At 36.6% G+C, this 63471-nt stretch overlaps 3 protein-coding genes across 3 annotated transcripts; 1 reads left to right on the top strand and 2 right to left on the bottom strand.

Annotated features, from left to right (window-relative positions):
* Positions 1-2925: 2925 nt before the first annotated feature.
* On the bottom strand, positions 2926-5685 carry LOC126977486 (transcriptional adapter 3-A). The gene has a single exon (XM_050826329.1). It carries the CDS (start codon positions 5382-5384, stop codon positions 3996-3998), a length of 1389 nt encoding a protein of 462 aa, XP_050682286.1. The 5' UTR covers positions 5385-5685; the 3' UTR covers positions 2926-3995.
* A 478-nt stretch (positions 5686-6163) lies between these two features.
* Positions 6164-46420, top strand: LOC126977460 (zinc finger protein 471-like). Its single transcript, XM_050826261.1, has 17 exons — positions 6164-6566; positions 7119-7367; positions 8408-8601; positions 10003-10144; positions 12745-12855; positions 13596-13745; positions 14723-14809; positions 17714-17819; positions 23641-23866; positions 26051-26156; positions 26927-27047; positions 28288-28446; positions 29877-30045; positions 31339-31413; positions 37196-37279; positions 38511-38557; positions 45816-46420. The coding sequence occupies exons 1-16, from the start codon at positions 6293-6295 to the stop codon at positions 38553-38555; spliced, it is 2298 nt and encodes a 765-aa protein (XP_050682218.1). The 5' UTR covers positions 6164-6292; the 3' UTR covers positions 38556-38557; positions 45816-46420.
* Positions 46421-56770: 10350 nt separating this feature from the next.
* LOC126977519 (twist-related protein 2) lies at positions 56771-57969 on the bottom strand. The gene has a single exon (XM_050826374.1). It carries the CDS (start codon positions 57896-57898, stop codon positions 57068-57070), a length of 831 nt encoding a protein of 276 aa, XP_050682331.1. The 5' UTR covers positions 57899-57969; the 3' UTR covers positions 56771-57067.
* Positions 57970-63471: the final 5502 nt, after the last annotated feature.

Here is a 63471-nt window from a genome sequence, read left to right as displayed (position 1 = left end):
ACGACCAAAGCCCTAAACTGCTCACCAAAAGCAACACAGGATATGCTTAAATTACACGTACCAGTATTTTCCATTGATTTGAAATTTAAGTATGTTAAAGTTAGTGATATACATATCTGATAAATCTTCAAACCAATTGACCTAAAAAATACAAAGGCCCTATGGGCCAATTCGACTTATATTTTAAAAACATACATGACATTATAGCACCTGAATTAGTAATAATATTTAACGAATGCATAGATGAGGGTGTGTTCCCTGACCTCATCAAATATAGCAAAGTTATACCTTTGTTTAATTCTGGGGGTTCTTTTTACCCTGCTAATTTTAGGCCTATTTCTGTGCTGCCTACCCTATTAAATTTTTTTTTAAACTTTTGCTTCAGCTCCCACAAATGCATTTTTCAATAATTTGGTTTCACTAGGGGCTTATCAACAATAAATGCAGGTATTGTTGGTACAGGCTCATTGAAGAAATTTTTGATGCTTGAGAAAAGTCAAAGGATGCATTAGACATTTTTTGTGATTTGTCCAAAGAATTTGACTGCGTCCACCATGACACTTTGCTCCAAAAATAAAAGCATTATGGAGTAAAAAAAAGTGTGTGTGTCAGCTCCAACGCACGACTGCAGTTTAGGTACTTCTCAATGACGATTGTCTTTGAACAGATACAAAACAAAATCAATGTCCAATGGAGTCGGTTACAAACAGACACACAGAAGTAGCTTAAAAAAAATATAGATATTATTAAAATAATAGGTTTGGTTAAAAATGGTCTATTTTGCGTAAAATGCGCTAAATATATTCTCCATATTAAATTGAACATTTAATTATGTGCATAGCTCATATAAATTTGTATGAACTATATTGATAGTTCAATATATAATAAAAACAAAGCACTAGTTTATAGTATATACAATACATGTCATATTAATGTATAAATTGTAACTTACTTAGTACCTACGTGCTTATCAGATTTTCCGGCACTATTATTTATACCACTTTCTTCCATATATTATGGAATTTACACTTAACTTTATGAAAGTATAATAATAAATCAAATTCAATAATATTATAATAAAGCTTGAAAATACAAAAAAGGGGAAGGTGCGCGAGAAATGATCCGCACCAAAAACGTTATTAAGCCATTTGATGAGTAGGTTTTACCCTCCAGTTTTTTCTCATACCGGTGCCTCATATGAATATTGATTCTTAAGGGGTAAACTCCAAAAAATACAGCTCTAAATCTGTTAAAACCATATTTAAGCTAAAGAGTTCAAATAGTCGACGTAAACGGCAAACGGTCTTTCGGTAAACCTGTAGGAATAGGTGTTGCGCAGGGTTCTGTTCTCGGCACTTTCTTGTTTCTTAGAGTCCTCCTCTGTTTGTGACAGAAAAAGATCTGGCCGTCCACGTAGTGTTCGTACGAAAAAAGTGGTTAAAGCAGTAAGGTAAAGAATTCGAAGATATCCTGTCCGAAAATAAAAGATTTTATCTTGTGAGATAAAGATTGCAACTGGAACCATGCCGTGAATTTCAAAAGATTTAAGACTAGCAGCCTATAAGAGACGTACTGGTAATTTCTTAACTGATAATTTATAAAAGAATAGGGTGGTAAAATCGAAACAACTACTGAAGTAGTACGCAAAGGGAGGTCACAGAAAAATTTTGTTTACGCATGATAATTATTTACAATTGAGCACCATTTTAACAAACAAAATGAACGTATTTATGCTCAAAGTTTTAAGGAAGCTTGCCAATTAGTCGACACAGTGCAATGTGGGCACTATCCGACTTCAGTGAGGGTATGGTTGGGCAAAAGCTATGTGTAAGGAGTGACTGAGCCATACATTTGGTGTCAAAATATAGACACAAGTGTAGTGAAGCCCCTTAACAACACCATGTTCAATAACCAAGAATGGTCCTTCCAGCAAGAATCGGCGCCGGGTCATAAAGCTCGGTCTACGCAGTCTCGGTTGGAAACGAACGTTTCGGACTTCGTCACAGCTGAAGACTGGCCGTCGTCTAGACCCGATCTTAATCCGCTACATTATGATTTATAGTCAGTTTTAGACAGTATGGCTTCCTCTAAACGCCATAATAATTTGGACTCCCTAAAACAATCCGTACGAGTGGCAGTGAAGAATTTTCCCATGGAAAGAGTGTGTGCTTCTATTGATAACTGGCCTCAACTTTTAAATGACTGTAATGCAGCCAATGGAGACCACTTCAATATTTTTTATATTTATGTTAAACTAACACATTGGAAGTATAAATGTTATTTACGATAGATTTTTTTTTTCTGTTTCAGTATTTATGGCAAGACTAGGTATATACATGAAATGGAGCTGTTTGTGCTATTTATCAGCTTGGTTACAGACAGTCACACAAAGAAAAACTTAGAGATATAAATAATAAGGATTGCTTGTAACTAATTTGAGTAGGCTTCATAAGATACATAATAGCTTTAAGGGTAAATGTATAAACTTTTATTATAAAGTCCCAGCCACTGTTCAGGCATTATCACAGACTAATATGATGCTTATGCATTATCATATCATTGGGCATTATCTATAAAGCTTCTGCTCTCTCAGAGCGCCATTTGTTTCCGAAGCAGTGGTAGTGTTAGAAATGACATTTAAAATAATTCTAAAGGGATCAAATAAATGCCCAGATTGTTTAAAATATTGTATTGTCACTGGTCCTTGATAAGTGTTTAAAATTTCAAATCAATCCTATATTTTAAAGCAAGTGAATATCATGTTTTGAGTTTGTGTTACATAGATACTTATATACATTTGAAGTCAGAGTTGAGAGTGTGTTTAAAATTGGATGCCTTACTCAAAACACTTCGTATCAAATTGTTATTTGGATGCTAAGAAAAGAAAGGTTCTATATAGGGAGAGCCTTAAATAACTTGAATATGTACATTACTATACCAAGCAGATACCTTTATTGATGCATATTCAACTTACAATACACACCTACATAGTACAATACTTGCTCTAAGATTGTCTTTTTAATTTATGTTGACTTCCTAATTTTAACAGATACGGAATCCAGATGTATTTTAAAATGACATATTATCAGCCTAGAGAATTGAATGAAATTGTATGATATGCAATTGTATGAAATATGCAGTCATTGACAAATGACCGTTATAATCATGTAAAAAACGGAGATAGCCAGGATCTACTACATTTTAAGCAACTGTTCACTTTCAAACTAACCCAGATTATACTATGTCGCCAATTGCCATACAGTTATTACTACTATTTCAAACTTATGTTAAATGACTGCACATTTCATACTAAACTAAATTTCAATTTTTACTTAGGCAGTCACACCTAATTACATAGTATTTACATCCTCTTTGCATATTATATAAATGATACCAGTGATATATAATTTGTATGCTATATATTTTCTTATTAAATGCAAAATGAGGCAAATTAAATAACACCCACACAATAAATTTAAAAAATATATATGAGGTCTCAACTCTCATCCTTTAGAATGAAAGATATTGGAGAACCCAAACATGAAAGTTAAAATTATGATACATACATTAAAAACGAATATAATGAAAATTTCAAAATTTCTTCTAGGTACATAGCTATCATCATGTATACCACACAAATTATTTAATAGCAAGTCAATCTTTTACACATAGTGTTCTAAGACAGTTTAAGAGAGGCAGTTGCAAAACTAATACTTATTTAACAAAGGCAGGCGCACAAGGGTGTTTTTATTCCTGATATTTTTCCATAAAAATGTGTCTACTTAACCAAAGCTTAAATTAAAAAAAATGATACTCCCTATATACATCAAAATACTTTTCTATATTATTTAGATTATTAGAATGATGAGTTTGCAAACTGCTGGTCTAGAGTAACCCTCTAAATGAGCCTTTGAAAAAATATTATGTTATATAAAATGATTTTAATTGCAGAAGGGATAATAATATAATAAACAACTTAGACCAACTTATATCAACTAGCTTGAATTTGGTCCTGTCAATGGCAAAGCATTTATTTCCTTATTGAGTCTTATCTGTTCATTAATAGCTCTCCAAGCATCATCTTTCTCCTTCTTAGTTATAGGCCTCTTCTTTTGCTTAGCAGCAACCATCTTCTTATAAATATCAATGCATTCAAGATCAACTTGATCTAACTGCTTTTTCAAGTTAAGTCTGATCATTTCCTGTTTACATAAACCAATTAAATTTTTCAAATTCTTGCAGTTTTCCTTTCTTACTGCAGTTAATTCTGTTTGACATTTCTTTATCTCTGCTAAAATCTCATCATCAGCAGCATTAGTAAGTGGAGGTAAATCCTCTGGATCCAATATTCCTTGGTCTACCAGCTCTTTTCTAAGACATTTCTCTAGGGTTAATGAATTTTTGTAGCTGTTTTTAGTATTAGTTGATTGCTTTAATTTTATATCTGGAACTTCATATGGTATAACATTTTCCTCCATCAGTGCTGATACCAATCTCTGTGTTAGTGGACCAGTTATCATATTATCTGATTTTTCAAGCTTCTTACGAATACTAGAAGCATCAGGTGACACACCAGAAGATTTTTTATTTGGATTAGAAGCATTCTGATCTTCTGATAAATGTTCATCTGCCCAAACTTCAGAATAATGTCGACCAAGTGGAGGAATTGGTGGTAATGTTGTGTTACTACTCTGTGCAAGAAGTGATTCCAAAAACTTTATGTCATCCATACTGACGGGAGCACAGTATGGCTCAACAGAGTTCCAAAACTTATAAGGTATATTATTTTTGGGAAGAGCTAACTGTGACATTTCTAATTTCACTGAATTATCTGAATTGAAACCGGCATCATTAGAATATATGTTTGATGTTGCAGATGAGTTTGAATAGTTCTTAAATTTTGGCACTTTGGGTTGATTAGATAACTTTGTGTAGTCTTTGGTTTTGCCTAACTTATCGTCGGTAAACTTTCTCTTTCCAGGATATTGTAATTGTTTACCAGCAGCTTTATTCTTCTTCTCTCTTTTGGATTCATTTGTGTCTATACTCTCAATTTCACCTTGAAAATATCTAATACGTAGAGCAGTGTTACACAGAAGTGTTTCAAGTTCAGACTGCAGAGCATCAAGTTCATCCATACCAATTGCTTCATCTGCAGACCGTGCAGCAACTGCTGTTAGCCTTGGTAACGTTGTCGCATTATCTCGCTGTCTTATATAGGGTATGGGACTCATTTCAGTCTTCGTTTTTCCAGCAGATACAACACCTTGAATTTTTGTGGGTTTATTATATGGAGATAAACCAGGACTAGCTGGTTTACCGTTTTCATGTCCTTTACTAGCCAATCGGCCTTTGTTATTGTGGTGCATCCTTTTTCCCAGCATTATGAAAAAAGTCGGTCAAAGTTTCCCGCAAAATTTATTAACATTTAGAACGTCTTGTGACAAGTAGGTAGTAATGTCACTTACAAATTACAATACGAAAATATTGCGTCTTTCGAAAAATATAATTTCCCTTTTCCACTTTCGGAGTACAGTATGTTGTATATGTATGCACCTTTGAAGTAAACAATTAATTGCAGAACGTGGCAATATACATATTAAAACAATTACTTTCTATGTAAATTGAACATTCTACATGTCAGAAATCGGAATGGCTACGTTTTGTAAATAGCAAAATGGCGAGCTTAGGGTCGCCAGCAGAGAATATATTTAGTCTATTAAAATGGTCACCAGTCGCTACCTGGCCAATAATTGTTTGTCTCACAAGTCACACGGAATATGCACTTATAATCCAATATTTCAGATTACATATTCAAACATTGAAAGATGTTAATCACACACTTTAAATGCAATATTCACTCACCCATTTAGGTATATTATTTATGAAAATTTGTAAAAGTTTAATTAATATATTGAATATATATCAGGAAGACTTCAACTAAATTTAAGTTTTAAACAAAGTAAAACTATTGATCAATTGATCATAATATGTATCATTTTTATTGCAATTTTAATATGAATGCTATAAAAATGACAGCACTGCCCATGCCCTCTAAGAAGGTCGAAATAGGTTTGAAGCCTGGGCCGTAAAACAATTTACTGAAAAAAACATCGGGAGACATTTTGTGTGATTCGTAAAATACTAAATAGTCTGAAGTTCTTCAATTAGGGATTTTGTATTGAGATATTAGATACACATGTCAACAATAAAAACATTGAATGTTTACAATGTGTATTCCTCAAATTAATCTTCTAAGTCGGTTAATGTAGATAGATTTTAATATTCGGAAATGGAGGTACAAGGATTTCCTTGTCCACTGTGCTGCGATGAGACCTTTGAGTCTAAGCAATCTTTAACAGATCATTTGCATAGCATTAATTCAAATATTGTGTGCCCACTGTGTAAAGGATGTGTATTTTCTTTGGAAAATTTGATAGTACATTTAAATTCAAGCAACTGTTCATCAGATAATGGAACAGGACGTGTTATGTATACTAATTATACAGATGAAGGCAAGAATAACATAATCGAGTACATTAATAATACACAATCATTTAGTGATGGTAAGTTTATTGTACTCTATACCCTAAGTCTCCATGTTGATGTATATTATTATAGTTTACATCAAACAAACTGGCCAGACCTCTGAAGAAATATAAATAGAATTAAATACATGATAAAGCTTTTTCCTCCCTAATATAACCATCACATCATTAAAGGGAAGGGATGGGAGAGGAAATGTGATGGCACTATCTGTCTTCTGACAGTGTTCCATAATGATGCTCGTAAACTGAAATTTTCAGGATTTATAGCCTAGAAAGTCCTTGAGAGAAATAAATTTTGTCCTTATAAGACTTTAATTTCTTATATATTCCTTTTACTTCAAGTCCACATAAGAATAGTCCTAGATATTTAGAATTATATTTATATAGAATAGAATTATATTTATATATATACCCAAGTTGGTTTCAAACAGCCTTCTTTCTGCTTTTAATAGCTTTTCTTTTTGATTTACTCATTTTTCTATATCTTAGTGTGCTTGACACAAATGTACATATAATAGACCTTATTATTTTATTTGTTATTCTATTAAATTAATACTTTTTATTTAACAGGAAACAGTTCTGACAACAACAGAAACAACACTGACTTACATTCAAATTCCCCAAGTAGTCTACCTGAAGATACAGTTTATTTGGAGTATGTAGATAAAGAAATCATTAAAACGGGGATACAAACTCAAGGTCTTAGTAAGAAGAGTGAAGAAAATTATGTTATATTTTCTGATAATGAGTCTATGCTAAATGAGGGTACTTTTGTTACAAAGCAAAATGAGGATGGAACTGTATCATTTACTATGCAAGGTAATTAAAAACTTACAAAAAGTGTAGCATTAATGAGAGGAGAGAAATCGATATTTACATTTACAATTTTAAATTACATTTTATATAACATAGTTATGTAAATCAAATCAAAAATATTATTATTTCATAGGTAAATTGTATTACACTTGAAGTATGTCATTGTTTCATACAGCTCATTCCAAAGGCAGATTTCCTTAGAGAAGAATGAGCAATAGGTTGCTCTTTTCAAAATAACTTTGTAAAGATATGCACTAAAATTACTCAAACATTTTGACTTGACGGTAAGTGATCATTCTCACCCACTAGGGGAATCATAGGAGAATTCCTGGCCTTAAAATTACCTGGAAACTGTTCAAGGATTTTACTGCTTCATAATTTGCATCACCAAATCAACCATCACCAAACTACTACTATAATGGTAAGAGAATGGAAAAAAGCTTCCTGAGCATCACACTGTGGAGGAATGCCGCTGGTTTTCAATGCATATTGGTAGAAACTGATAATTTATTGAATTAGGTGTTATTGAGTTTATATCCATTACTATCCAAATGGTATGAATAATCTCAAATGGTGATTCCACTAAGATATGTTAGTTTATATGCAGAATACACCTAGAGCCCAACCACAGGGCTTACAGTTAAGGGTTATACACATCTTCCACCAAAGAATTTAACACATATTTCCTCTCATGGAGCACCCGCAACCGACGAGCATGTATGAAAAGAGTAATGAATGTAGAGGAAGCGCGTGAGGTTTGTAAGGATAGAAGCAAGTAGCATTCTATTGTCTCTGCCTACCCCGACGGGAACAAGGAGTGAGTGTATGTATGTGTGTTTCCTCTCTACAAGAAGTATCCTCAGGAGAGTTGACTCACTAAATTTGTAATTTGTGAATGGTACCAATTATTGACCTGCAGCCTCCATTGTGACATATTATATTTTTCACATTTAATTTACAAAATAAACTATAATGGTGATATAAATATATATCCAAAACGATTAAATTTTCAGAATTATTTACTACTCTTATCCTGTTTTCAGATACAAAACCACCCGATGATAATGAACTACATAATAGTGGTAGCCCAATAATGGATACAAATGAAGTAAAGTTAGGAAATGAAACACCAGCTAATCTAGAAGAGCTTTATACCTGTAATGCTTGCGGGATATCATTTACATCAGTATCTGATCATATTGCTACTTACCATAGTGGCCAAGATGTAGTGGTTGAGGTTAGAATAATCAATTATTTTTTACTTTTAAATGTTAATAATAATAATATACTCATTAATTAATTTCATGATATAAATTTTCAAGGGCTAAAAAACACTGTATTACCTTGACACCATCAACCATTGATGGTGTCAAGGTAATATAGTGTTTTTTCAATTAGGCATACAATATTTTGTTACTATAACAGTGAATGAAATAAAAAGTGATATCACCTCAAAACTCATACAGCTAATAAAGAAACTTACAGATACAACTTAGTAAAATTGAACTTATATAAATCCACAGTGTTGTGATTATAATAACCTTTCCATTTACAATATTTTATGATCATTACCTGACCAATGAGCATTCAGTATCCCACACCAGCTCACCTCAATTGGTTGACAAAATTGTTTGCATTGCAAATCTAAAGGTTTTTCTTATGTAGTCTACTGTGTTATAATGTTGATGCTGATAACCGACCTGATCATAAATAAAATCAGAGCTTTACACAGGTTGTTTGCTAGGTGGGTACCACAGTGGTGCCTTTTTCTGTTGTGAAGCAGTAATGTGCAAGCACTTTTCATGTTTCGGTTTGAAGCCATGATGACACCAGAGCTAGTTAAAATACTGGGCTAATGACACTTTACATCTTATCACAAGTGACACAGCTCTGTCACATCTCAGTGGGTGGTAGTGCATTGTAATGAGCAGGGAGAATCACATACTATTGGGTGAACTGGTCTTGCTCCAAGGAAGTACTTCTTCCAATTTATACTTATTCTTTTGTTGATTTCTTCTTCATTCCTGTTCTTGCTAAATGATACTTGTTTTCCTTGATACAAGTAATTGCCCATATGTTCTATATTTTTACCATTCATGAGTAAAATAATTTGAATACTACTAGATTGTTGAAATAGTAGTGAACAAGGGCCAATTTGGTTTTCTGTCACTCGCCGGCCGCTGCCGCGGCACGCTACGCTCGGGTCGTGCGTTGTGGTCAACAGTCTATATTTGTTTATGGGACTTACTAGTGAACAAAAGCCGATTAGCTTAGATAACAATTGGTTAATTACACTAATGCATAACTTAAAAAAAAGACTGTATAATACATACAAGAAATAGACCAATCAGAGACAGCCTCATAAACTAATGACAAGTAAAATTGTCAAAATTGTTAAAACTGTCAGCCTTACAATATCACTAGAGTGTACCCATGACATTACAATGTCAATAAAAACAAGGCCGCTAAATTGTAAGAAATGAAGTTGATTGACAATCTTCGGTTTAATTATAATATCATTAGTGAAATTATAATATCACGGCTTTGACAGTATACCTGCGACACATACACCAGGTTCATCACAAAATTTGGTTTGTTAGGTTTGGTTAGTTAAAACCACATAATACCCATTTCACAGGAGCTGCTATTGGAGGGTCAAAACACTATTGATCAAACCCAGGACATGATAGACAATGAGGCACATACAGAAAAACATGTTTCAAGGAGAATGATTACAGAGTCTGGGGATATAATAGAGGAGACAGTTGAACAACAGCCAGGTATGGCCAAGCAATTTCAATAATCATATCATATTGTTATGTATTATGGAATGTTATTTCAGAAGTAACTTCATATTTCATTCTTCAGAGGTTTTATTTTGACCCAGGCTCTGACAAATTTTTCTACATATTAATCATTCTATAAGGTGCTATTGCTCTTTAAGATTGCGGTAATGGTCGCGGAATGGGGTAAATTAAACCTCGTCCAATTTAACCACCAGAAGACGCAAGTTTGTGTGTTTACCACTAAAAAAGCCCCATTTGTCGTATCACCGCTCTTCGATAATACCTCCATATCGGAATACTGGGTTACGAAATCCAAGATCGAAGACGCTGGGCGTCATAAATATATAGAGCACGGCAATACTTCAAACCGGCCCACATTCTAGCACTCTACAGCGCAGGTCCGGCCACATATAGAGTATTGCTGTCATCTCTGGTCTAGCGCACCCCAGTATCAGCTCGATCCATTTGACCGCGTGCAACGCAGAGCAGCTCGAATTGTCGGGTACCCAGTGCTCTGTGATATGTATTTCACACGATGTTCCATTGCCTCTAGTTAAATTACCATTAAAGTCCACATAGGTGATGTTGTATCAAGCCCACGACCTGTACCAGCCGGTGTACCACAGGGTTCGATCTTAGGGCCCTATTTATTCGTGATGTACCTAAATGTCATCAAAAAACAACCACATACCCACCTCGCTGGATTTGCAGACGATACCGCCAGTTTTACGTCTTCTGATGAAATTGATATTATATATAATATCACGCCTTCAGTGGTCACTGGAACTACTTATCAACTTATTTCACCAAGTGGAAGTTAAAAATAAATGCTCTTAAAACGGAAGCAATTATGTTTAGTCGTAAACGCTTCCCAATTCGTAAACTAAGAATAGACGGTCAACTTATCCCATGGAGTACTACGGTAAAGTACCTGGGTCTAATACTAGACTATAAGCTAAACTGGACACAAAACACAAATGCTCTTCATGTAAAAGGTATTAAAGCAATTAACGCTTTCAGTCCTGTGCTTAACCGCAAATCGAATTTAAGTTCCAACACTAAAATCCGTATACATTCTAGTCTTGTCAGGCCATGCATTGCATATGCTGCTCCCTTGTGGTGCAGCACTTGCAATACTAATTACGATAAAATTCAATCAATACAGAATAAAGCCATTTAAAATTCATATAATACTGTGTTTCGTTCATTAATCAATGACTTCATATTCAGGATATCTAAGAAATTCTATCTTTTTAAAAATCCAACTCATAAGAATCCCTTAATTTCCTCAATTGGTAGAACCCGTTTAAATAACTTACGATACGCTGGCAGGTATAATCGATATCGCCTCCCACATCACTATTTCCTCGAGTACGGATAACGACATATAATACAGGTTTCAATTAGCTTGGTGTCGCAGGCTCGCAGCCTGTAGGTATGGTATGGTATGGTATGGTATAGGGGCTCCTGTTTCCGCAATTAAACCACTAGCATGGGTCCATTTTGCGTGCAGTAATGGCCAGTTACTCCAACCAGCCCAGCCCCTTCCAGAAGTTAAGAACATTCCTGGGGTGTTCGCAGACTTCCTGGAGCGACCTCGTATTGGTTAAGGTTTTTGCCCATTGGTTGGCCACCCCCGCACATTTCAGGATTACGTGAGCGACCGTTTCATCCTCGGCCAGACAGCCTCTGCACTTAGGACTGTCCGTTACGCCGATTGTGAAAAGGTGTTTGTTTAGTGATGTGTGACCCCTTAGGGTGCCCACCATTGTACGGATGTCATATCTGTTGAGGCTGATAAGTCTACGTGTCAGTTTGGGCGACAGTGCAGGTATCGCCTTTTTCGACTGTCTACAGCTTGAGACATTCATCCATCGGGTGTTGTGTAGGTCGTTAGTGAGAAAGCGTATCCATGAGCGCATTTGGCTGAAGGGCAGTGGCAGAAGTGAAAGCAGCCTGTAGGTATTGTAATGTAATACCTTACGTATATCATCATTGCTGCAATGCTATAATTTAATGACAGTATTACTACGTTATTGTTTTCTTTATGATTACTATTGAACAATTTAATTGTGTTTAATCTGCTAATATACTTATATTGCAAAATAATATTGTTATACCTTCTTAAAAATAAATTAAGTAGGTACATAATCTAAAACTTGTATTACCATAAAGTCAGCGAGATAATTTTCTATTTTAATACCTACCAACTACAAATTAGGATATCATCGGTGGCGATTCTCTACAGTCCGGTTATCACGGAACTTTCTTCTACCTACAATAAAGCTGTTGAATGAGCTTCCTTGTGCGGCGTTTCCGGGACGATACGTATAGGTGTCTTCAAAAAAAGCGCGTACACCTTCCTTAAAGGCCGGCAACGCTCTTGTGATTCCACTGGTGTTGCAAGAGAATGTGGCGGCGGTGATCACTTAACACTAGGCGTACGCACAATTGTCCTTCTTTTCCATAAAAAATAATAAGGATACTTTGAACTTCATCCGAATAGGTTTATTTGTATCATCTAAACTTTTCTCAATATTACATAATAACATTAACCAAATAACATTCCACTAAAACAGAAAATTTTCTTTCAGAGAAGAAAAATCCACGCGAAACCAAGATGCATGTATATTCCAAAAAAACAAAGAGTCCCATTAAAGTGGAGGGATCAAATGCGACTGTCTCAGATGTAGATGTATGTAATGGTATGTGTAATAGGTACATTAATTATATATTTATATTGTATAATACATTTTCCAGAAACTGTGATAACCATAATTTTAACACCTGGAACAAACAATAAACTTGTTATGCTTTACAACGGCTGAAAAAATGTGTAAAAAGAAGAAGAAAAAATTTCAACCTTTCCAAGTGATACAAATTGTGTAAATTAGAGATTAATTATTTTAATAATTTGTGTAATTTTTTGATTTTACAAACAAACTTGATTATCACAATTTTTGTTCATTGTAGTGTTGAAAATAGTAGATTTTACAACGAGTTAAAACGAACCATTTTTATCCGAGACTTTTAGTAATGTCGAGGATAAAATGGTTTTGTGGACGAGTTATAAACTCTGCTTTTCATATCGATTGCGAGGAAATAAAACAGTAGTATGACATGGACTTTTTTTACAATTTTAACAAAAAAAAAACAAGACCTGTTTCCCGCCGCTTTTTTTTTAAATAGAGACCTATACAGCATACATAAGATGTTAAGTCTCTTTTCCCCAGTAATTTCACTAGCTACGGCGCCCTTCAGACAGAAACACAGTAATGCTAACACATTACTGCACGGCAGAAATAGGCGCTGTTCTGGTACCCATAATCTAGCCGGCATCCTGTACAAAGGAGCCTCCCACCGGTGATCAATCATCATCCTCTCCACAAAACCAAACCACCTAAAAAATGTAAAAGTAACAAGTATTAAAATTTGAATGTTTCAGAATTACCAAAGTTTCACAAAGTTGTGGTTTCACAGTTTCACAGTGTTATGGCAACTTCTGATAGCTCAAAGATGCAAGTATACTCCTGTGTCAATTGCAAGACCAGGGTCACAGCATTGGACGACTTCAAGACGCAACCATGCAAGAAGCGTAAGTCGACTGTGTTTTATAAGACCGATCTATAAAAAAGACGTATACAGTATAGACAAACGTCCTTGCGCATGGTAGACAAAAGTACCGTTGTGCTATCTGTAATGTCGCACGTTTGGGCACAGCTGTGAGACTGTTGGTGAGTAAGTAGCACTACACCCGGGGACATCCGATCCTGCCCATGGCTGATTGCAGGGGTGGGACAGACACCTTATAGTGACGTTTTCAGAAAACTGTAGTGCCATCTGTTAGTTGGCCCGAAAATTAAAGCTTTGTCAGCTGTCACTCGCTTTGAAACCTTTAAACTTTTCTTTATTTGTGTCACTGCCCACTGTTCATAAAATGGCGGCTACGTCTAGCGTTTGCGCATGTTTGTAGCTCTCGTGTTCCATTTTGCATATTTACACTACTAAATCTATCATTAATGTTCTATGTTGTGACAAAATTAAACAACTAACTCTACGCGCAATTTCAACATTTATTATAACAAAAATTGCAATACCTACATTAAAAAGTAGAGTTAGTTATTTAATTGCGTCACAACAATAAAAATGATTTTTATAATTTCGAGCTTATATATAATTATTTTCGGGGCCAATCTCCAGATGGCGCTAGTTTTCAAATAGACAGCTCATAATGCGTAGAGAGGGCTCTCTTTTCCCTATATGTTATTATACTCTTTGGCTGATTGGAACTGGCGTTCCCGATAAAGAGCACTCTTTATTTAGCACTTAATGTCGCAAGTGACATTAACAATGACAGTGACAATGATTATTAACACATTTAATTCAGACTAGATGTCAAGACACTACACTATCCATCAGTCTGGCATCTTAAGACCCACTTAAGCACGGTTCTACTATTGGAGTCTGATTTGTCATGTTCTGTCAATCGAGTGATGTGTACTACACAGTCACTACACATCCCTCTAGAAAATGGCACATTCTCTTTTTAATGATTCTTATCTAATTTTGCAGGCATATATCAATGCGCTCACTGTTCGACGCAATATGACAATCCGAAATCGATGTGTGCACATATGAAAGTACACAAAGGGAAACCAGGTGAACAATTATTATATATACAATGTTACTAAATAAATTTAATGGAGTAGTATTATACACGATGACGAGATGTCGCTCGTGCACGTCGCGGATGGCTCAGTTGGAAGAGCGCTCGCACGGACCTGAGAGGTCGTGGGTTCAAGTCCCGCATCGTTCATAAATTTTATTTGTAATTAATCCCCGAAGTGAGGGTTATTACTTTAAAACATAATAAATTGTTTAGTATTATACAGTTTTATTATTATTGACGTGACGCGACTTGTAAAGAGCACAATAGGGCATTGTGCACTTTGCCCATCCATGCCAATAAAGAATATCATCAAATTTTGATTTTTATCTTACAGTATAGTTTATGAAAAACAAATAAAAGGTTAAAAATATGGATACGACAGACAGTTTCCGAAATATTATTTTGTTAAGCTGAGCGCTGTAGTGATGTCACTACACTACAGTAACTCTTTATAGTGAGAGCGGGGCTCTGACGGCCTCTGAGCGGCCCTCGATATTATAATATGATGCCGTATGAAATATAGACCGACCCAAACATCAACCTCACCTGCACGCATTAGCGGTTTGTACGAAATTCTGACGACGATCCCCAGTATCGTGGTGCCCCCTGCTGGAGAACTGACGAGGCTCTGGCGACCGAACAATAGCGGTATAACCATACACCCGACCGAACTTCTGGTCGGAGGAGGTAGGCAATAGCCTTGAGATTTAAATAATCTCCAAAATGTCTGGTGTAGAAGGCAACGGGAGACCACTACACTATATATTCCCTAGTCGTCGGCTTAGTAATATGGAAAGGTCTAAGAAAGTGATGGCCCCGAGTTCTTGGCGTCCCTTAGATGGGACAGGGGTGCTAAGAATCTCCAGGCGGAAAACATCAAAAATTAGGAACGTGGAATGTAAGAAGTTTGAAGAGTCCAGAAAAATCAGCGGGCCCAGATGATGTTCCCATAGACGTACTTAAACTTACTAAGGACGAAAATATTGATGTCCTCGTAAATTTTTTGAACGCCGTTTATGACTCTGAAGCCACTTACCCAAGGACTGGTTAACGTCATCTTTCATTACGCTCCCTAAGAAAGCCAATGCGAAAAAGTGCGAACAATTTCGAACAATTAGCCTTATGGGTCAAATATTAAAACTATTTCTTAATATCATTCACGAACGCATAACAACTAAATGTGACGAACAACTCGCAGATAACCAGTTCGGCTTTAGATCAGTAGTCGGCATAGGAGAGGCTCTATTTGCAGTACAGATATTGGTGCAAAAATCCTTAGATATGCAGCAGGATGTTCTTCTTTGCTTCATCGATTAGGAAAAAGCTTTCGATAGAGTTTTGCATGACCGCCTAATTGCAATATTACAAAATATCGGGTTGGATGGCAAAGATATACGAATCATCCAGAATCTGTACTGGCATCAACGAGCTACTGTTTGGGTTGATAATGAGCAGACCGCAGGAGTTGATATTAAAAGGGGTGTCAGACGGGGCTGTATCTTATCACCTACGCTATTTAATTTGTACTCTGAAACCGTAATAGTAGAAGCAGTCGAGGACTTAGACTGTGAAGTCAAAATAAATGGCCAGAACATAAATAATAATAGATATGCCGATGATACAGTCCTCATAGCATCATCTGCTAATGATCTTCAGAAACTTGTCACCCGAGTAAATGAGTGCAGCGAAAGAGCTGGTCTTAGGATGAACATCTCAAAGACGAAACTCATGGTCATATTTAGATATAACCTTTCTTAGGAAACAAATTGACGACTTTGACTTTACAGTAGCAGGCCAAAAACTAGAAAGAGTGCGCAAATACAAATATATAGGTACATGGTTAAATGACAACTGGAATAGCGACCAAGAAATTAAGACCAGAATTGAAGTGGCTCGAAGCACCTCTAGTAAAAAGAAAAAGTACTGTGCAACCGTGGTCTTAAGATTTCCTTGCGCACTTGTTTACTGCACTGTTACATCTGGCCCATACTTCTATACGGATGTGAGGCGTGGACTATTAAATACGACCTCAGGAAATGTATAGCAGTTTTTGAAATGTGGCCATAAGTTGGACCCATAAGGTCACAAATGTGGAAGTCCTGCGCCGCGTCAATCAAAAACGCAAACTCATGCAAACTATCAAGATGAGGAAAGTCGCATATTTGGGGCACGTGCTTAGGCTCGAGAGGTACAAACTCCTACAACTCATCATGATGGGAAAAGTTGCCGGAAGAAGAGGCGTAGGTCGCAGAAAAAAGTCTTGGCTGCGCAACATCCGAGAGTGGACTGGCATCGCGAGTGCGGCAGAACTATTTCGCCTCGCGAAGGGCAAAAATTTAAACTACAAAGCTGACCGCCAACCTTCGCTAGTTGGAGAGGCACGCGAAGAAGAAGAAGATTACTGTGTTTTGGTCTGAAGGACGCTGTAGCTAGTGAAATTACTTGGCAAATGAGACTTAACATCGTATGTCTCAAGGTGACCAGCGCAGTTCTAATGCCACTCAGAATTTATGGGGTTTTTCAAGAATCCTGAGCGGCGCTGCATTGTAATGGGCAGGGCGTAACAATTACCATCAGCTGAATGTTTTGTTCGTCTCGTCCCTTATTTTCATAAAAAAAAAATCAACAAATTTGACGGAGGATGGAAAGTGATATACTCCAGTCTCCATTGCATCTATGAAGTCTTACATCACACTCGTGAGAGATTTGATAAACTCCGTTCCGAAATCATGTTGTCCCAGTGGCTGGACTTGGAGCACACTGCATTCGCTTTGGATGTGACATGGCGATCTAGATCTCTAGTATAGTTAATATTCGGCTTCGTTCGTCGTTCTTATCCGGTTTCTGTTTAAAGAGAGCAGCTATTCAATAATGTAATTTGTGTTCTGTTCCAGAAAATTTAGAAGCTAAGGCCACGACGTACGAGTGTGAGCTGTGCAACACCACTTTTCAAACGTTGAAGTCATTAAAACTACACAAACGGATGCACGATCCTCTCAAGTAAGATGAGTAACATCAAATTCAAATATTTTTGTTCAAAATAGGATTCAAAACCACTTATTGAACGTCAAAAACTACCACCCATTCTCGAATGCGTCAGAAGATGCATGAAAAGAACGGGCGCAAGAATCTCAGGGGGCTTTTTTTTTATATAAAAATATGGATTACAATGTGATATCGTACAATAAAGATTTATAATTTAAGAGCCTGAGGGTGTTCGCTTCATTTCCAGTCTGAGACGTCATTAAGAGAATTTTTATAGTAAACTTTCCCACACAAACGCTTTTTAACAATTCTTTTAAATTTCGTAACACATTTGTTTGGTACATTTTCTGGGATCGTATTGTACAAGCATATACATCGCCAAATAAAAGGCTTACTAACTCGACTTAATCGAGTAGTAGGCATAACAAGTTTATATTTGTTCCTCGTGTTAACATTATGAATGTCACAGTTTCTAGCAAATTCCTCAGTGTGCTTATAAACATAATATAGAACATTATCAAGAATATATTGAGAAACAACAGTCAAAATGTTTCTTTCATCCAGCAGATAGCCAAAATAGCGAAAATATGGTTGAGCCGATTACGGAACTAATAAGCCACAGCCTAATAATGAGCGGTCGTTTTCAGCACATTAAGAAAATAGATATAATATAATATGGATTTACCAAAGTACAGAGTAACGAATGTTTACGATGTTCTGTGATTTTTTTAAATTAAAATAAGGGACGAGACGTGTCGATCAGCTGATGGTAATTGATACGCCTAGCCCATTACAATGCAGTGCCGATCAGGATTCTTGAAAGACCCGATAATTCTGAGCGGCACTACACGCTGCGGGCGTCACCTTGAGACATAAGATGTTAAGCCTCATTTGCTCAGTAATTTCACTAGCTACGGCGCCCTTCAGACTGAAACACAGTTATGCTTACACATTACCGCTTCTCGGCAGAAATAAGCGCCGTTGTGGTACCCATAATATAGCCGGCATCCTGTGCATAGGAACCTCCCACTGGTACTATTATTACCTGGCTAATAAACATTCAGTAACGCGTGTCCGCTCACCTCAGTTGATTGACGGAAATTTTTGCATTGCGAATTTTAAGTGTTAGAAGTTTACTATTATAAGGTCGATTATTGCGACTGACAAATATCTTACTGTCACAATACACACGATACGACTTGGGTATCTTCAAAAAAACGCTTACCTAAAGTTCGTCTTCTGTTGTAAATCATTTGGTTACAAGCAGGCATGAGTCACAGTCGCAAAATAAACAGTGTGTAAATCATAATTTTGAAAATATTCAGAACATGAAATTTACTGTTAATATCTGTTCGTTGTTATGGTAAAAATAGTACGTCTAAATATAAAATTGACGAGCAATGTTCTATTTGAAAGTAATATATGCAATTTCTATGTATTTCATTTTCTTACAGCTCTTACAGATCCTTACATACTTTATTCGCTTCGTCCACTTTCATTATTCCTTTCATACATGCTCTCCGGTTTAGGGTACTCTTGACCTGGCCTTTTTTCAAGACATCCCTGATTTGATCTTGAAACGTCCGCCTAGGTCTACCCCTTCCAACACTTTCATTCACACTGGCCTTATACACTTTCTTCGTCAATCGTTCTTCATTCATTCTCTCGACATGTCCAAACCATCTCAGCATACCTTTCTCAATTTTTGTCACAACATCTTTCAAACCACAACGTTTCCTTATCTCACTATTTCTTATCCTGTCACTCAGTTTAACTCCTATCATACTTCTCAACGCTCTCATCTCAACTGCATTTATTCTGCTTTCATGTTTCTTCTGCCATACCCAACTTTCACTTCCGTACATGAGTGTTGGAACCAACACCCCATGGACAGCCAAGCGAGCCTTATTAGACACCTTCTTTCTGTTCATAAAGGAGTGCAAAGCTCCATTCACCATGTTTCCTGCATTCACTCTTCTTTCAATATCACTCTCATACTTTCCATCTCTTGTAAATTTAGAACCCAGATACACAAACTCATTCACCTGTTAAATTTTTTCATCTCCAATCACGATATTGCAGTCTGTCACTACCTCATCTCTTTCAAGCACCATCACTTTCGTCTTCTTTACATTCATCTTCATTCCCTTTCTACCAAAAGCTCCATTCACAGCAGTTACCATCTCTTGCAACTCCTCGGCTGAAGATGCAAGTAATACTTGGTCATCAGCATAGAGAAAACATTTGACGAGTAACTCATTCATTCTCAACCCTCTGTCATTCTCTTTTAAACCTGTCAAGCAATTGTTCATGAACAGATTAAACTGCCACGGTGACGCTACACATCCCTGTCTTACACCTTTTTCGATATTAAACCATTCAGTGTATGCCCCGTTTATCCTTACACAAGCACTAGAATCTCTATAAAGAGATTGCAATGCTCGTATGAGGACACTGCTCACACCGCTCGTGGACAATGCTGACCACAATTCATTCCTCACCACTTTGGCCTTTTCTAGATCCACGAACGCGCAATAGACCTTTTTGTTTTTAGCCAAAAACTTTTCGGCTATGCACCGCAAGGAAAAGACCTGATCCGTACATCCCATTCCCTTTCTATATCCCGCTTGTGCATCCCATACTTTTTCGTCTGTTTCATTCACAACTCTTTCAATCAACACTTTTGCATACAATTTGCCGACGACGCTGAGAAGGCTTATACCGCGGTAATTTCTGCAGTCTTGTCGTGACCCATTTCCCTTATACAATGGCACGATTACAGCTTTGCACCAGCCTCCTGGTACTTGCCCATTTCGCCAGCACAAATTGAAGAGGCGGTACAGCTGGCTAGCCACTATGCCTTGACCAGCCCTCAGCATCTCGACGGTAATCCTGTCATACCCTGCAGCTTTACCTAATCTCATACTTTTCAATGCTTTCACTATTTCATCCATGCTTATCTCACTTTCATCAACATTTATATTAGTTTCAATAGAAGCTGCCGGATGTTGTTCATGCACTTCCTCTCTTTCAAACAAACTTTCAAAATGCTCTTTCCATCTCTTTAGCACACATTCTTCTCCTCTTATAATGTTTCCATCTTGACTCCTGATTATACTGAGCTCCGAGGTAGATGTTTTTCCTCTGGCTGTTTTGATGGATTTCCAGAAGAACTTAATGTTTGACTGGAAATCTTCAGTGAGCCTCCTATCAAAATCATCCTTTCGTTCTTCTTTCTTTCTAGACACAACTGCTTTCTTCGTTCTTGCTTCCTTTATCTCGTCATCCGTTGCCTTTTGTACTTTTTGGTTAGCTTTTGTTGCTAACCAATCCAACGAAGCTTTCTTCTTTTCTTGCACCGCCATTTGTACCTCTGTCCATCCACAAATTATAGTTCTTTTCGTCAATAGACCGTGATAATACTTCAAACTGGGCAAAATATATGATGTCTTTCGCCCGTATATATGTTACAGCCTTGTATTAGGCGAGGCATTTATTTTCTTTAATTTCTAAAAATTCCTTTAGAATTCTTTTTGTCATTTCTGATATACTAGACGCTACTACCGCTTCGGAAACTTTTTAATCAAATATACAATATTGTATTGTCGTTGCTATTACTATAAAATAATCATAATCTAGTCCCAGGCTGTCAGATTACTTAGATATTCAGCTGTGAAGTAGTAGGATTTACGACAGTGCCATTTTTTAATAAAACAATTAAATTTATTTATAGATAATGCGTGAACAGTGGCTGGGACTTTATTATAAAAGTGTATACATTTACCCCTAAAGCTATTATGTATCTAATAAGCCTACTAGAATAAGTTACAAGCAATCCCTTATTTCTAGTGATATAATAATGAAAATCACCATTAAGAGCAAAAAGGTGACGATTTTTGTGAACGTATATTAAAATTACCATCCCCAACCATTTCACCATGGATTAAGTACTATGAGAATAGCTTTATCGCTTACTGTCTTATTAATAAAAGCGATGTAAAGTTACTCCAAGTTTAAAATTATTTCTCCCTGTCATGTAATTCTGTAGTGACCGATTTCTTTAGCAAGGTAGGCACTCTACATACAAGTACCAACCTGAATAATAAAATATTTATGTGTTGCACACATAATGCGAAGAGATTGACGTTGTGTTTAGTCTCGACATGTCAATTTTGTATTTTTAAAAGTAATTGGCACTGCATTGTAATGGGCAGGACGTATCAATTACCATCAGCTGAACGTCCTGCTCGTCTCGTCCAATATTATAAAAAAAGTCAATAGAAATTTGGTTATAGAAGAACGGAAATAAATTTACTTTTACACTAGTGGTGTTTACTAATTTAGGTTCTTACTATGGTAAGCATTGCCTAATTGACTATATGGAATGCACGCCCCTGGTAGTGACAAAGGTCGTCCTATTCCGTAAAAAAAAAAGAAAAGATAAAGACAAAAAGTTTTAAACTTAGACTAACTTTACTTCGCCCTTATTTATAACACAGTTAGTGTTACTTAGATATATCTCTTCACTGTGTATTTTATCTATTGAATTTATATTATCTGTCATAAATACGCACACCACAAACTTAAATATCATCCGCATCATCTGGATGTATGGCGTATCTCCACAGAGTGGTTCTCAAGAAACTATCTTCCATTTACAATCAAACAGTGTAATGAACTTCCAGATCGATACGCCAACAACGCTCCTGTGATTCCTCGTGTGTTGCAAAATAACAGTGCGGCGTTAATTATTTACCATCAAATGTACATTCAAAGCTGGTTTCTTCCTTAGATAATTTATATGTAGATAGAGCCTCTTGTTGTTAGACGACCGTTCAAAACATGCCAGGCTTATTACTTTAGTGTGCGTGACAAGCTACGTCATACACTCGCTATTTGTATGTCACTTTGTATTAGTGTGCGTGCTTTGCTTAGAATAGAGATTAACATAGTCTACCTAGACGTATAAATAATAATAGAATAGAATAGAAACACTTTATTAACAGTAAAACACACACCTTCAATTTACAGTAAAAATCTTAAAGAAATAAAAAATTAAATTAGATGTAACAAAAATTATTAAAATATAAAATTAATTAATAATATTGACACACTTTTAACACAAATTATCTTGCCTCAAATTAGGCAAATAGGCTGTGTTATGGGTTGCAAGACAATGATATATTTAATATAAAATACTTACTTGAACATACATTTAAACATCCATCCAACAAAAACATCCATATTCATCATATAAATGCTTGCACATACCGGGATTCGAACCTGGGACCTATAGCTTAGTTGGTAGGATCGCTAACTATTCGGCTATACAGGTTGTCTAACGGCCGTTTTCAATAACCTTTCTATCCTTAGTTTTACATACTAGAGTTAAGACAAATCTATCCTTTTACGCTTACTTACATTTCAATAACCTATCGACATAAAGCATTGGTCTATAACGGCCGGTCCCAATATTCAGTCTATCTCTTACTTGAGATAGAAGTTTGTTTGGAAATTGTAATTCACGCGTCCCAATATAAGGCGATAGCGACTTATAGGGTATATTGGGACAGATTCAGATTATTAACAGCTAATTACTGACAATAGAAGTAGTAATTTATTTCTATCTGTTGATAGTATATTGGGAATGGCCGTAACTATACTGCACATAGCTATTGATAGATAAGAGAAGAAAACGGCCGTAAATTATAGTTATACCAAATAAATGATCTATGTTTTCTTCTAATACCATAAATAATACTCATATTGCAATCACTTTAAAGTTTCATCGCACTTTTAATATGCAGAATAATTATTTAAATTAAATCTTGTTTAGATCGCGTCCGATAGAACTGCCGGTGAATGCAATACAGTGCCTTAACAGCAAGGATAGGACGTTCATTTGTTCCGTGTGTGACAAAGAAATACCAGTGGAGTATAAATTGGTGCACCTGAAATCACACACAGAGAACAGTAATAAGGTGACATGCGATATATGCAACAAGATATTCCCCTCCAATGACTACTTGGAAATGCACATGAATGTCCATAATACGGAAAAGGTAAGCGTTTTGTTAATGTTATAATCTTATGTAGTGGGTTGTGAGTAACTGAGAAGCGAGTAGTGAATCAACCATGGCTCGCGTCGACTGTTGACGTCGACCGCCCCGCGTGGGTAAGATTTTGATGAGGTGGTGATTTAAAACTACCCACTAGTATTATAATTTTTATAAATAGTACAATATGTAATAGAAATTAGAAATTTATATAAGCCGTACTTACCTACATCATCATCATCAGCCGGTAGACGTCTACTGCTGGACAAAGGCCACCCCCAAAGATTTCCACGACGGTCGGTCCTGCGCTGCCTTCATCCAACGTATTCCGGTGATCTTGACCAGATCGTCGGTCCATCTTGTGGGGGGCCTGCCAATACTGCGTCTTCCGGTACGTGGTCGCCATTCGAGGACTTTACTGCCCCAACGGCCATCTGTCCGTCGAACTATGTGCCCTGCCCACTGCCACTTAAGTTTTGCAATCATTTGACTATGTCGGTAACTTTGGTTCCCCTACAGATCTCCTCATTTCTGATTCGATCTCGCAGGGAAACTCCGAGCATAGCCCACTCCATTGCCCTCTAAGCGACCATGAGCTTTCTCATAAGGCCCATAGTTAGCGACCACGTCGGCGTCATCAGTCATCACTGGCAACACACACTGATTGAAAACCTTCGTCTTAAAACACTGTGGTATTTGGGATGAGAAGATTTACGGAGCTTCCCGAACGCTGCCCATCCGAGTTGGATTCGACGACTTACCTTCTTAACCTATTTTAATTACTATGTATTTACTGTACGCTTTAAGATGCAATTTTGTAACCCATTTTTTATAACATAGCCTGTAAGTTCCAATCAATTGCAAATTCCTCTATTGAACAATAAATGTCTTAAAACAATTTTATAATTTAACTGCCAAGATACAGAATAATATTATGCCGGCTTCTTCGTCGTAAATCCTATTTATTTGTACAGGTTCAAAAGTAGAAGGCATTTGTCTGGATATAAGAGGGCTTTTGATCGAGTATGGCACAAGACGCTTCATAAAAAACTTTCATCCTATCGGCTTACCAAGAGAATTTGCAATTGGATCACTAGCTTACTCTATGGGTGGCAAGAATAGCCATAAATGGCATATTGCTCTAAACTCTGGCCTGGCTAACTCCAGTATTAACTCAAGCCTTGGACTACGTACAAGCCAGAGCTCGAATTGCTCGAATCTTTTTATTATGCCAATACGGGACGAGACGAGCAGGACCTTCAACTGATGGTAATTGATACGCCCTGCCCATTACAATGCAGTGCCTTTCAGCATTCTTGAAAAACCCAAAATCTTTGAGCGGCACTACAATCGCGCTGGTCATCTTGAGACATGTTAAGTTTCATTTGCCCAGTAATTTCACTAACAATGGCGCCCTTCAGGCCGCAACACAGTAATGCTTACACATTACTGCTTCACGGCAGAAATAGGCGCCGTTGTGGTACCCATCATCTAGCCGGCATCCAGTGCAAAGGAGCCTCCCCCTGGTGATCGATATCGTGGTGAGATCGGATATTTTGTGATCGCTTGGCGCAGAGACGTCGATTCATTGTGTCTTTTTTCGCATTTATGATGAGTAATATTCGCATATTCTGTTTAACGTCATGTTTTCTCCCGAATTTCAACATTTCCCCAAGCAACAAACTGATATATTAACTCACCATTACAATCTCGTACGGGTCATCTGTTGTTATATGATCACCGCCGCCCACACTGTCGTTCAATATTCAAATTAAAATATATTTATTCAAAATTTAGATATGGAATCACACATCACTTCGAAAACTCCCACCCATTCGAAAATTTATGTCTCATACCTGAGAAGAACGGGTGCGAGAAACGCAGGCGGCTTCTTTTTTTTTTATAAAATTTATAATTTGAATAGCCTGACGGTGGTCGCTCCATCCCCAATCTGTGAATTAGGAAAGTCATTTATGTTCATCACTGTTCTTCCACAGTGCGAAACTATAGGACTATGAAATGAACATCCTTGTGAAGAAACATAGTAAATGTACGCACGTCATTGCATCTTTGCATTGCATCTGAAGATGGCTTAAGACATTAATGTGATATTGATATTGATAGATAGTGATATTAAATAAATAGTTAATTGATCTTCTTCATCAGTGTGTAGTGTCGGGTTTGTTTCAGGCACCATTACGTAAGCAGGACGCGTCGCTACCATACCAGTGTCTGTATTGCAACAGGAAGTTCGCGAGGCCTCATGAGAAAGTCAAACATGAAAGGATTCATACGGGTAGGTAGCAGTTTTTAATTCTGTACCCGAACGGTCAAATACCGTTACAATTACTAAGCTCATAATATTTCCTTTAATTTTTTTAATGTAGTATGGTATGGTAGAATAATAGAACAATCGGGCTCAAAACCAAGGAAATACAAAAACGTTACTGGCATTTAAGATACTTTTTTCTAAGCTTTTTTCAGTGTTTCTGTGACAATAAAATTAAAACTATTTTATTTAGGCGACCTCCAACAGTTTCAATAAAAACAAACAAACAACCAGTGGGAGGCTCCTTTGCACAGGATGCCGGCTAGGTTATGGGTACCACAACGGCGCCTATTTCTGCCGTGAAGCAGTAATGTGTAAACATTACTGTGTTTCGGTCTGAAGGGCGCCGTAGCTAGTAAAATTACTGGGCAAATAAGACTTAACATCTTATGTCTCAAGGTGACGAGCGCAATTGTTGTGCCGCTCAGAATCCTGAGTGGCACTACATTATAATGGGCGTATTTCCATCAGCTGAACGTCATGCTCGTCTCGCCTTTTTTCATAAAAAAAAAACTTTCTCTTTGTCCTATCTACTTCAGCGATTGTTTTAATTTTAACTTAGTTTTAGTCATGATCCAGACTAATTCTACCCATGTCATATATTGTCGAAATATACCGAAGCAGAAGCAGGAATTGGCAGCATATATAATTGTAGTCAACCTCCCACCATAAAGACTGACAACGCATTTGTTGACCACTCGTGTTTTCCATGAGCACCCAGTGTTTGATTGTTCCAGGAGAGAAGCCGCACTCGTGTGAGATCTGCGGGAAGTCATTCCGTGTGGCGTATTGTCTCACGCTACACATGCGCACACATACCGGCGCCCGACCCTACCACTGCCCGCATTGCCCCAAGAAGTAAGTATTTATTACATTTTTGAAGAAAATACCTATGCACTGAGAGTAGAATCGACTCCATTCGACTAAAGAGTAGTAAAGATTTGTAGTTGTAATGATTATAGATTGCCAAATGGGCTTCGAAGAAGATTATAGATAGATAGAAGGTCATTAATAGAGCACGGCAATACTTCAAGCCGGCCCACATTCTAGCGCTCTACAAAGCGCAGGAAAGGTCTGGCCACACATGGAGTACTGCTGTCATCTCTGGTCTGGTGCACCCTAGTATCCAGTATCAGCTCGATCCATTTGACCGCATGCAACGCAGAGCAGCTTGAATTGTCCGGGACACAATGCTCTGTGAACGGCTGGATCACTTGGCGTTGCATAGAGACATCGGTTCATTGTGTCTTCTACCGCATGTTTGACAGGGAGTGTTTCGAAGAGCTGTTTCACCTGATTCCTGCCCGCGAATTCCACCTTCGCACGACACGCCACAAATTAGGATATCATCCCCACGATCTGGAATACTACGAAGCTGTGGAATGCGCTTCCTTGTGCGGTGTTTCCGGGACGTAACGACATGGGTACCTTCAAAAAAACCGCGTACACCATCCTTAAAGGCCGGCAACGCTCCTGTGATTCCTCTGGTGTTGCAAGAGAATGTGTGCAGCGTTGATCACTTAACACCAGGCACTTGACCCGTACGCTCGATTGTACTTTTTCACGTGTGACACATTTAAATAAAACACTTTTAAAGGATTAAATCGCGTGTTAATAGTAACTATGATTTTTTTACATTCGATTTTTGCGTTAAAATTAAATTTTTATTTAAACTGATAAACTTTATTTATTCATATTGAGGAAACAAATACTTTTTAAATTAATACTTTCACCGGTGAAGTTTAAAAATTTACTAAAAACTTTTATTTAAAAGGTAAAACATCAAACAAAGTATGTTTGTTAAATAAAAAAGGTAATGTAAATACAACGTAAATTAAGAAATGACTAAGATGTATAAGAAATATATTTTCTAGCTTCTACATAATATAAATAATCGATGATGGTAACAATTGATAAATTTTGTACGAGGCATACAGCTTTCAAAAGGTTGGTCTGACACCATCTACATCTCAAAATTGTTGTTAATATATCATTTCTTTGTGGTTAATTTTATTATATTATTGTATACTTTGTACAAATTGTTACATTGCTTGTTAAGACACGATAATAGTTTTATAATTATATAACAATTTTTCAGGTTCAAGGCGCACAGCGTGTTGAACCATCATTTGTTGACGCATTCGGACGTTCGTGCGTACAAGTGTCCGTTCTGTCCCAAGTCGTTCAAGACATCGGTACAGCTCGCCGGACACAAGAACTCTCACACCAAACCCTTCTCCTGTCAGACATGCAACAGGTAACCCTGCGCTTGGGATTTTTTTTAAATTGACATTAGACAAATGTCAATCACTCGCTTCTAGCCATAAATCTAGGCTGCACTAATCTATACATATAAATAAAATTGGAGTGTCTGTTTGTAATAATGAAATAACTGTTTTTTACTACATGCATATTTATATATATACGGTACATACACCCAAATAACTTTTTTTACAATTTTTGTCTGTCTGTCTGTCTGTTTATTCCGGTTAATCTCTGAAATGGCTGGACCTATTTCGACGGGACTTTTATTGGTAGGTAGCTGGTGTAATAAGGAGTAACTTAGGCTACGTTTATTTTAGAAAAATAAAGTAATGTTGCAATGTCCAAGAAATGGTCTAACTCTAAAAATAATTTATATGGCAAAACAATGTTTGCCGGGTCAGCTAGTATGCACGATTGTTAATATAACTACAACATAGGCTCTCAACGTGGGCGATAACGCCCCCTTGTGGGCGTTTGAGACTTTCAGGGGGGCAGTAGAAGACCCAGAGAAAATTAGGGGGCATTGAGATGGCGCAGATGGGGCGTGGGTAGATCAAAAATATAGTCTAAAAAGGCAAAAAAATACACGAAAATACTCTAGAAAAAAATATATTCTCAAAGTAAGCGGTGAGCAAAATAAGGTTGAGAAACTATGAATTATAACTTAACCAATAGGTATGCCTTTCGTACAGTCAGTAAACGCTACGGAGAACACACCGCCGGTAATGAGTGTCTGACATTCTTGTTGCAGAAAAAACTTGAATTATAATGTATTACAGTAGTGCAGTCACTACTGTGAATTCGAGCACATTAAGGAGGCTAGAGGATAGAAGTGAAATACAATGAAAATATTACTAAGATATAAGAATATATTTCCTTGTCTGTCTGTCGTACGAAAATAATAATGTCATTGTAGATAACATATCGCTTCAAAGTAATTTTGCCAACTCAGACGAGTAATAGACTTATGTTTTTAATTTTACCATGTCAAGCATAGTCGAAGCAAGAGAGTAGATTGATCGAGCAAATTTGGCACGAATACAAAGTGTTGATGCGAATTAAAGAAGACTGCCTACTTCCTTGTTCGTTTTTTAAAAAGGGAACGCTTGATATGAGCAAAACGTTCACCTAATAGTAAGCGTTACGCTCAGCCTTCTCTCAGCATACCCGTCACTCAGGATCTTTGAAACACAAAATCACAATTAGATTGAAATAGACGTTAAGCTTTGGTAGCCCACTCTACAGCGCTCTTTAAACCGATACAGAAATATTGATTACTCTACTCTAAAAGGCCTCGCTGTCCATCAATCCATCTCCTTTTCAATACCTTTTCACTGGTAGGTATGGTCCTTCGAGCCGGATTGCTATACGACACAACTTATTCTAGACATTATGTGAATGTGACTGTGTGTCTTTCCGCAGACCGTTCGCATCGTTGTACGCGGTCCGCGTGCATATGGAGGTGCACACGCGGCAGAACAACCTCAAGTTTGCGTGTGGCCTGTGCGGTGCCAGCTATGCGCGTGCCTTCGCGCTCAGCGACCATCTGAAGCAGGCTCACGGGGACGCGCCGGGCGATAATGACATAACAGTAGAATAACTTTTTTATAATAATATTGACGCATAAAGCACCCTCCCATCTGAAGTCAAGCTGCAGTTGCACGACCGTTATTTATGGGATTATTAGAATAAAGGGGCGTACGTGCCAATTAATGGTAAGTGATGAACTCTCTCTTGCATCCCGGAGTATTCTCAGGAACATTGCCAAATAATTCTACCTCCATACTACAATGTCACATGCTCAACTGCCATCCTGAATTCGGTGATTCTCAGCCAAGCCCGCGCTTTAGGTACGGAAACACACCTACGGGAGCATGGAATCTAATCATTGGTATTTTCTTTTCTTTGTCGCAGTAATAAATTTCTCAAACGTAAAAGTCAAAAAAACAAAGGTAACATTTTAAAATATATACTACACCTATAGTTATAAAATTAGGCAAAGTAAGTAGGTTATTCTTTCTTCTGTCATCGTGCAAGTTGTTACATGGTTTAGCTTTGTCATATTGATCCTCGATTTTCCAGCTACAAGTTATAAGGTAAGTAGCGCGAAAATGGTGCCTGCTCTCTTATTTGCGTGCCTCAGCCCTGAGTACTTAAATAGGTACTCAATAGTATGTACGAGTACATCGCAATATACGAATACTAATTATCGATGTGTTATGAATCCAACCCAACTGAGTACGGTATAAAATTTATCTTAGTTGCGGGCATTTAGAATAGCTAATTTTTAAAGGTATAACTAAGTGAAGCTTCTGTTACTACTCTTAATACTCTCTTACTCTTTATTTTGTGGTTAAAGTCAGACCCAGTAATGTGCGCAGCTAAAATATTTTAATAGCTCGGTTAGAGTTTCGCCATTTGTTTCCGAAGCGGTAGTAGTGTCTAGTATATTAGAAATGACATCAAAAAGAATTCTAAACGAATCAATTTTGAGAAAATAAATGCCTTTTTATGCCTTTTATTAAAACAAAACTGTTCGCGAAAAAAAGTGAGTTCTTCCTTGTGTGTGTGTGCTTCCTTCTTAAAGTACGGCAATATATTATTTTACTGTTACGGAATCTGTAACAGAAGCTGTGTTAAACGATTGTAATTGTTTAAACGATTTACTTATGACCTAAAAAGGCTTCACATTATGTAATAGTATCCTCATTTATAAATAGTAGTATATATGTCATTGCACCGCGTTAGTGTAATTGTATCAAAATAAAAATGGCTATTTTATAGAATAGACAAAATATCATCAATCGAACCCTATACGTAGGTATAAACGATTATATATTAAGAGAAAGTGAGTCTGGTTCCTTATAATTTTTTTTGTTTTCAGTCAAAAGAAAAATGGATAATAAAAGACGAAGAAATGATCGAAGAGACTGATCTCAGTAATGATTTATCACAAGATGTGAGTACGTAATTAGAAATAGAATTAATTATAAGTATGTACGGCTTTGTTTGGAAGAGTAGCCACAACTTTCTTGCCAGTTCTTTTCGGTAGCCAGTTTATTAGTTGGGTGTATCTTCTCAAAGGTCCCCTTTTAATAAGAGCCGATATATATAAAATGACGTACTCGTTTGAACCACATCAGTCTTGAAGCTCATGAAATTTACATGACTAAAAAATAATGACTATACAATAAATACCAACCAAGAACTGTTTTTTGGCTATTAGTCTGTACCAATCAGAGACGGACTCATAAACTAATGACAAGTAAAATTGTCAAAATATCATTGCCTTACAATATCACTAGAGTCAGTGGCGTGCATTGGTATTCTAGCAAGGTAAGCACTGTACTTGGTTTTGAAATCTACATACTGGAGTTGTTTGTGTTTAGTATGTAGTTTCCGTACCATATGGTCAACCTAATATTTTATTTTGTGTCACTCGAGGAACAAGCATACCTTAACTGCTTTCTTATTATATCTCAATAGCCTAACCATGCGTGTTCATTTAACAAAAAAATTTGTTATTAAAATTCTAAGATTACACATATTTTCATTTTTACCGCCATCTATCGGTAAACACCCATACTGCAATCATTAGTGTCAAACCTAAAATTTCATGCGTTTATGATAATATTTATTCCTTTAATTATTATTGAAAACTCTAAATAAAGTAATATTTTTTTGAAACGTTTGTGGCTTCGAAAAAGAACTTTAAACTCAAATCACAGAGGACCTTTGTATAAAGACTCAAATTATATAATTTTTTTGAACTTACGACCTCAAAATAGCACAGCGCTGTCGGCTTCATAGTTCATATTATAATTTTAATACTATCCTTTAGCTTTTCTAGATAATATTATTATACCTACTTGATATATATATAAATTCACTTATCGCTTCTTTTGCCCGTTTTTTCGGGCTGTAACTTGTTTTGATTACAATAACATTAGTTATGGGCTGGTCGAACGGTAATTTTTCACCTACACAAATATCTCAAAAATGCTTGAACATTACTCTTAAAAGTACTGGTCTATTAAAAGAAAACCCAATACCTATTTTAAACACAAATCACACATCAACTTTTTATCACAGTAAAACTTAACACGGGTCACGGATGACGGAATGAACTATAATAAAAATAAATTATTAATCAATGAATATACCTATTTACTCTAATGATACTCACGAAGACAAAAAACTGAAATAGTCATTAACTCCTAATATGGAGGGAGTGAGACAGATGTGGGGTAATCGGTTTATCTCGCTACAAATCGTAAGTAGGCATGCCTACCTAGTCGCCCATACATTGCTGAATATCGTTTAACAGTGACCAATACTTTTCTAAATAAGATCTATGAAATACTCGTTGCGTCGCATAGGCATTTTTGGGACTGCCTACCGTACGAATGTAGTATGTATCTAGCGTAAGGAAATATTGAATGAGTCGGTGTTCAATACAAGTTTGGTTATAGTATAACGGAAGCAAATTAAACGTAATCAACTTTATTATTTAATATTTTATTTTTATTATATATTGAGTATTTATTTAATACTTTCATAACTAGGTAGGCAATGCCTAAAGGCATATATGAAATGCACGTCCCTGACTAGAGTGTGACTTAACTTGGGCAAGTCCTGTCTGGCGCGTCCATGTCGCGGGGGTGGGCATCTTACACTTCAGCAAGCCGGAGTGTGTAGATGGCGGAGTTCAGCAGGGACCCAGTACTGCGGGGTATAACGCAGAACCCGTGCCCAGGGTTACGGGTGAAGACCTCAACGGTGGTGAATGCGGAGACAACAGTTGTCGGTACGGACTAACCAGCGGAGGAGGCAAGCTACAGGGGCGTAGAACCTGGATCCTGATGGAGGGCAGCGGTAACCATCAGTACCGAAGTGAAGCGAAAGAACCATATGTTCTGAACCGGTTCACTCTTGGATTAGTATAGCCACTGAGGCTATAGTACCGCGATGTAGAAAGTAACGGGAACCTACTACATTATTTATCCCATGAGAGTTGCAATGATGAGTATGTTTAAAGACAGAGTAAGACCGCCTGGCAACCCGCGTAGCGACCGGCGCCCTGAGTTTTCCGGGGCTGAGGGTGTGAAATGGGTTACCGGCCTGATGGCCGGTAACCCATTTCCTGCCTGGCACCCTGGCACCCAGGCACCCTGGTTGCCTGCATCCATCAGGATGCAGGCAACCAGGCATCCTATGGAAGAAATGCTACTGGAAGAAGAAGAAAGAATATTAATTTAAGAAACGATCTTCGCATAGGTACATGGAACGTTCGAGGGCTTCTTGAAGATGGAAAGCTTCATATTCTGGAACAAGAACTTGAGCGATGCAAACTCACTATCACGGGAATCAGTGAGATACATTGGAAAGGTAGCGGCCACTTTGACTCAGAGAAACATACCATCTATTTCTCCGGCAACGATAAAAGTAGCTTTTCGGGTGTGGCTATTGCGATCCCTAAATTATGTAAAAATTCGGTGCTTGGATATCACCCAATTAATGATAGAATTATTTCCATTAAACTTAGCGCATCACCGACCCCATTCAACATAATTCAAGTCTATGCTCCTACAAGTTCTGCCAAAGATGAAGAAGTAGAAGACTTCTATTGTCAACTTGAGTCTTCAATAGCTAAGATCCCCAAAAGAGAGCTATTAATCATCATTGGGGACTTTAACGCCAAGGTGGGAAACACCACAATGAATACGGGCATACGACATATTGTTGGGAACTATGGCCATGGTGTTCGTAACCCAAGGGGTGAACGACTCATAGAGTTTGCAGCCGATAACAACATGGCCATAGCAAACACGATGTTCAAACACCATCCTAGACGCCTATATACCTGGACCTCCCCTGATGGCAACCACCGCAATCAGATAGATTACATATTAGTGAGAACCAGATGGAAAAGTTCAATTGCCAATACACATACCCTTCCCGGTGCTGATTGTCATTCCGACCATCAACTGCTCATTGGGAACCTGCGATTGAAATTGCAAAGAGCAAGACAAATTAAAATGGCTAGAAGAATGGAGGTGAAAGATCGAAAGTCACTAACCACCTCGATACAGAACAGACATGCCGCATGGAGAGCAGGTATCGGAAACAATGACTCTTAACTACTTGTGGATCTCGGCAAAAACATATATTGTGGAGGCGATTGCTGAGTCACAACCGAAAACAGTCTTACCAAAACGACAACATTGGATGACGGAAGAAACCTGGCATTTGGTTGAAGAGCGCCGAAAACTTAAAGCCAGTGGTGCTAGCATTACGAAGCTAAATGCCAAGTCAGCTATCATACAAGCTGCTTGCCGACGTGACCGCAATAACCATCTGAGTAAGATATGTCATGAACTGGAACAGCACTCCGACAAATATCAAACCAAAGATCTGCATGATAAGGTGCGATACATAACACGCCAATTTAAACCTAAGACGTGGGCTGTTGAGGACTCCGCTGGGAATACGGTTACGGAGATAAAGGATATCGTGAATGTGTGGAAGGAATATTGTCAATCATTATTTTCCAATAATTTGGTACTAAGCTTCACATGTTCTCCCCACAACATACTTGACCGTGAACCCGACATCATGCGGGATGAAGTACGAGCAGCAATTACAGACCTCAAATGCAATAAAGCCATAGGTTGTGATGAGATCCCAATAGAAGTCCTCAAAGCGATGGGAGAACCTGGAGTTGATATTTTATATACCATCTGCTGTAAAATATGGGAGACTGGAATATGGCCTGACGATTGGTCAAAATCCATTTTCATTCCACTGCACAAAAAAGGGTCCACCAAGAAATGCATCAACTACCGACTCATATCCTTGATATCTCATGCAAGTAAGGTGATGCTCCACATAATTAATACAAGGCTGTTGGCCTACCTCTCAAGGCAGATTGCACCCGAGCAAGCCGGATTTGTTAAGGGAAGAGGCACTCGGGAACAAATTCTTATACTGCGTCAGATTATTGAGAAGGCCAGAGAATTCAATACAACCCTTTACATCTGCTTTGTGGACTTTCGCAAAGCATTTGACACGGTCATATGGACACACCTTTGGAAGATACTTGCGGAAATGGGTGTACCATCCCATTTAATAGTTCTATTGAGAAGGTTGTATGAGCACGGTACTGCAGCGGTACGAGTGGATGATACCCTTTCAAGCGAATTCAAGACTGAGGCCGGTGTACGACAAAGATGCATCTTATCGCCATTACTCTTTAACATCTACACAGAGTATATTATGCGCATTGTCTTGGAAGATTGGAACAAAGGAATATCTGTTGGGGGACGCGTGATAAATAACCTCAGATACGCTGATGATACTACCCTTCTCGCACAGACTAGAGAAGATATGGAAAATTTTCTAAACCGTCTAGAAAGTACCAGTCTCCAATTCGGACTTATTATTAACCGAGACAAGACGAAGGTGATGATAGTAGACCGGGCCGAACAAATTGGAACCAACGTACCCTATGTAGCCAACTGTGAAGTGGTTCAGACCTATATTTATCTTGGTTCTACTATATCAAGTACTGGAGGATGTGGCGACGAGATCAGACGACGGTGCGCCATCACCAGGTCTGCAGTGGAACAACTGGGAAAGATTTGGAGGGACAGGAGGATTACCAAGAAGACTAAAGTCAGATTGATGAAATGCCTTGTGTTTCCAATCTTTCTCTATGGAGCCGAAACTTGGTCTCTGAGACTGCAGGACCGCTGTAAAATCGATGCATTAGAGATGTGGTGCTGGAGACGCCTCCTAAAGATCCCGTGGACGGCATTTCGCACCAATGTATCCATCCTCAAAGAGCTTCGTATTAAAGACAGACTATCGTCAATTGTGCAACTAAGAATACTGAAGTTCTTTGGTCACGTCTCTAGAAATGAGAACTCGATGGAGAGACTGGTAGTTCAGGGCCAGGTGGAAGGCAAGAGAGCACGCGGTCGATCGCCAACCCGCTGGATAGACGCCATCACAAAGGCTACTGAGTCCACCATAGTCCAGTGTACTCGCAACGCCTCTAACCGTCAGAAATGGAAGCACATCGCCAGGAGATCTACCCTCAGAAAGGATGTTGACCCACCGAACACTCCACCATGTACCTCGTCAGCGCAACCACGACCACTCTGACAAGAGTGTCCGACTAAGAAGAAGACTAGAGTGTTAAAATCAGGCCGTTAAATTGTAAGAAATGAAGTCGATTGAAAATCTACCGTTTAATAAAAAAAAAACCCGCTTAAGTATCACTTTTTCAAGAATCAGGCCTTCATCATATCATCATATAATTATTAAAACGTATGTTTCTGTGTATAATGCTACCAAATCATAATCATAATTGTTGCTTCGAGGCATTTACACAACACAATTATTATCATAGATTTTGTTGCCGGCTTAGATTATCGGTACCACAACGGCGCCTTTTTCCGTGAAACAGGTATGTGTAAACATTACTGTGTTTCAGTCTGAAGGGCGCCGTAGCTTGTGAAATTACTGGGCAAATGAGACTCATGTCTCATGGTGACTAGCACAGTAGTAGTGGAAGAATTTTTGGGTTTTTCAATAATCCTGAGCGGCACTGCATTGTAATGGGCAGGGCGTATTAACAACAGCTGAACGTCCTGCTCGTCTTGTCCCTTATTTTCATAATAAAAAGTGTATAAGACTATATTTCCGCTGGCCAAATTACACAATTAAATATTTTTTAGTCAAACATCAAAGAAGAATGGCAGCAACAGGACAGGGTCAGTGTGGAGGAAATGGATGTATTAAGAGATGATTTGCATCAGAACGTAAGTAATATATTATAAATTAATTATTACTTATTATTTAATCGTTTAACTTCTGTTTTACGGTAATATTTTAATGAAGCACGATTCGATTTTTTTTTCTTTATATATTTAGGGGCTTTTATATGTATGTACATGTCAGTCCTATTATATTCTGAGTACATTAACACTAACACAAAAGAAAAACAATATTCTTTACTTAACTATCTAAAAAAATAAAGAAAAGCAAGATAAACAGTCTTCAACAAATAAGACTTAGGGATTCAAACAGACTTATCAGGCATCCTTTGACGCAGGACGGGCAAATATATTTACAAACATGCCCGTATCAAATCTGTTGAAACCCATAAGTCCTACAATTTTGACACTACTAGACTCAAATCGGACACATTCATTTAATAAGTGTTCAACATCCTCAATTGGACATAATTCCAGAAAAACGTTCCAAACCATAATCATGTTGAAATTGATTTAAGAACACAAAACTGGTCACGTGATTCAAATAATATTTATTCAACTTTAAACACGAATTCCTTAAAATGTGATGTTTGTGGCTTGGAACGTTTTTCAGAAAATACGTCCAATTATTCCACATGAATCACATAGAGGTGACTCCGTAATTTTCATAAAAAATTTAAACTTATTCAAGGGCTACGATTCGATTTTGGTTTCGGCAAGTTCAGGAATCTAGCTTCGGCACTAGTTTGGGGACCACATAATTACCAAACCTTTGGCTATACGGAAAATGAAAAAGTTTCGGTTCCAGATTCTTTAGTTGCAGATAACTAAAGAAAAAGCATGGTCCCGGGTTCGATCCTCGGTAGGTGCAAACGTTAATATAACATCAGATGTATTTATGTGTGTTTTTGTATGTATTTATTGTAATACACAATAGATACATACAAAAATTTTATTTGGGTGAAAGTGTGTAAGTGATTACTATTTTTACTATTCGAAATAACTTTAAAGTTGAAGAATTACTTAACACTTTCAGCAGCCTCCAATAATTGTGTGTCTAGTAATATAAACACATATATATAGTGATACGCCCTGCCCACTACGATCTAGTGCCACCCAGGACTTGAGAAATAGTAAAGATAATTTGTAGTTTTGGAAGTTTCAAGAGGTATTTACGCACATTTTAAAAGCATCCATGTCATATCCTGCTGGAAACACCGCAGGTTAACGTTCGTTCCGAAGTTCGTTAGTTTATATCGCTCCTCTTTTGTTTCAGATAAATGAAATAGAAATCAAGCCACACGAACTTATCATATCATAGGTGTAAGTGTATTTATATTGTGAATATTTGTATAACATTAACACATCTAAGTCTCTCAGTAATCACGACCATCATGTTCACGAAGGATCCTTACACAAACAATGAATTCAAGTTCTGAAGGTTGATGCGTACAATATACGACAATTTATATTTATACAGTTGATTCTTTATTACTTTTTATGAAATACTTTATATTATTTAAACATGATTCGTATATTGGATGGAGCACCTTACAATTTGTTATGTATATTACAGCCATTGTAAATGACTCTTGATTGAAAAGAGTGGCCGTTGAGTTTCTTGTATGTTCTTCACACGAGCTTAAAATTTTTCCGAACATGTTATGGTAAATTGAGTAATATAAAAGAAATATTTATAGTGATTCAGAAGCGCTTAGTTTAAGTCTAACCCCCTTATTCATAATAGTCTGCTAACTTAAAGCATTGCTAATTCTCACTCTGTCTTCTTCTATTGATCTAAGTCAGAATGAGAAAAAACACTCCTTAGCGGCTGTTTAATGCTATCGGACCATTATGAATGAGAGGGTAATTGAATAAAGTTTATTTGAATTTGACTTTACCGGACTTTCACATGAATTTTATGGCGTATATTGCATCTCGCTCTATCTGCTTTTAATTTGCCATACTTGCGTCTATGCATCGTATGTATAGTATCGCTGTCACTCGCGATACAGTTTCACAATGCAGCCCACTGACCTGTATAAATACCACTGGGCAGGCTGTTCCATGTGTTTGACAGCAAATTTATTGTGCCTATTTGAAGCGCCATTCGCGAGCATCAAGAGAACTAATTTTGAAGTATAATACAAATGCTACGAGATAAACTTACAATACTCTGAAGTATTTTTGTATTTTGAATTAGTTTCGGTCGTTTTCAGTGTTTTTTTATACTTCGGGAATCAACGTAATAAAGTACACAATTCTTATATAGTTTATTTTGTAAATACATACAACATACGAATATCAAACACGCACAAAAGCACTTTGACACCAGTGGTAAATAGTAGAAGGTCAGTGATGCAACCGCATTTTAGTGGTGCCGCTGGGAGGGAAACGACATTTGTAGGGTTCCGTAGCCAAATGGCAAAAAAACGGAACCCTTATAGATTCATCATGTCTGTCTGTCTGTCCGTCCGTATGCCACTATTTACCGACACTATAAGATCTATACTGTTGAAACTTGGTAAGTAGATTATTAGTACGTAGGTAAGTAGATATTCTGTGCACCGCATTAAGATTTTCACAAAAAAAAAATTGAAAAAAAAAAACAATGTTTGGCTGTTCCCCATGCTTAGAACTGAAACTGAAAAATTTTTTTTCATCACACCCATAAGTGTAGGGTAAAAGTGGGATAGATGCCCCACTTTTTGTAAGCTGACTATAACTTTTTTTTAAAGCACTATTCGAGTGAGTCAACTATATGTAACAACTATAGTCCTTATACTTACTATCTACTCATATCATTATTCAATGCATACCGTAGATTTGTAGATATTCGGCTGTTAAAAAAACTTATTGTTTGAGGATAGACGCCACTGTATGGGGTAGTTGCCCCTGGCAAAATTTCGACATGAGTATAGATGCCCTACTATGGGATAGATGCCTCCGTAATAAAAAAAAATTCGTAGAAAATTAAATAAAATGTTAATTTGCTTTCTTGGTTGCAATAATATATTATAAGGTTTTCTTATCCAAATATACCGTAAAACTGAAGTAAATGGCACTTTTATAGGAACAAATGGCTCAGTCTTTCAATCATTCTTTGGGTAAACTTAGCAACTTAACAACGTCTATTAAAAATTATTTAAAACTTTACAGAACTAAATTTAGGAATAATAAAACTTAAAACAAATCCGTCCCTTAAGACTTCTTTGGGAAAAAACAAAGCTTCCTTCTTAAAAAAAAATAACAGTAATCAAAATTTTTAAGTAATCAACAAATATAGAGATACTGTTTACTTTGGCCAGGTTACTTCTTCTGTGAATTCACTTTGGCCAGGTTAACTTTCAGAGCTGCAAGCTTCTTGTGTCCACATCTATTACAGTAATCGCCATATAGCGTGCAAACTTCGTGTAACCAGAGTTTACACATCAGGCACTGAATCCAGTCCGCCGTGGACTTGGTACTTGCATAGTCATCGAAACATTCTCTGCATTGAGTATTTTCTTTCAGATTCAGTCTGGTCAGAATCTGATTCATCGAACTCTTGTTCACTTTCAGAGCTAAACCTCGGTCTTTTCTTTTTAGGAACTTATTTTTGGTTGTTTTTTCTAGGTTTGTCTGGTGTTTGCTTCTTAGCTTTACGTTTCAACTTAGCTTTCTTAGAGTTAATATGTTCTTCTGAATTTAAAACGGCAGCACCTTGCTTGCCTCTTTTGTATAATGGAACAGGAATTTTCGGGATAGGTGAACATTCGTTAAGATATTTACTTGGAGTTATGACTTCTACACCTTCAGGCTCCCTATTGATAGTTGACGACGATGGACCAGGCTGGGGCTCAACATAATATGAATTCACATCAGCATTAGCGTCGAGTTCCTTTGCCACTGGTTGGTCTTGAGAAAGGTTTCCTTCATCTAGATTTTGAAAGCTGTTATCAGAGATAGCAAAGTAGCTGTCGGGAATAGCAGAAGGATTGTACGGGAAAATACCACATGCACGAAACCCATTCACAGCATTAGAAGAGGTAGCAGCGCGAGCCCATGCGTTACCTATTAATTTTCCAGCAATGTATCGATTTATTTTTCGATCTTTGTGACTCAACATCCAGTTTTTAGTTTCTGAAGCGAAGTAAGTTTTGAAAGGTTTAAAAAAACTCCGGTCAAACGGTTGTAAAGCCTGTGTAGTGTGACTTGGCAAACAGAACAATACGATGTCATTTTCTTGTGCTAATTCTAGTAAATCAATAGCAGTAGTGTGAGATGAAGATGAGAACCTTACCCTGTGGTTTTATTGGCACGAACTGTTCTTTCAGCCACTTTTGAAAGAGTTCTGAGTTGACGTAGGCAGATCTTTTGTTCATGTACACTTTGGCTCCGGTCGGAAGACTCTCTTGGAACTCTGGTCTTTTATTGACCCCCTTGATAATGACCACTGGAGGAACATAGTTGCCAACAGCGTTACAGCAAGCTATAATTGACATTGTCTCACCTTTTTCGCTAGAAGTGATGGAATTTACTACTTTGGCACCTTTAGTAGCAATCACTTTACCAGGATTATTGTTCATTTGAACTCCAGTTTCGTCAATATTATAAATTCGATCAGGTTTATCGATCAAATCATTTTCAGTTAGTACTTTTAGCAACAATTCAAACATTTTGTTTACTTCATCTCGATTTAATCCTTGAGCCCTTGCAATAGACAAACCTTCTGCCTGGCGAATACTGAGTTCTGGGTGTCGTTCAAGAAATGATTTGAGCCAGTGCTGACCAGCCATACGTGTCTCTTTGTTAAAAGAATTTTCCAAACCCAGTTTCTCGGCAAATTCAAAAGCGAGTCTTCTTACATCGTGTTGTGGGAAATCCTGCCTTTTCTAATTTTTGTATGTGCGCTACGAGACGTTTCTCGTTGTCAAAGTCCAGTGTGGGATGTTTTCCTGAAAAAGAAGAAATTAATAGGTATAGAAAAAAAACTGAGGATTCAAAAAGGACAAGTATGAAAAAACAAACTAAGAAGACAGTGCCTAAATTGAATTTGATTAGGGCAATAAATTCCTCTATTACTTACCCAAAGTAAGTTTTTCACAGTTTTTTTAGCATATCGCCTCCTCAAGTTTAGAGATGGAATACCATAACGACGAGATATTTCATTTACACCGACTTGGCCTTTATCCATTTCCTCAAAAGCTTTGCAAAGGGCTTCTTCAGACCAAGCAGCACGAACGGGTGCCCCTATTTTCCTTTTATATTTTCGCGGCATTTTGTCTAAAATAAAAAATGAAATTAGGTGATACGCTGCATTATTTTTAACAAGTACAGTGAAGTACGACATGTAAAGGTATAAACTGCTCATAAATAAACTGGAAAGTCAATTTTCCTACTAAGTTGCATATTAACTAGATAGGTACGTTATTTAAAAAAATCTTACCTATAGCCTTAGTACCTGTGAATAAGTCATAGAGGATATATGCCTCTAAGGGCGTCTATACTCAGTCAATAGTGAGGCCTCTATCCTTTTTAGTAGGGATAGACGCCCCAGCAAATAAATAAAAATACTTAAATAATTTCGTAATTTTATAAACACACCATAAATATAAATGATACATACTATTTAAATAACAATACACACTTAAAACTTACCTTCGAAAACGAAAGTTCTGAACACGTCAAAATGTCACTGTCACAAGAATCATGCAAGCGCGATAAAATTTTGCAATGTTTTTTTAACTCAAGCGGCGACACGTGCAGTCCTGTCGAAGCGCGTGCGCGGACTGAGCTGTGGGGGCGAGATCTGTCCGAGGAACTTGGTACTAGAGCGTGAACTTGGTTTTAAATTCGCTTTTTTTAAGGTGCGGCATCTATACCACTTTTACCCTAGGGTATCTATGAATAGGTCTTCAAAAATGATATTGAGGATTCTTATATTATTATTTTTTATAAACTGAATAGCTTGCGCAAGAGACACTTCCAAAGTGGTAAAATGGGTGTGGTCCCCCCTGTAACTTCTAAAATAAGAGAATGATAAAACTAAAACAAATCTATTATGTACATACAAGTTTCTACCGAAAACTGGATTGGACGAGGTTGTTTTTTTCAATACGTCATAAATCGTTACAACGATTACAACTACCAGAACTTTTATACTGTGTTACCTGCTGCTACGGAACCCTTTATGGGCGAGTCTTACTCGCGCTTGGCCGCTTTTTTGTCTTGGACAAAATATTGCGGTGAAACAAATTTGAGGTTATCCTGAATTGTATCTAATCCATAATAGAATCCAAATAAATAATTCAAAGTAGCGTATCGATTTTTTACATCAGTCTGTTCTTGATTATTTTGTAAAACCATATTTCTCCCCCTTCTAAGTGATTAAGATGCAAAGGAGTAATATACTTTTCTTTTAGATAAGAAACAAACCATTCTTTCTCAGATGAAATTTTGCACTCCCATATGTTGGACATGTGAAATTTTTATTTATTTATTTAGATGGTTACACCAACAACACATCATTATACAATTAAAAAAAAATTAGCAAGTACACAAGGGATAGTAGAGTTCGACATGTCTTTACAGGTGTAAACAACATTTACAATAGTATGAAAAGAATAACAAAGTTGAACAATTAAACATAATAAAATTAAAGAAATGAAGAGTTAAACAAAAATGATGATAAAGAATGACTTAAATACATTTCTATTATAAAGAAAAAGATTTTAAAATATATAACTATACAATAATTTACTTTTACTATTTAACTTACATAACTAAGATGTTAATATTTTAATGCAGTCGGTTCTAAATTTATTGATATTAACCATAATATGAAAAATATCTATATTACCATTTTTGTCTGTGATATCGTTATATGGCGAAATTATAATTTTTCTTTTCCGTTTTGGATGCAGTTTGGATATAGCGGTAGGCAGCTTGCATGTGAAATAATTGTTTTTATATTAGTAGCGACATTCACAGAAAGGCCAGACAAACAACAAAATATACTGTCTATTATTAATCAAAGGCCTAAATTGTAAAGGTCATGAAGCAGGGAGAATTTCGGTCATTGTACTTAATCGTTCTCTTTAATGTTTGTGACGGCGACGTGGGGCGAGTCGCACCCCCTTTCTAAAATATGGTCGAGGAGGCGATGGCTGGTTCATGTATCATGATTGTGAACGGGCTCTAGACCTGAAAGTTAAATTATGTAGGTATAGTATATATAATTAACAATTATAATATCTTCATAATGTTGATATTGTATTGTCAAAACACCTTAATTAATTAAAAAAATTGTGTATTGATGCGTCTAATGTACTCAATAGCTCTTGTGATTTTTTTTTATTAATTAACATTTATTTCTTTTTCTTGTAAGTCATTACGTTTTAGGGTTTTTGTTGCATGACATTACATAGATTGCAACTAAAATAATTTGTATGTGAAATTGTTTCAAACAATTTATTTTGTTTGCTTTCTTTTTATTTTTGTTTATGATTGAATTACCTTAATCACCTGACACGACCTAATTATTTTTTAATAGTCCCATTGCAAATGTGTCCCGTATTATAAAAATACCAGATTTACGCATAAAATAAAACGAGATGACAGTTGGAAACGATAAAGTAACAATCTGACGGGCGCGTGCGTAGCTAGTCGCAACTTGCAAAGTTTTGTGGTACGAGGGACACAGCTGTTGCCAAGCGCCGCTGGTCGCTTGTATTTAATTTGATTCATTAGAATTATGTGGATCGTGTTTGTATATAGTTAAGATTTTGTTATTTATACATAATATGATATTTTTTAAAACGCTTAATAAATGATTCTATATCAATATATCATTGATAATTGCACTTTTGGATTTGTAAGTTCAGATTAGTCATTTTTAATATGATCGAGGTTAATTTTCTGTACTGCTTAAGATATCAATTAATTAATATTTGATCCCAACAACCTCACTATGCAACACACATGTTATGAATAGAGCGAATTTTTAAAAAGATTTATTTGACATTTAAGGCATTCAAACCACTGACCTCTACTATAAACCACGGACTGGCGGCTGTCAAAGCGCTTTTGTGCCTGTTTGATATTCGCCATATTGGCGCTGTTGGCCATGTAGCGAGAGTCTGCGGTACTAAAACTAGTGATGACAACCTCAGCAAACATCAATAGATGGTCCGAAACTATTTACAACAAAATAATGTACTTTATAACGTTGATTCTTGAAGTATAAAACACGGAAAACGAACGAAATAATTCAAAAATACTTCAGAGTATTGTACGTTCCTTCGCAGACATTTGTATTATACGTCAAAATTAGTTGTCTGGACGCTCGCGAGTGGTGCTTCAAATAAGCACAAAAAATTGCTATCAAACATATGGAATATCCAGTCCAGTGGTATTTATACAGGCGAACGGACTTTCAAGAAAAAGTCTGTCTTCCTGTGCTAATATGCTCGTATTTTTATAAAATAACTTCCTTGGACTAGGTGCGAATTCCAATCGATCTTATTTTTGTATTAAAACTTTTAAATAATAAGATTCACTGTCTTCAATTTCTGAATAAAATTAACTTTGGTGTCCCCAGTAGGTATCCCCGGAAGCAAATTGTTCCGCTAGTTCCACCACTTTGAAGATGTATGTTTGGAGCGAACCCTCCTATTACTAGGCTGTGCTGTGATGATAAACATGTATAGTGATTACATCGATATTAATCTTACTTCTCTCCATACAGTTCGTAAATTATTTATATGTAAGTTTATCGAATAAAATGTAGTCATAATTATATTTCTTAGTTGTATACAATAATAATTTAATATCCATGTATATGTAACCATTAATACTTAAGCATATTTGTTTTTTCAACTAATATTTACATTGTGAAAATTATAGAAGCATGTGGTAGATACCTGTAGTTGTTTGTTACATTATGTAAAATATTTTCAATTTTTAATACAAAGGAATGTTGGTATTTGTAAATAAATAAATAAATAAATCATTCCACGGGAGAACCAACAGTTGCCAACATACCCTGAGCAAAGCTGGATTCTAGATTATAAAGTAATAATAGTGACCGAAATTCTTAGTGCTTACGCTGTCATACGAATAAAATTATTGTAATATATCCCGTGGTGATTAGGTTGTTAAGGTTTGTAATCGAATAGTGTTTGATATTGTTCATAGATGTCGCCCTAAGCCGCCCTGCGTCATCTGCCGCGTCAAACCATCGCGGCGATGACGCGACTCTTTAATGGCATCCTGCGCTCGGGGTACTTTCCAAATATCTGGAAGGAAGGCCTCGTCATTATGATCCCGAAGCCGGGGAAAGACACCGCACTAGCACATAGCTACCGGCCCATCACTCTTCTGGCGACCCAGTCTAAGATATTCGAATCTCTCCTGCTGTCACTCCTAAGACCCTACATAGAGCTTAGGGAAGAACAGTTTGGATTCCGCGCTGAACACAGCACCACGCTCCAGCTGTCCAGGGTACTGCACACCCTCACCGCTTCTCTCAACAAAAGAGAGAAAGCTGTGGCAGTATTCCTGGACATGGAGAAGGCGTTCGACCGTGTTTGGCATACTGGACTCGTGCACAAGTTAGCTGCAACCTCGACACCTCCCCGCCTGGTGAGGATAGTCGCCAACTTCCTTGAAAACCGTCGGTTTCGAGTAAGGGTAGACGATGCCATTTCAGCTTCCAAGATTATCTCTGCTGGCGTACCGCAGGGGAGCTGTCTCTCTCCCCTGCTGTACGCAAAATACACAAATGACATCCCGCTCGAACCGTCGGCGACTCTGGCGCTATATGCAGATGACGCGGCGTATATTACATCGTCACTCAACCTAACGCACGCCGCCGTGAAGATGCAGCGCCAGCTGGACACCCTGCCAGAATGGCTCAAGAAGTGGCGGCTATCGGTGAACGTTGGCAAAACCCAGGCGCTCGCGACTGGGAGTGTGGACAGGACATTTCGTGGTCCCCGACGGTAAAGTACCTCGGGGTCACCATCGACCGCCGGCTCAACATGAACGAGCACGTCACGAACACCATCGCGTCGACAAACGTCGCGATGGCCTTACTTCGTCCAGTGCTCTCCTCAAGCCTCCCTCTGAGGGTGAAGGTCTTGGTGTACAAGACCCACCTACGCAGCCGACTCACGTACGCCGCGCCTGCATGGTACGCGCTCGTGAATCTAACTAACCGGAAAAGGTTGCAAACCGTGCAGAACAAGATCCTCCGCCGCATCACGGGCGCACCATGGTACGTGAGGAACCAAACAATCCAGAGGGACCTAAGAGTCGAGGGCTTGGACGACTTCACTCGTCGTCTCGCCGTCAACATGTTCGCGCGTGCCGACTCGTCCGATCTCCATCATCTGCGAGATCTGGCCCCCTGGCACGCGCGGCCACCTGACAGCCGCCGCTACCCGCGTGATCTCGTGCGGGTCGAGGATGTAGAGTGACGTGTTTGCGCGCGGCTCGGCTGATCGCCCTCCCTCTTCTTCGGGGCTGATCGTCAAGGCCCGCGCAAACCGGCAACAATCACCGGATCTCAGCTGAGGAAACAGGCGCTCCCTCAGCTCCAAAAAGATGACCACAAAGGGGGGGGGCGCTCCCCCAACCATACCATAAATTAAAGAAGACGACCGCAGAGAGCAACGACTCTCACCCCCAATGACCCGCCCGTTTCAACGGGCGGCGAGTGATCCTTGCTGCAGGGGACGAAAAGTCCTGATCAGCATTCCCCCACCGCGCCCATGTGGGCCCGGCGAGAGAAGACCACGAAGTTGAATATACGATTGGTACGTCCCTATCAAGTGTTTTAGTACCTTAGTTAGTGGGATATTTTTTGGTACAAGGTCGTTTTGTCATTATATCTCAATTCGTTGGATTGAATTTACGAAGTTTCTAGTCGTCCGATTATCGGATAAATAACAATAAATTAATCGTCCGGTTAAACTTTTTCAACATTTCTGTGAATTTTTATTTACTTATTTCATGACATTTTTATCTATTAAAAAACTTATCATAACATATTTGTCTGATTTTTTAATTACCCATTCAAATGTATGATCTATGTTTTATTTCGGGATACTAAGTTTTAACCCAAATTTCATTCAATGATGTCTTGTTTCTCTCTAATCCGATAATCGGACGACTAATTAAATTCATTCGTCCGACTTCTGTACGAATAATAATAAATTATTTGTCCAGTACCCGTATCAATAGACTCAGCCTTGATTTTACGATGTAAAAATGTAGTATAGTACTACGAATATGTAATGTTCATATTGTATTTTCTGTAGAATGAGATATCTCTTTAAGTGCCGGAAGATGTAGTAAGAAACAACATAATGTATATTCATGTTTCTATTATTACATCACAAGTTGAATATTGTATTTGTGAGCCAAATGTTTTATTAGATAAGGTATTATTGTAAATAATATTGTTCCAAAAAAACTAGTACAAGGTAAGCATAATAACGAAAAATAAAATATTATTTGAATCAATATAAATCTAATCGGTTAATCATAAGTAATTGTATTCTATTATTTCGTGTTAGTCGTTGTTGTGCGTGCGGTCATTGTAATAGATATAGGTACGTCATGTGGAAGTTGGAAAGGTCCATTGCAATACTACATTTAATGTAAAAAAATAATAGTTAAAAAAAAACTAAAAAGCACGCTTTATATAAAATTCAAATAAAAATAATAATTCTTCTACAACCCACGTTTTTTTTTACAATAAAATATATATTTTTTACACTATTTTCAATTTAAATTTATTTTCTATTTTTTAGTAGAATTTTATATAAAGCGTGTTTTTTAGTTTTTTGTAACTATTATATTTTATTTTTCATTTTTTAGTCAAATTAGTGTAATGTCATCGGTCCTCGATAAATCTACAAAGTTTGAACGAAATCTAGCCGTTTAAAGTGGGTCAAAATCGCGCCCAAAGAAGTCGGTTACAAACACACAGGTGAAGCTAATATAAAGCGTATAAAAAAACTGCATTGATTTGCTATAAAACAAAACTCCATAAATTGCTATCGTATTATATGTATTTTTTCCTTAAATTTCATTAACTTATGAATTATATATCCAGAATAAAAAGATAATATATACCAGAGGAATCATGTTTCATCTTTTTGTAAATACCGCGCAAAGAAGCTCTTTTTTTATGGAATAGGAGGACAAACGAGCGTACCTGTTGTTAAGTGATCACCGCCGCCCACAATCTCTTGCAACACCAGAGGAATCACAGGAGCGTTTCCGGCCTTTAAGGAAGGTGTACGCGCTTTTCTTTTTCTTTCCGGTATTGTTGTACGTGGAAGAAAAATAACGCCACCAGGGGGTGGAAATCAGCGGCAGGGATCAAATAGTTCTTTGACACACAATAAAGCAACATCTCTACGCAGTGGCTATCGAATAACTCGTGTTATCATTTTTTATCTTTAGCAGCTCTCTAAAGCAAGCAATAATACAATGGTGTAATTTATTTTTATTAAAAAAAATAAAAAAATGAGTTTCAAAATTGTACGGAACCACGGAAGTACCGGCCGGCTATCTCGATTTGAGTTTACGACCGCTGACCGTCCGGACGGTCATATCGACACAGGCCTGTGTCGCTAGTCGCTACACGCTACGTTCGAAGTCCATCATAAACATGACAAGGCGTATTATCATAATTTTCCATATTGATCTTCGAGAGACCACAGATCATAGACCATAGTTCAGTGACGTCACATCCACATTAATTAATAAGACGTGTAAAGCTATATATCGCTATACATTAGAACAGATACTGTCTGTGGTCGCTTGTATAGTTTAAATATGAGCCTGTGACGGACTTAATACTTCAATAACGACCACCTAATGCCATTTAGTCTTTACATAATAGTAGCAAATTGTGAACAATAGTTCGATATCCCTTTGAAATTCTCTAACATATTTCGTTCCACTCAAAAACAGGTTAACGCTAATCATGTGGATTAAGGCTCAAAATTTTATAGCATCTGAGAATTTGTTGGACTTTTTTTTGCATTAAACCGATTTCGTCATTAAGTTTATATAACATTTAGCTAGTAAGCCATCCTGTCGTAGTCATTCGATTTCACAAAATTCGCCGTTTTAAAAGTATGTTGTTAATAATAATTATTTAACATTTACCATAGACTTAAACTTAAATTCTAATTGTAACACTTATCAACATTAAACGGCTGTTATTTGGAAGACTGGTAACAAATATATTTATTTGGGGACATAATAAAACTAGCCCAATAATACTTCATTGATAAATGAAGACATTGAAAAAACGAATACATGTGTTTTATTAAATACTAGCTGACCCGGCAAACGTTGTTTTGCCATATAAAGTATAATTCACGCGATAGTTTTATAAGTAGTAAAATATTGCCTATATTATAGCCTGTACATCATTTTGTTCTATTGTCAATAGTTTTTGCAGCGCACGCAAAAATAGGTTTTCGATTTTACACCTTGTGTTACAAAATAGCAATTTTATTACGGATCCCTAATTTTGAAAAAAAACATAGCCTATAGCCTTCCTCGGTAAATGGACTACCCAACACTGAAAGAATCATTCAAATCGGACCAGTAGTACCAGAGATTAGCGCGTTCAAACAAACAAACACTGCAGCTTTATATATTAGTATAGACTAGCTGACCCAGCAAACGTTGTTTTGCCATATAAATTATTTTCAGTGTTAAAGTGAAACTTTAAAATCGGTTCAGTAGTCCAGAGATTATGATTATGAGAAAATATTTTATTTTTGTAACTCCTACGGGCTTTGCGCCGCAAATATGAATAGCTCGCGGATTGCAGGTTCTTTTTCCTACTTCTTGACACTTATCTTTATATTTTGTATAGTTCACACTGTAACTTCATAAATTATGTGTGCCTATGTGTTATTCTGATGTGTAAGCTATATTATTGTAAAGTTTCATTGAAAACCATTTAGTAGTTTTTGTGTGAAAACGTAACAAACATACACTCATAAACTTTCGCATTTATAATATTAGTAGGATATTGCGGACAGTGTTATTTACTTACCTGCTAAAGTTATCCGTATTCAACTTCGTTATATAGAGTGTTGTCTTACCCCCTTATTCATAATGGTCCGCTAACTTTAAACAGCCGCTTAGGAGTGTTTTTTCTCATTCTGACTTAGGTCAATAGAAGAAGACAGAGTGAGAATTAGCAATGCTTTAAGTTAGCAGACTATTATGAATAAGGGGGATAATATTTATTCATCGAAATTAGGTTTACCTACGCTTATCTATGCGGCTAACAGATTGTAGCGACAACGATTGAACCTGTATCTATTATAGTGATATTATATAATGTAATGTATATAATAAATGGTTAAAAATGTGATTTGTTTTATTAATTTTGTAGGTACCGAATCATACCCTTTGGCACGTATACCCTGTACTTCTATTGAAGGTGCTGATGTCATGTAGACCTAGAGGCATCACAGAAGGACATTTGGACATAAATTGGTTGTATCTCTGTAGATAGGGTCTATATAGATAAGGGTCTTGTTTCCCTGTGGAAACAAGAATTACACACATACAAAAGTCGAAGATGATAAAGATATTCTAATTTAACTGATCTCAGTTATATTAGAAGATTGGTATCTACCAAGATAAGAATTGGAACACAGTTAAGACTAATAATATTACAAGTTCAAAGCATAAATTTAATCTCTAATTTTAAGAAAGTGTTACTAATCTTCTTCTAAACGATCGACTAACAACATAAATATGGAAGATAAAATGTTTTCTTAGTGAAACATCCTAAACTCTTTTAATTATAACTAAATTCAGTACATACATAATACCTACAATTTAGATCTACACTGTCTCAGAGGGCGAAAGAATTGTGGGTTCGTGTATAAAAAAAATACGGGTTGCACTCCGGTAGTGCCAGCAGAAGTGAAAACTTGAATATTAATGTTGTGCATTTTTGATTATTTTAGAATGGTTAGGGAATAATTTCGCACGAATTACTTTATTTATCAGTATAAAAGTACTAGTAGGTACAACACTTTATGTGTTTAAATACAATATTCATTTATTGTGCATTTTTAATGAGAACTCTGATTAACTTTAGTGCAGGCTATAATAATTCTAACTAAGTTATTCTTCTTTTTAGCGAACGACTAAATAGCTTATGTGAGGGTGACCAATCGAATTGGGACAAATACAGTTTATCAAATGACATGACGTCAGTGTACATAATAAATCAAAATAATTTAAATAGTTAGATACTTCACACTTTTTTCGTGGTGCATAATGTAGGTAGGTACGTTGTGATAATGTAGTGATGTATATAGATATTATAGAATATTGGCGCGCGTTCCATTTATTCACAATCCCTGCTCAATTATATTATCTAGAAACTATTACAGGGGTCTGTAGGGGACTCAAAGAAGTAATGAAAAGGAAAAATATCAAAATAAACATAAAAGGAAAACTCTATAATACTTGTGTACTTCCCGTATTGACCTACGGTTGTCAGACTTGGTCGCCTACGCAGAGACAGATTAAATAGAGACTTGCCAAAGAGCCATGGAGAGGAGTATGCTGAATATTTAACAAAACACATAAAATTCGAAACACAGACTTAAGACAGAAAACAAAAATCACTAATGTCAATAGTGCTATAAGAAAATTTAAATGGCGCTGGACGGAACACACCCTTCGGGGTATAGTCAAATGGAGCAAATGTATCACAGACTGGTATCCCAGAAACTTAGAAAGGAAACCGGGGGGACAATACAGGAGATGGTCAGACGATTGCAGGCAAGACATGGTATAGGTTAGCTAAAGATAGAAAAGAGTGGAAGAAATTGGAAGAGGCCTTTCTCAATAGACAACCAGATAGTGATAGATACTTAGTTAAGGATAGTATGTAAGTATATATGTAAGTGATACTATCTGAATAAAGGCTTACATTATTATTATTACTACAGGGGTCTGTGTCAATGTTGAAGAAAACAACAGCATGGTAGATTTATTACTTAATTAGGTAACTACCTTACTACTATTACTACTATTTTTAATGGATGAAGACAGACTGACGAAGCATACATACGGGACACCTAATGGTATATTATGATCACTGACGCCCTTGTCTTGTAACACTAGAGGAATTATAAAAGCGTTGCCGACCTGATAAACTTGATCACGCCTCGCCTCGGCTTTTTCATAAAGTAAAGAAAACAAAAAACTGTTCATCAGATTGCTACCAAACACCAGCAGCCACCCAGCGACCTTTAAGTATTCTCGTCCCAATAAATGACTAAATTATAGTGCGTTTCAACAACCAATATTAAAAAAAAATACAAAACAGTAATAGAGTCCATCCAATATGAGTCCATCCTTCAAACTTTTGTCAAAGTAGGTAAATTTGAAAATGTAGTTGACTTAAATTATCATACTTACATAATATTATGATGTGATCACTTTCCCAAATAGTTTCAGATCAATATCTTAAAAAAACAAAGCAAAGGCACAAAGATTTATTTAATTTCACTATATTGTAAGAAGGAATAAAAATATTATAAGTACCTATAGTTACCTGCCTACAATGTGATATCAAAAAGTAGGTATAGTACTAAGTAGTTCTCAATAAATTCTCTTGTTTTACTATAAAATAAAATAGGTAAACTTAATTATAAAAAAGTAATAAGTTTTATCGCAAAGATTTTTTGAACGCACTCAACGCTTCCTCTATACCTACCTAAGTAGCTATGTAAGTGCTACCAACTTGAATGATAAGGTAGGTTAGGTAGGTAGGTAACATTTGCCTTCCAGGCCTATAATAGGATTAGCCATTGTGTATAAGGTTGTTTTGTTTAAATTTTAAATACACAACAATGGATTAATATTCTAACCCTATTATTAAACTAATTCCTAGCTAAGAATTAATCCAATCCGAAATACTAATTCCGATAAATCATAAAAAGTAATTGTCGTTTTAAACCTATATTTTATTTGTACTTATACATCTTATAGGTACTTAAATACTTAAGTATATTAGAAGATTTTAATGTGAATAAAATACAAGAAAATATTATGTTTATGATATCGTAGGTCAACAGGTCAAATGATTGCAAAACTGTAGTGACAGTGGGCATATCTCGGCGGACAGATGGCCGTTGGGGCAGTAAGGTCCTCCAATGGCGACCACGTACCGGACGGCGTAGTGTTGGTAGGCCCCCCACAAGTTGTACCAACGATCTGGTCAAGATCGCCGGAGTAGGATGGATGAGGGCAGCGCAGGACCGATCTTCATGGCGATATTTGGGGGAGGCCTTTGTCCAGCAGTGGACGTCTTCCGGTTGAAATGAAGGTCAACAGGTAGGAACAGTCTGGATAATATTTATAATGAAGCAGAAATATATAGGTATCTACTTAGGTACCTACACAAATAAGTACATACCTTACCTAATCACTTGTAGGTACGATTATAATATAGGTATTCTTTGCTAAGTCTGTGTAATGTTAGACTTATTTAATATAATATACCTACGTATAATATATCACTAAATAGTTTAAAAGAAAGTCGCTTCCCAATGTCTGTCCCTATGTACCTATGCTTAGATCTTTAAACCTACGTAATGGATTTTGATGCGGTTTTTTTAAATAGATTGATTCAAGAGCAGGGGCGAGCATAACATATAGGCAATTAGGCAGTGCCTACCTCGTTATGAACCTAAATAAAAATAGCACTAGTTTTAAGGTTGAAATAGTAACTACAGTAGTCAGTCTACAGGTTGCAAATACAAAGCAAGTAGCGTTTAATACTACTTCTACAGTGCCTACCTTTCTAGAAAACTAATGCATGCATAATATAGTAGTGAAACACTAATAATTTTAAAGGTTTCTTATATGATGTCGTCAATAAACACATTTTTTGTCATATAAATGATTTGAGTTTTCTGTAGTGTTAATTCCGCCAATATTTGTCTTTAAACAATTCCACACGTGTTTCGCCTCTACACGAGGCATCCTCAGGACGTGTTGTCTCGCCAAAATCTGGCACGAGACTCTTGAGTCTTAATTAGTGATAGTTATGGAGTTCCGCAAAGTAACGCCTACTTCAATAATTTTTTTTTTTCATTTTTGTCGCTTGCATTGCATACGCTGGCTGAACCCTACGAGATAGATCGAAATAATTAATAATCGAAATGTCATACATCTTAAAAGTAATACAATAAAGTTCGCAATGGTATATAATATGACTCTTTGGGATAACCCACAATTCCCATTTTTTGCCTTAACTTTTTACTAGAAATAATGGGTTATTTAGGACGCTATTCTAAACAAAACAGCATTAATCCTTACCCAATTAAGTAGCTTAAATACATTGTGCATTTAATATACTTAGATCAAAATGGCCCGTTACAGCATGTAATATAAATAAATATTTTCGAATGTATGTAGGTACCAAGATTTAAAATGCAGGGACATTGCGGTTACGGCGGTGCCAACCGGAAAAGCATTAGAATGAGTATCATGAATATATAAAGTACTACAGTCAGTGATACTTATTTTTTCGTCGTTTATTGTTGAGATATAAATACACTCGGAAATTTCATTATATTTACGTATTTAATTTTTACTATTAACTTTTGACCGAATGAAGTCTGTCCGGACAGTTAGTATGTATTGTGTGTATATTGGCAAACGCTCGACAAGCTTTTTATTAGGTACCTAACTTCATATATCCTCATCACTTGAAAGTAGACTAATTTACTTATTAACTTTTGCAAACTGTGCGTAGGTATTTCAAGGGTAGCTTGATGGTTTTTTTATCATCTGATGATTGTTATGACTTATATAATAACGGCCAAGGTCTAAGTATAAAAAAGGCGTATATTTTCTTAAAATTCATCCCTTTATTACTTTTTTACTTTACTTTTTGATAACCACTGTCTAAATGTAAATAGCGCTCTGAGAGGGAAGAAACGGCCCAATAAACTCTTCCAGGATTATTTTTTGCGCTCTTTAGAATTCAATGTGTCTTAATCAAGTCCCAGGTTGTTAGATCGTTTAGATTTTACGTTGATAGCTTGTTGAGTATTAAGATTAACAGCAGAGCATTTGTTTTAGTGATAAATGTTGGCTTAAGTTTATTGATAACGTCTGAACAGTAGCGGGGACTTAAATATTATAAAATGTTTACAATTTATATGCAATAATATCCAACCCCATTAACGTTCAAAAAATATTGACTAGAAATTACGTGTTACTTATTCTAGCAGGCTCCAAGTGAATCTAATGACATAAAAGGCAAAAGGTTGTATTAAAAAATGTTCTGTTGTAAAATGTATAGGTAATATTATCTGAAATTCTGAAGTCAAAACGATCAAATTGCAGATTACATAAAATTATGTGTATTTTTATATAAAACTTTGTACAAATTTAATTTCTTGTTCTCATAAAATTAATAAATATAAATGACATTTGAAGAGTGACGTCACAGTTTAATTAAAGGAAAAGAAAATATATTTAATCAAAAAATTATTTATTTATCTCTTAACTAGAATGTACAAAATTGGAATTTTCATATTTGGTATGTAGCTGCGTTGTTATATCTAATGTCTTATTTACTTAGCGTATTTTATCACTAAATTATAACAATTACAAGCTATCACATTTATAAAATTATATTAATATACCTACAATTGTCTTAGACTTCAACTTTTCACTTAAGATTCACATTTACAAAATATATCAACATTATTGGTACAGTTTCTTTGGAATAAGTATAATTATTTAGTATCTATGTTAAACTTTGATCTGTCACGTTTGACCGTTCGTCCATTCCCCTTCCATTCTCCACACTGAAAATGCATAACTTAGTTTATCTTGGGCTAAATACTTGCCGTGGTCGCTGCCAGCATCGCTGTTTTCGCTGTTAGAAGCTGATTCACCATTTGACAGTATTTGGTACAGGAATTCAATATACTGTGTAGCGAGCTGCAAAGTCTGTATCTTCGATAACTTATCGCTCGGCAAAGAGGGAATGATTTCACGTAAGCTGGCAAAGGCCTCGTTCAAACTTTGTGTTCGCTGTCGTTCCCGAACATTAGCCATAACTCTCTGTATTTGCATCTCTTCAAACGATTGTGTTTTCTTTCGTGAAGACTTTGACGATCTCTTTCTCGATCTTCTCTGTTCGTCTCCTTCGTCGCTGCGTTCTTCAGTCGACGCGCGGTACGACTGTTCAAGCGGCTTCTGTATTTCACTACTGTCGTAATAAGTCCCCAGTCTGTCTTGAGAATTAGAATCTTCGATGTAAAAGTTTCTGTGGAGTTGTCTCTGACGCTGGTCTATGTACATGGAGTCGTATTGGTATTGTTGTTGGTATTCTCGTTCGTCGTTGTCGAATATTACGTTCGTAGGCCAGGGTTGGACGGGTCGGTCGGCTCCGTTACTCAAATCCATCAGGTGAGTGGGTGACGATGGCGCGAATTGCATCTCAGAGTCTCTCTTTACTTCCAATGGCATGTAGCTATAATATTCACCCTCTTCGGAATATTCAGGGTTTTCGCGTTTAACAGTCACTCTATCACTCTCGAAACTCATAGTGGGTCGGAATGCAGGTGAGAAGGTAATGTTGTCGTGCAACATCTGCGCGTGGTGTGCGCAAGCGCATGAAGCCAGAGACTGAACGTAGAACGTGGGTCGGTGAGTCTCGCTCGCGTCCGCCCCAACACCCAAGCCCCTTCCCCGTCCTTTCATTGACAAGACACAAAAAACAACCATTTTCATACAAGCGCCTCCCGCCGTTGCCCCCTCCAGTACTACAGCGCAGGTTGTTACGTGTTAGAGCGAGTGGGTGATATCGTTAGAATATTCTTGTCTTGTCTATCATCCTTAAGGTCGTATTTACCAAGTTTATGTACATTGATCGATATCGGTTCGGTCGCCATAATGATTGCATTAATTTTGCATCCGGAGTTAGATACCTAGCTACATCCGCTTTCGCACTTAGTTATACTTATTATTAAAGATCGTTAATCGTTATATAAATTAAAATTTATATTATTGGTATAGGTATAAGCACGTTTCCTATAAGTAGGTACAAATCTTGAAAAAATTGGTATAAGTAGTACATATGTTTAAGAAATTTTATCACCCATTTTTTAAGCATAGAGGTACTTACACATTAAATTTATCAAAGGACCACCCTTGAGATATGTATGGCTCATAAAAAAAACGAAAAATATTAAGATCGGCTCACAATTAGCAGACATCCACCAACAATCACAAAAAAATTACTGACGAAGTGAGAAAATATTGTTATTAAAAGTCGGTTATTAAATGTAGGTAAGAACTAAGAAATCCTGCGCGGGCGCCACCCTTGCTTGTAACTTTTTATGTCGTCTCGTCAACGGTCGCAAGTTCGACTAAAAATATCTCTGACGCAATCGTGGCAAGGAGTTCAGCTCCCACGGCCCACGGCAGGCCCAAACTTTAATATAAATATTTAATAATATAATTATCGAGTTTTAACAGATCGCCCCTCGCGCTGTCTGGATTGTGTCCATACTAATTATTGTTTCAGAGATATTTAATCGTACCGAAGCGAAGATTCGATATTCAAAGACGCAAGACTGTTTTTTTAAGGATAAGTTTTTGTATAGTTTTTGCCTTATGTGTTGACATATTAGAGTGTTAGATACTACAGTTAATTCATGATATTTTTAAATACAAATTTAGGCAATAACGAATATTTGTAGATAGTAGGTACTTACCAAAATGATTTGAAAGGAATATCTTTCTTTGTTCTCTGTTTAGAAATTAATACTAATAAAGTAAATGGTAATCTCCAATTCAAGTTTTCGTGCCTATCTAATCTTTTAATCTTAGATTACTTAATGAAAATAGGGGCTAACAGTCCGTCACAGTCTATCTAGACATAGGTAATATTTTATGGTCTAAGCTTTTAATATTACAGAGTAATTTACAGAAGGAAGTTTCCTACTTTTACATTGCTATGTTAAATCGGTTATGGGTACCTAGGTATATTTTTTTTTATTCAAAGACACAAGACTATTTTTAGGGTAAGGTTTTGTATAAATTTTGCCTTATGTGTTGACAGATGAGAGGGTTAGAGAAACTACAGTTTATTCAATATTTCTCACCCATAACTATATTACGATGTTTATAAGTACAAATTTAGGAAATAACTAATAATTATAAATATCTAAAGGACTTTAATAAAAGATGTATCTATGTTCTATATGTGTATGGTAATCAGTTATCTATCTAATCTTTTAATCTTAGATACCTAATTAAATAGCCTCTTGCTGTCAGACAATGCATGACAAGAGGTCAGGTTTACTACTATAGTGTGTAGAACAAGGTACGTCTTACACTCGCGATATGTATGCCATTTTATTTTAGTGTGCGTGTGTTGCTGAAAATAGAGGCTAACAGTCCGCCGCTATTTTTTTCGACGTGTGCACAGCTGTCACAAGATCTAGACGTATCTACATCGAATGATCGACAACATCGGACGACATCTAGACGTATAAAATAAGGTTTGAACTTTTAATTTTACAGAGTAACTTACAGCGGGCCTGCCATGAACTTTTATTGCGATTCATTTGACGTCCTAAAATAAACTGCTTTGCCATTTCATACCACGACATCATTTAAGCGATCGAATTTAGGTTGACGTAAAATCAAGTAGGACATTGTATCGCAAACTGATTTAGTTCGTTCAATCATTCGTACCATGAGGACCACAGACAAATTTATTTCGTTCATTCTTCATAAGCGATCCAAACACCATTAAGTTTAGGTACCTAAACTGAACTGCATCGGAATCGCATCGCTAATTTAAATTTGATGGTAAGCATTCTGTGGGCAATTACGTAAAAACAGTTATAGATACAATAATATTCGAAAAAAAATGTTTTTCTGTTAGCATTTCACGGAATGAGAATACTTGCATATAATATCCGAGTATGGTTTATTTTAATGGGCATCGCGTGTGGTCGTCTGGTCGCCCTGAACTAATTAGGTGCTTTGACTTACAAGATATGGGATTTTATAAATTTTTAATTGGTAATAGTTTCTATAAGAGGTAAATACGAAGAAGTATTCCTACTTTAGGTATGCTTTTTAGGTTTCCGTAACCGAACCTTCAATACTGGCAAACAACGGGAGGTCTAATACTAAGATTCCGATGTCTGTCTGTCCACAGGCTGTATCTCATCAAAAGCGATTGATACACAGCTTAAATTTTAATAGTATGATTAGGTAATATTTACGATTTGCCGCTCTATCACCAATAAAAAAAGGCGTGAAGTGAAAAACCCAACTAAACCCACCAACAAAACCAAAATGACCGATATGCAAATTTGAAAAATGTTTCATAGTGTTAGGTAGGTGATCACTCCCTTAAAATTAAATTATTTACCTCAGTAGTTATCTACTAGGCAGATTCACAAACTAAATTCGAAACGTGCTATTCGCAACGGCTTACTATTCGGTTAAGTCGAGTCAGTATGTAAGTCTTTTGAAGGGTGATGTGTGCCTTTACAATATGATCTCCGAAAATGCTCAAAACAAATGTGTTACGAAATTCAAAAGAATTGTTAAAGATGGTTATGTAGTAATAAAGGTTAGTATTACATAAATGACAGATTGGGAATGGAGCGACCGCCTTCAGGCTCTTGTATTGTATACGATATTGAATTGTGACCTATGACATGTATTATATTTTCTTTTAAAAGACAGACCCCTGAGTTTCTTGCGCCCGTTCTTCTCAAGTCTGAAGCATAAATTTTCGAATGAGTGGCATTTTTTTACGTTCAGTCAGTGATTTCATATCCTATTTTGATTAAAAATATTTCAGTTTTAATTTGAATTTGAATCTATCAATATTATAATATGGTGGTGTGATATCAATATTCTTAATATGGCATATTAATACCTCTCTCTACCTCCATGTCTTATTTTATGCCAACGTTTAAATATTTAAAACAAAGATGCGATCAATAACTATTGGCTTCCAAAAGGGGTTATTTGACTGTGTATATTTCGGGAATAATTACCAACCGCATCAGCGACGTTCCCGGCGATATATTAATAGCTTCATTATTCAATACCGTATTTATAAAAACGGGCCAAGACAAACTCCACAATGCTTGATATATACTGCTCATAACTCGTAAACCTGTCATACTTACATTTATATTAAGCGACATAGACTACAAATTATAACAAATACCTATCTATATCAGATACGCCATGTTAGGCTCTGTCTGTATGTACGTATTTAAAATAAGGGACGAGATAAGCAGGACGTTCAGCTGATGGCAATTGATACGCCCTACTCATTACAATGCAGTGCCGCTCAGGATTCTTGAAAAACCCAAAAATTTCAAGCGGCGCTATAATTATTGCGCTCGTCACCTTGAGACATGGTATGTAAAGTCTCATTTGCCCAGTAATTTTACTACGGGGCCCTTCAGAAACACCGTAATGTTTACACATTACTATGTTATTATTAGTGTTATTGGAGATTAGACGTAGGTATGCTAGCAGTAGTTACGGTATCACATGCCTACACAGGTAAAGATTGAATCAAGGCGACATGCCCAACTAACAAACACTAAACCAATGGTAAAAATTGTCATACTAACGAATAAAAAAAACCTTTTTATAAATAAGAACAGACTAACACAGATCGTTAGAGTCGCTGACGAAGTTATATTAGCATACACTGTATTTTAAAATTATTAAACAGATTTATCAGTAACCGTTACTTAATACAACTTAAGATGCGAAAAAAAGAAAAAGTAGCAATTTCAATAAATTATTATTACTTTGCTACACTTTGCTATTTTATATTAATTATAAAATAGCAAAGTGTTGACAAATTTCGTTAAATTCACAATTTTATTAAAAAATAAAAGCCCGACCTTTTTTTGGTACTTAATTAAAAACCATTTGTAGGTACTGTACTAACTACGATTGCCACATTACAATAATAACAATTAAGATTAAATTTTCGTTTATTTCAAAGATAATATAATATAATATAATATATTATATAACTTGAATAATATTATAAATATCGGTAATGTATCTAATCAACCTTCTTCATCTTAAAACACACAGAAGGAATCTAACGAAGGACTTTTTTACTGTGTCACATTTTAACTTTATAACTTTTACTATCTTACTAATCAGTACTTATCAATAATTCGTTTCACGGTGTATAAAATATGAAAGATTAAATCTCAGATTTGTTTTATCTATATAATATGTAACTCATGGTAAAAAAAATTCAAATTTTAGTTCTAAGCCATGGTCGCGCCAAACCCTTGATGCCAAGCTACTTTGATCTTCTTTTACAACTAACTAACAAGTCGTACCTACTCCAGAACACGGCTTTACGAATTCCGTTATCAATTGTATAATTTGTGTCTTTTATGCATAGTTCTAATGACAGCCACTAAACACGCTTGCTCATGGATGAAGTAAGTAGTTGGGGTCGTTTAAGCGTTAAAATAATATTTAAAAGCTTAAGGTAAGCCAAATTAACTTTGACGAAATCAGAACACATTTTAAGTATCTACTCATTAAATTCAGAATTCAATGATTCCAAAACGTTTAATTATTTCGACCACATTTTCTATACTAATTACAGAAATCGCATCAACTAAAGCGTTTGCAAATTTGAAAATATGTCTTCAAACATTGTTTTTTTTTTCTTAAATTACTTTCCCGATTTGTTTTTATACTTTTAAATGTATCTTAAATCTGATAATTTACTGGAAAAGTGCGACAAAAAGATTGCAAATCTTTTAAAAGTTTAGTTGAACAAGTGGCCATGTCCGCCTTGGATGTGAGTCATGTTGTCAACATCTGTTTAGCACTGGGGTTTCTACAAGAAGTAATTCCGATTCATTCATAAAACTCTCAAACATTTTCACCGTTATCTTACTATTTCTCACGCTTCTATGATAAGGTTTGTGTGAAGCCGTGATCATTAAGATGTTAAAAGCTTTACGTAGGTAAGGATGTGAGGCTATATTGAAATAGGTATTCATGAAAAAACCAAAACAGGTAGGTTAACCTATAAAAATTGGGAAGATCCCACAGTTACCTACGCATAGATTCCACGATGAGCTCTTTTATTTTTGGGAATTTCGGAGTTATACCCTTTCAAAAGAAAGATTAAA

This window comes from Leptidea sinapis, chromosome 45 (assembly GCF_905404315.1).
Source record: "Leptidea sinapis chromosome 45, ilLepSina1.1, whole genome shotgun sequence".
NCBI lineage: Eukaryota > Metazoa > Arthropoda > Insecta > Lepidoptera > Pieridae > Leptidea > Leptidea sinapis.
The sequence above is the reverse complement of the archived record's forward strand: the minus strand, read 5'-3'. Positions and strand labels throughout refer to the sequence as shown.

Coding starts and splice junctions, on each gene's coding strand:
- LOC126977486 (XM_050826329.1), bottom strand. CDS start 5,384: ATGCTGGGAAAAAGGATGCACCACAATAACAAAGGCCGATTGGCTAGT.
- LOC126977460 (XM_050826261.1), top strand. CDS start 6,293: ATGGAGGTACAAGGATTTCCTTGTCCACTGTGCTGCGATGAGACCTTT. Junction 6,567..7,118: donor TACACAATCATTTAGTGATG/GTAAGTTTATTG, acceptor TTTATTTAACAG/GAAACAGTTCTGACAACAAC. Junction 10,145..12,744: donor GACAGTTGAACAACAGCCAG/GTATGGCCAAGC, acceptor ATTTTCTTTCAG/AGAAGAAAAATCCACGCGAA.
- LOC126977519 (XM_050826374.1), bottom strand. CDS start 57,898: ATGTTGCACGACAACATTACCTTCTCACCTGCATTCCGACCCACTATG.